Raw genomic sequence first — 60981 nt, 5'->3', positions numbered from 1 at the left:
TGATATTTGCGCGGGCCACATTGCTAGTTCCATAGGGTTCTAAAGTCCACGATACCCACCAAGTATAATGAACAAAAACAATAGAAATAAACCAACTTGCAAGAGATTATGTAAGCAACAATAGAACCCGTAATGGCTCCAGCAGCATTCACTTCTTACATGATCAGTATGGGTGCAAATTGGTGACTCATAGATATAACTCCAACTCACTTTATTTCAAAATTTTGTGCTACTTCTTTAGAAATAGAATCTCAATTTGAAAAATTAGGATAAATTTTTAAGCTAAAAAGGATTTTCTTTAAGGATGGTGGGGGGTACACCGTAGTTACAAGCAGAGGAGAATTCTGTCCATAAAAAAAAAGACGGCGGTCGAGCCAAAAAAAAGGGAGGGGGCGAAATACGTTCCAGAAGAAGGTTTGCTGCCTGGGAGACGCATCATGCAGCACACGCAAAAAAGAAACACAAGCCGGCAATACGGTGAAATATATAGTGGAAATCAGACTACCTGTGCAAACTTACAAACTATCAATCCAGGCCACAGGATTTCCATCTGATGGCTCCCTTTAGAGGTTGATTTATTTAGCATTTAACCCCCACCATTAGCTTCCCTAATCACAATTATTTTTTGAAAAATCCCTTGCACCTCACGTCTGTTCGTGCCCCCTCCAATCGGCGTCATACCCGTCCCCCCTTACCCATCCACCCGCGCGACTCCCGCGACTCCGCCGCCCCTTGGCCGGCCGCCCGCCCCTTCGCCGGAGTATCACGGGCGATGGGTAGCGGAGCTCCACGGTCGGCGGATCGTCACGGCCGAGGGCCGGCGGACCTCCACAGGCGACGGGAGACGGCTGGCGGAGCCACACGGGCAAAGGGCGGTGGAGCTACACGGGAGACATAACGTCATGGGTGAGGAGCGGCGGAGCACCACAAGCAAAGAGCGCGAGGTCGAGAGGAGGAGCTCCACGGGGTCGGGCGGCGGCGGGTCCCGCTCCTGGAAATCGACTCGGGAAGAAACAAGGTAGGGGCGCTGGCCGCTGGAGGGGGATTTTGCAAAACTGGGATTAGCAGAGCTAATGGTGGAGGGTTTAAGTGCTAAATGAACCCACCTCTGGAAAAAACCATTAGATGCGGATCCTATGGCCTCAATCTATAATTTGCAAATTTGCACAAATGGTCTGGTTTCCCATAGATACGGTCCCGTAGATGATGCCGCATTGCAGTGTGCAACGCCCCGGACCCCACCACACACCGACACACGGGCAGGCAGAGGGAGACTGCGACTCGACACGCCTCCGGCGGCTTTCCAGGGCTCATGCCCCACCGGGCACCGGCCACCAGACTGACGTCGCTGCTGAGAAGTGAGTCCCGCCTCGCCAGCACCCCGGCCGGGCCGGCTATAATATAAAGCGCCGGCCACTCTCTCTTCCTCCCCAAACACACAGAGCACGCAGCTAGCTCTCTCAGTCTCTCCTTTGCATCGCGTTGCGAGCCCGGCCGGCTCCTAATTTAATCCTCGGACAAGCGTCCTGCCGGATCGCCGCCGATCCGATCTATGGCTCCCACGGCGGCGGCGGCGGCGAAGCAGCAGCACACGGGGAAGGCGGCGGCGCTCGCGGCGCGCGACGCGTCCGGACACCTCGCGCCGCTTACAATCACCCGCAGGTACGTACGGCGTGCACCCTCGTCTCCGTCGCCGTGTCCTCCTAGACGGGCTAGACCTTTATTTTCCTTGGATCGGAGGGCCGCCGGCCGCCGAGCACACCTAGATCTAGCTAGCCTATGTATGGCTCGGTCGCGGCAGCTCGCGGCGTATGCTCGGCCGGGGTGCCATCTAAATAAACATAGCATTACTAGAACACTGCTTTGCGCGGCCTATCAACTAGCATTAACTCAATGCAGATACGACTAATCAGTTAAGCACAACTATACATCTCATACATTTCCTATCAACACTTGTATGATCTAACCATGCCTCATCGCAAGAGCATTATAATAATCTGATTTTCACATTAAAATCTTAATCTAGTACAAGTCAAGATCTGGTCTAAACTGCACATGGCCGAGGCCAGCTTGCTTGTGTAGTGTACTTATATGGGCTGAATATAAAACATGAGTACAGGTCTTTGGCTCTGAAATGTAAAGGTTTGCAACCATAGGTGATATGTAATTAAGCTATAGGTGACATTAAGTGGCAGCGAGCAATAATTTTTTTTAGAAATATTCTAATGGGAAGAAAACGGGGAACTGGGGTAAAAAAAACAACTGCTATATATGGAGACATCAACTGCTATTAACACTGGAAAATAAGATGATTCACACATAGGCAGTGCAAGCTTAAATATTGTGCTTAGAATGAGAACAAAACGTACATCGGTCCCTCCGCGGCACAAAAGGCACGTGCTAGGCGTCATCCATGTGGACGGCCACTTTGGCTGCTGGGGAGTGATCTGCACGTGGGAGATCACACGGGACCGTGGGTGAGCTATGCAGGGTGGCCCGGCATGTATTCTTCGTAGCACGTGCCATTCACTAGTAGAAAACACATCAAAGGTCCACCTCAAAGGTACCAGAATGAAGATGAACCATACCTATGCTAGCATAGGTACCGATTCATCTTCGTACTGGTATCTTTGGGGTGGATGAGACCTATGGATGAGCCTTAGGGTGATAACTTTTACATTAGTACCGGGTGGTACCACCAACCGATGCCTATGGATGAGCCTTAGGTACCGGTTGGTAACATCAACCGGTACCTTAGGCTCATCCATGAGTTACTTCAAAAGGAAAATATCTATCTTCCAATCAAAAGTGATGTGTAGACGAGATGGTAAGAGAGGTACATGCAAGGCGAGAGATTCTGAGTTCGAATCTCACCCAACCACTTTTGCTTTAGCAACCGGTGCCTATAGGCACTTTTCCAGTAGTGATTCGCTGTGCCGACGCATACACCATGGTTGCTTCTTCGCTAGCGGCTGACAGTGGGCGTCAAGGACTGGCAGACAAAGCACCACAACAGAAGAAAGTAGAGAAGGCTAATGTGGGAAAGGACTTTAGTCCCGATTTTACAACTGGGACTACGAATCCGAGACTAAATATACTGGTGATCAGTCCCGTTTGTAGCGACCAGGACTAAAATAAACCTTTGACATCAAGCGGGCTTTGGTCTGCCCTTGCGTGCCGCGGGCCGAAGCAGCCGATGCGCGGCACTGCTTGCCCCCGGCGCGGCTTGCCACAGGCCCGAGCCACCGCCGCTCGCCGCAGGTTTCACCTGCAGCCGCTCGCCGCGGGTCATGGTCATGTATGGATGGAGGATGCTATGACTAGCTCTCGCTGGAAAGAGTAAAATGCACCGCTGGACCACGAACTTAAGTCCTAGTGTCATCTAGGTCCCCATACTTCAGAAATATACATTCAAATCCTTAAACCTGCTAATCATATCATGTGAGATCCAAATTACCATTCTTAAAACTCCGAAAGTTGTATAAAGCATGAAATTATATATAAAACATATAGATAATTATAACAAATTTACTTGTACAAGTATGTTCAAATACAAAAGATCTATATAAATAATATATGAAAATATAAATCATATGACAAAATCAGTAAAAGATCAGAAAATAAAAAAGGATAAATTTTGGAGAAAACATCGGAAAAATTTTTAGGGCAAAGTTTTGAAATAAAATTTTGGAGAAACTTTTGAAAATATAAGAGTTGAGCGCAGAAATTAAGAAATAAAATTTGAGACCACATATTTAAGCTCCGCATCAGCAAAAATACTTCCGCTTTATAACTTAAAAATGGTGATTAGAACTTTACGTGACACAATTAGTAAGTTTAGGATCTGATTGTGCGATAGATTTAAAAGTTTAGAGACCTAGACGGTACTATAAGCCAAGTTCGAGGACTGGCCATGCATTTTACTCCGTTCGAAATAGCACGTTGTGACAAGATACCCATCCCATGGTGCCCCAAGCAGACCTATAAGAACTCGTAACTTGTAACCCGTGCAGCATCAAGCCACGTGAAGCAAAAGTCCAACCGCCCATGTCCCTGCTTGCATGCGTCCTCTTCCCATCCACCTGATCTTTTAAACCATCCATTGCACTTTCATCCTAAAGTATTAGTATCCAAGTTTTGCAACGGCACCTGGGTGCGGATGTATCGCTCGGTGTCGGTGCACACAGAATACTTTACGATGCTTTTAATTTTGTACAAGCTGGTTGTCCATATATCTATAAAGCATCAACTTGCACGTGGCTGTGACTCAGAACATAGTACCAGTTGACAGTGCAGTGGCTTGGGGTATCTTGTCACAACGTGCGCTGGCAGTTTCTTCTGTGGTCGTCGCAGGCTAGGTCCCTGTGCAACCTATATATGCCCACTACTGGAAACTGGAATTTCTCCGAGGGTGCGCACACCCACATATAATTACAAAAAACCGACATGAAAATAGAAAAATAATTGCCTTGTGTTTTTTCTTTTCTTTTCTTTTTGATAAGGACTATATGCCTCTGCTTTGTTGTCGACCTTTGCTTGGCCAGGGCATTTGGTGTTAGTTTCAGCCAGTTACTGTTGTTTGGTAGCCAATGGAAAGAGTAATAAGAGCTAATTCTATATATATTTGATTGGATAAGCACAGAAACCACATTTATTCGCCTGTTCGGTTTATTGTAGAGATTTATGTGGATGTACAGTTTCTTCACTAAAGAAAGAAAGACACTGCTGTATTTACAGTTTATTCACTAAAGAACAAACCTTATTGTAGTCTTGTTTCTGTTTATTGTAGTGTTTCATGTGAATGTACAGTTTCAACTAAAGAAGGCACTGCTATATATAAGTGGAGAAACTGAATTTTAGACCTCTTAAGTTGATAATTTTTTTAGCATATTTCATCTTTCAAAATGATTTAGAACCCATTTATTAGGCCACCATATATTTTACTGAGGTAATGCTTTGGGGGAAATAATTTTGGAATTAATTATATTTTGGCAGACAATGCAAAGGTTGGAGTTGATCCATGCAAGCCGGTAGTGTTTGAGAACTAGCTTGGGGATACTGTTATTTGTAGATGGTCCTCACGTGTTTGGAGGAGGGGGATTAAAACTTTAGTCGCGTAACATCGCATGTTTGGACACTAATTAGGAGTGTTAAATATAGGCTAATTACAAAACTAATTGCACAAACAGAGGTTAACTGACGAGATGAATCTATTAAGTCTGATTAATCTATCATTACCACATGTTTACTACAGCACAATATGGTCAAATCATGGACAAATTAGACTTAATGATTGTCTTGCAGTACTGGATCTATATAAACAATTTTTTTTGCGGGTAAACTATATAGACGACTAATCCACTCGTTTGTATGGATGAATGAATCTGCTATTAACATGTTAGTTTTGCTGTACCGGATCATGCTGCTGTCATCAATTTATATGTGCTGAATATGCAGGAGCACCGGAGACGATGATGTAGCAATAAAGATTCTGTACTGCGGAATCTGTCACTCTGACCTGCACTCCATCAAGAACGACTGGAATAACTCCATGTACCCCGTGGTCGCTGGGTACGTGACTTAACATGCCTTGTTTTTGTTCCTCGCTACTCTCCATTATGAATGTTATTGCATTCTCTGGATTCTGAACATACTGATGAACGACTGTTCCTCATCCATGGTTCATGCATGGTGGCAGTCACGAGATCACCGGAGTGGTGACGGAGGTGGGAAAGAACGTGACCAAGTTCAAGGCCGGGGACCGCGTCGGCGTGGGCTGCATGGTGAACTCGTGCCAGTCCTGCGACCGCTGCGACGAGGGGTTCGAGAACCACTGCCGGGGCATCATCTTCACCTACAACTCCGTCGACCGCGACGGCACCGTCACCTACGGCGGCTACTCCAGCAACGTGGTGGTCCACGAGCGGTTCGTGGTCCGGTTCCCGGACGCCATGCCGCTGGACCAGGGCGCGCCGCTGCTGTGCGCCGGCATCACCGTGTACAGCCCCATGAAGTACCACGGCCTGAACGTGCCCGGAAAGCACGTTGGTGTGCTGGGGCTGGGAGGGCTGGGCCACGTCGCGGTGAAGTTCGCCAAGGCGTTTGGGATGAAGGTGACGGTGATCAGCACGTCGCCGGCAAAAAAGCAGGAGGCCCTGGAGCGGCTTGGCGCTGATGCCTTCATTGTCAGCAAGAGCGCCGACGAAATGAAGGTATCACGCGCTGAGATCGAAATAAAACTTTCAGTACACACCAAATTGATCTGAACTGGCCATACGCATATGTAGGATCATGGTTTTCTCACTGTGCAATGTTGGTCTTTTTTTGGCAGGCTGCGGTTGCCACCATGGATGGCATCATCAACACGGTGTCTGCCAACATGTCCATAGCCCCATACATGGGTCTGCTGAAGCCCAACGGCAAAATGATCATGGTCGGCCTGCCCGTGAAGCCGCTCGAGATCCCGCCGTTTGATCTCATCATGGGTAAGACGATCCCCTCACGAAATCAAATGTTCCATGAGAAATTTGCTCGTTCCAAACAGGATCCTGGAGCACGGTTGGTTTTGCATCAGTTTATTCTTGTACATGAGCCTTCTGAAACTGTCAAGTAAGTAATCCTGGGCGTGCAATTGCAGGGAACAAGACCTTGGCGGGGAGCTGCATCGGCGGCATGAGGGACACTCAGGAGATGATCGACGTCGCGGCGAAGCACGGCGTGACGGCGGACATCGAGGTGGTGGGAGCGGACTACGTGAACACGGCCATGGAGCGCCTCGCCAAGGCCGACGTCAGGTATCGCTTCGTCATCGACATCGGCAACACCCTCAAGAGCTCCGAGTGATGATCACTTCTGGCATTGGCAGCAGCTCTGAGGCTGCTTCTCAGATATATGATGAACAGTCTAAGTTTTCGCATCAGTGATGCTGTAATGAGGACGGAGATAAGTAGCACATGTTACTGTGTTGGCTATGTTCAAATAATGCACCTTCGCATTAAAATTAATATATTGGTTTGCTAGCTATTTGAATATCTCATAATGTTTTTGAACCTATACGCACTGCAAATCTGGACAGAACCTTATTTTTACCATATTATTAGAAAATATGAAGTTACATTGGCAACTGCTATTAGGGAATGGTTTGGATATTTTCCGACCATTTTCGAATTCGATCCGGTCTGTATTCTGTAAGGGTTTTTATCCGTCTGTATCCGATTCCGAGTATCCAATATCCGTAAACGATCCGTATCCGAATGCTCAAAAATATCTATTACAATCTTATCTGACAAAAACTAACACTATCCGTATCCGACTCCGTATTCGAAAACAAATATGAAAACAAATACGATATCAGTGATATCCGTCCGTATCCGATCTGTTTTCATATCTAACTGCTATGCCAAAAAGTGATCTTCTATTTTGTACTTGGTTAGATGAAAACTTGCTATATAAAAAAAATATGAGAAATAATAATTTACATGCAAAAAATATGCCATAGAATGAAAATTCTTGATTATAGAAATTTTTTAAAAATAACTATCAAATTTGGACTCTTTACGACGGAGAAACACCGGGTGCAATTTTTAATTCTAGATTACAAAGAGAAATATCAATTATTCGTGTGTTTTCATCTCAATCAACTGATCAAACTTCAATTGTATATATATAATGCTTCTGTTTAGAAATTGGAAAGGCGGCTGTAGCTTAGTGGTTAGTGCCAATTTTGGTAGGTTATAATCTCGCTTTAGCAGGTGAGTATTTTTTTCTTTCTATTTTACCTCTCTTGCATCAACGGGAGAGAGGAGTGGAGGTGTGGCTCTATGGGCCGAATTGAGATAAGCTGGGCTGCATCGGCTCAGGCAAAACAGTCTACTTTTAAATAGACAAAGAAGCTAAAATGCCAAACTCAAATGCAAACATGAACGTAGCCCAGTGGTGAGGCACATTGGATTGCACTCAAAGTTCTTAGGTATAGAAGTACTAAATACCGAAAAGAAGAACAAACCAAGTGTCATAGCTCAATGGAAAGTTTAAAACTTTTGGGTTAATAGGTTCCAAGGTTGAACCTTGGCCTCCACAACTTGTTAATTTTTTTTTCATATTATTCTATTTTCCCTTACGTTACATGGTGATTTATACTTTGTTATTCATGACGATTTGCATAAGTGTCATAATGTTTTGGGCCGGATCGTAACGAAATTGATAAAATGTCACGATTTTTTGGGCTTCGTATCAATACCTGAGAATCCATGGTGTTCTCGGAAAATGTCATGAAAAAACCATCAGAGATTAAATGGTTTCTTTTAGTACTATGATAAAGAAGACTTAATGGTCTTGCAGGCACACCTCAAGGGCACATAATTTTTAGAATGTAAGCTTAAACATGGTGAAAATTTGTTGATTGCCTTAGCTTCAAATTAAAAATTTTAAACTTTTTTAATACTGGAGTCTACTTAGGTCGTTTGCCGTGCACATTATCATGCTGAAAGTGATCTAGGGCCCTAAGTGGGTTTTGGTGAATAATGACAAAACACATGTTTATTTAATTGTGTGATTGAGCATGTGTGCAGGCGATAAGTTTGTACAGGTGAAACAAATGACGCCATACGACCCCTCAAAAAGGAAACGAAAAAGGCGTAATTCAAGCATACTCAAGAAATTAGATTTTATATTTAAAATTTGAGTATAGAAACGCCATACTATCAAGAGGGACTTGATTCAAAGGTGTTAACTTGAAACTAGTGCTCAAGAGAACCCAGACAAATATTTGTGAGACACAAATACCACTCAAAAGAGCAAAATGAGAATTTTCATCCTGCCTAACCCGTATACTCCGGGTAAAGGGCCGGATACACCGGATCCCATTGCCCGAAGTGTCCGGATGACTATTCCCGGGCCGAAAACTAGGATTGCCCAGCGGCTATTTTCTGGGCTGAGGGGTATAAATACCTCCTCACCTCCTTCAGCTCACCCTCTCTTGCCCATTTGACTAGCTGAACTCATTCCCAAGCCAAGAAAAGCTCTCTCACTTCCCTTTCTCCATTCTTGAGTGATTCCTTTGAGGGATTTGAGTGAGAAGCAAGCAAGAGCAAGGATTCGTGCTAGTGAGCCTCATTCCCACATCTTGAGCACTTGGTTTTGGTCAAGCCCGCGGATTCAAATTTGTTACTCTTGGAGCCTTGTGCTCCTAGACGGCTAGGCGTGCTTGTCATTGCTCGACCTCAATTGTGAGCTGCACAAGAAGTTTGTAAGCTTCTTTCCTCTACGAGGAATCAATAGTAAGTAACCTTGTGCTTGAGAGGTGATCTCACCCTTGGGAGAGGAATATAGGGGTTCTTGAGCACCATCTCTTGAATCATTCCTCAACGGAGACGTAACACCTTCGGGTGTGAACTTCGGGAAACAAATCCTTATCTATTTTATATTATTTTACTTGAGTTCATTGCTATTTGCTTGCGAGTCTTTGTTTCTAGGGTTTGGGTTCGATCTACTTAAACACGAGTTTCTAGTGAAAGTTATTTGCTGGATATCAACCTAAAGGAACCCTTGGTACTCGTACTTTAGCTCGATCTACTTTTCATACACTGATTCCTGCAGTTTTCTTTCAGTGATTTCATACCCGGAGTCTCTGGGATAGAGCTCCGGATACTCCGGACACAAAACCTGGAGTATCCGGGCTGAGTCTGCGTCTGACAAGTTTTTAAGTGTTTTTGAACTGCAAATTGCCTATTCACCCCCCTCTAGGCATCTTAAGGTCCTTTCAATTGGTATCAGAGCTTGGCTCTCTATTCAAAGGGCTTAACCGTTCGAAGAGGTCAAGATGTCGGGTGATGAAAAGGATCCCAAGAATCCGGTTGATGAAGGCGGAAAAGGCGATTCCGGTGATGAAAAAGAGAATGATAAGAATGCAGGGCCATCCAACAAAGATAAGAAAGAAAAGAATAAGAATGGTGGAGAAGAGAGTGAAGTGATGTCTTATGAGAAGTGGAAGGCTTGGAAGAAGAAGAAAAAGGAGTAAAAGAAGAAGAAGTCTAGCTCCCGGATTATCATTGATTCAAGTGATGACTCCAACACCGACTCCAAGAGAAGAGCCTCACGCTCCTCTAACAAAGGAAGCTCATCAAGGTCAAAAGGAAAAGGTGATTATCGAAGAGTTGGTCATGACTACACTTTTTCACTACCTAGTGAGCACAATGCATCAATTCACATGGACAAGCCACCTTTCTTTGATGGCACTGGATATAACCAATGGAAGACTAAGATGTTCAGTTACATGAATGCAATCCACAAGGATCTTTGGAAAGTCGTGGAAGTTGAGTGTGAAATTTTGGATGAAGATGAAACTCCAACACCAGTTCAAGTATATGTGCTACAAAGAAACTTTCAAGCTTTAAACATCCTACACACATCCGTGAGCCCCGAAGAGTTTGATAAGATAGAAGATGCACCAACCGCCAAGGATGTTTGGGATACTCTTCTAGTGAATCATCAAGGGTCAAAGAAAAGTCCGTGAATCAAGAATCAAGACTTTGGAAGATGAATTGAGTTTATTCTCCATGAAGAAGGATGAAGGTGTCAAGGAGATGTATAACCGCATGAAGAAGATAACGAATCAAATCAAATCTCTTGGTGGTGACAAGTGGGGTGACCGTGAGATTGTGGACAAGCTCTTGACCGTCTACATGTCTAGGGATGTCACTCTACCTAGCTTGATAAGGGCCAAAAGAGGATTCAAGCACTTCACCGCTGAGAATGTCCTTGGAAGAGTTGAAGCTCACCATGATCAATTAAAGAGAGTCAAGATTAACCAAGATCTAGCCGAGCTTCAAGAGCAAGCGGCCAAGAACAATGGGTTGGCACTTCAAGCTAAGTCAAAATACAAAGAAAAAGCAAACCAATCATCAAAAAATGAAGGCACTAGTAGTGGTGAGGATGATGAGCTTGACGATGAGCAAATGACCTTCTTTATCAAGAACTTCACAAGAGTGTTGAAGAAAAGCAACTTTAGAAACTTTGGCAAAAACAAAAGGTATGAGCCAAGAAGAAGATCAAATAGGCCATGCTTTGGATGTAACAAAGTTGGGCATTTCATTGCGAATTGTCCGGAAGCGAAGAAGAAGAACAAAGACACTAAAGAAAGCACATCCAAGAGAGATAGATCAAGATACAAGAAGCAAGCCGGGGAAGCACATCTTGGTCAAGAATGGGATTCACAAGAAGAAAGTGAGTCCGAGAAAGAAGATGTTGCAACCATGGCATTCAAGGCATCATCTCCTCAACCTACAAGCTTATTTGAAGATCTCACCGACGATGAGGATGAAGATCCTATTATGTTCTCCTTTGCCAAAGCTTGGTTCATTTCCTTCAGCTGTAAAACCTCCAGACCATCACTAAGCCACATCATCAACTCTGAATTCTCCTTCTTCAACCTCCAAACAGCACCACGCAGGTCCAACAACAAGGTCTTCATAAATGGTGTCGGCTCCGGATTGACCCACATGAGGTAGGCTCCGGATTGACCCACATGAGGTAACCGCAATCCATTTCAGACTGCAAAATCCAACTTCAAATCACTCATATCAAACGGTACAACACTGCAAATCACAAACACCAACACCTACAACATCCAATCCTTACCCTGCCCCTCCTGCATCGATAGTACCAGCGGCTGGGATTCTCGTCGTTCCACGAGATCCAACCCACACCGGTGCATCACCGCTGGCTCGTAAGCAAGGGGTGGCACCCGGTACGGCACCGGCAAGCCCATGCCATCGTACCCGCGGGGGCCTCCTCCTCGTGCAGTCAAACCAACAGGGCCGTGCCAACATTGATCGGGGCCCTGTGTAAAACTTTAAAGTGAGACCTAGTAGACTCTCAAAATAGAACAATAAAATATTAAATATAACACAATATATAATAGAGGAACAAATCATATCAAGAATTATATCTATTTAATCTTAGTTGCATAATTTTTATTTAAACAGCTTTATTCTTATCGTGTTCCTTGAAATAAAATATTCAATAATACATAATCAATCTTCTCCAACATGTCACTCTCAAGTGCTATCATGACCAAATCATTAAGTGTGATTTGCCGGAATAATATTTTCTAGATCGATTTGCAGAAGATGACTTCAAGCGATCTTAGTATCACAAAAGATGAATACGTGAGCACGAGTCGTGATGGCGTGATTGCACGAAGATGAATCGGCAGCTGCCAAGACTTGAGGGCAACTGGGCAAGCTTGCAGGCCTTTTGGCTAGGGGTGTCCATCCTGCGTATGTCAGTTACATTTAGGGGTGGTGTCGGGTGCCACAATTAGGGACACCCTAATTGAGGTACTAAAACCACTTTCAAAAACACAAACATATGTTAAGGCAACTGGGCCCACGAAGGCCCACGGCCTATTTCTCCCTCAGAGGAAAGGAAAGGACTCAAAGAAGTCCAGCATGTGGCCCAGCCACATCCCCCTCGGGCAAGTGGCCAATCTCCGCCTCGCTCGAGGGCCCCTCTCAGGCCCACCGAACAAACTCCGCCCCGCTCAAGGGTAGCGGATCTACCCTCGGGCGGGTCACTCATCTCCGCCTCGCTCGAGGGCTCCCCTCGGGACCCTCGACCGCGCAATCGCATTTCCGCCTCGCTCGAGGACAGCGAACCTGCCCTCGAGCGGGTGGCCAATCTCCGCCTCGCTCGAGGACAGCGGACCTGCCCTCGAGCGGGTGGCCAATCTCCGCCTCGCTCGAGGCCATCTCTCGGCACAAGGGACAAGTGGCCCCGCCGCCCAACCGACCGCCGTACAAAGGCATTAAAGGCCAGCTACTCCGCCACGGCTCAAAGGACGGGCGGCGTCAGACTGCCACTCCCGCAGTGGATGTGGCCGGCGTCCCGTCCACTGACCCCGGTCACCGCTCTGCCACCCCAGCCGCTGTAGCAGCCCTGTGGAGCATTCAACGCGGTACAAGACAAGTTGGCGCCGCCCCCGTTACTGTTCCGCCGACATCAACCATCCGAACTCACCTCCCGCAGGGGAAGGGGTCTGGTGATGGCACGTGTCCTCCCGAGAGGGGCACTCTGCATGCGTGGGCAGGGCCCCGGACCTCTCTCTTGTGGGGTCTGGGACTTTCATGCGCCCCCGGACCTTCTAGTACGCACGCTCGCACCCCGACCAGGGCGTCCGGGACCGTCCCACGCCATTACTACCGCTGAGACACTGCGGGACGACCGGCACAATCTTCGCAGGGCCAGGGACGGAGCCCAGGACGACAGCGACGCGCGCCGCCTTCCCACAGTACACTTTCTACAGTGCTCGATCACTGTACCCACGATTCAGGGGAAAACGACGACTTCCGCGCCCCTACACTCATGTACGCCGCCCCTCCTTACAACTATAAAAGGAGAGGGTGGGCTTCCTTTTGGAGGGGCTGATCGACTCTCTCCAATCAAAGGTTGGAAGTAAGTTCTCTGAACTCCCCCTCAGAGGACTCTCAGCACGACTGAGCACTCATCTCAACCAACTCCACCTCTAGCAGAGACTTGGGAGCTTCTCTCCCTCTCTCGCCTCGCTTGTATCCCCTACTACGAGCGCTTCGGGTGCAAGATAATACAGTGCCCTCGCACACCCCCTTTGCTGGACGTACGGCCCCGCGGCCGGAACCAGGATAAAACCGTGCGTTACTGTGATTGCCTCTTGCATCATCATCTGGGACGAGGAAACACGCAGCATTTACTAGTTGGGATTCAGGCCCCACGGGTCGGAACACCGACAGTTGGCGCGCCAGGTAGGGGCGCTGCGTGACTTTTTCTCTCTTTTTCCCACTTGATCTCCAGGAATGGCGAGCAGATCGAACCCATACCCTATGGGTGTTTCGGATCCGTTTCCAGCGGGACGCGCGATCTCGTTCGGGAGTCTCGAGTTCAGGACAACCGGCAACGGTTACCTCATGCAGCTCCTCTCCTCCGAACACAACCTCATCACTCCGACTTCGCCAGCCCGGCGCAACAGGCGCTCGGGTCAGCGTTCGCGACAAGCATGCGCGGAGCGGCGTCGTGCGGCACGCCACAGCTCCCCCACGTGGGTCGAGGCTGGCGTGTCGCAACTCAGCATCACGACCAATGGGGCAACCGTTTCGCCATCGCGTGCCTCGGCGTCATCTGCGCCGGCACCATCGCCTGCGGCAACACTAGTGCCTCCCAGGGGGGACTCGACTTCGGCGTCGCCCTTCCCCTTCGGGATGCGCAACGCTGCCGCCCACGCCTCGTCAACCGTCGCTGACTTCATCGAGCGTGGGGATCTGCCGGGTTATCATCTTCGGTCGATTCGCAGCCCCATCGCGTCATCTCCTGACGAATCCTACCCCGAGACGGCGAGCTCGATCGCCGACGAAATCGACTTCTTCATGACCAACTTCGTAGCCGAGGAGGCCGAGGGCTACTCCGGGGCCCGCGACCCCGACGCTCTCCGCGCGTTCCAGCTGGCGACGGCCTACTGTCTCACCTGCTCCGAAGACTCCAGCGAGGGGGATTTCGATCCTTCCCGGGAGTGCTTCATGGTGGACCTTGCGGACGAGCAAAATGACAACGCCCCAGGCAACGACGGGGAAGCCGGGGCGGACGCGTGGGCAAAGCAACCAGCGAACCCGCCTGCAGCGCCTTCCTCGTCAAGCTCGGCGGCGCGACAGGCCCAGCTGGCGTAGCTCAAAGAGCTTCAAGCCAAGCTCGACGAGCAGCGTCAACAAACCCAGGAGCTACGCGCCGCACTCGAGCAGCAGCGTGCCGTGCCTGGTGCACACGCCCAGGCGGCGGGACGTGTTGCCCGGGAGCGCATCCTGGCCGACGACAACGTCGACAAATCTCCGGAACTGAAGACGGCGGGCGAGAAGCTCGTCGCTGCGGCTTACCTACTCCAAGCTATGCCCGAGCCATCGACACCTTCGGGCCGCAACCTGCGCCGCGAGGCACAGGAGCTCATCGAGCAAGCTGCCGTGCAGCAGGCCGAGAGTTCTGCGTCTCGCATGCGCTCGAAGGCCCCGGAGCAGTGTGATGGGACTGCGCACCAGGACCGTGAGGTCTCCGTGCACACACCCCCAGCGGCGAAGGGCAAAGCAGCCGTAGCGCCCGGCGCGAGGACACCCTCGGTGCACGAGCGCATCGGGAGAGTTCCCGTAAGGGAGCGAATCCGTGACACTCGCGGGCACGCTGGCGACGGCGACGCCCGCAACGTCATCAACGGCAGGAGGTACACCCCTCGACGGGGTGGACGCTTCGACCCCGAGCACGACAGGGGTGAGTCACCAGAGCCTCCGGGCACCCGGGTGTTCAGCCGGGAGATTCGAACCGCGCCTTTTCCCCCGCGCTTCCGACAACCCAACACCCTCGTCAAATGCTCGGGCGAGACTGATCCTGCAGTCTGGCTTAACGACTACCGCCTAGCATGCCAGCTAGGCGGCGCGACGGAGGACGCGGCCATCATCCGCAACCTTCCTCTCCATCTTGCTGACGCCACACGAACGTGGCTCGAGCACCTGCCTGCGGATCAGATCCACAACTGGGTCGATTTGGTCCACATCTTCGTGGGCAATTTCCAGGGCACGTATGTTCGCCCTGGGAACTCTTGGGACCTCAAAGGGTGTCGCCAAAAGCCCCGCGAGTCCCTGCGTGACTACGTGCGATGCTTCTCCAAGCAGTGCACCGAGCTCCCCAGCGTCACCCACGTCGAGGTCATTAACGCTTTCCTCGAGGGTATGACGTGCAGGAACTTGGTGCACGAGCTTGCGAGAAGCTGACCCGTTAACACCAATGAGTTGTTCGACGCTGCCACCAACTACGCCGCCGGCGAGGAAGCGGTTGGTGCCATCTTCGACGACAAATCAAGCAAGCGCAAAGACGATGCGCCCGCGGAGGGCGGCAGCGTCAAACCCAATGCCCCCGCCAAGAAACTGAAGCGGGGGAAGAAGGGAAAGAAGCCGGTCCCACCAAGCCAGCGCGGGTCAAGACAGGCAGGGGACTCCGAGGAGGCCTTTGCAGCTGCCCCAGACCGCAAGGGACCTCGAGGCCCCCCTCGAGGCGGTGGTGGCCAGTTCGACGACATGCTTAAGAAGCCGTGTCCTTACCACAAGGGCCCGGTCAACCATACCCTCGAGCAGTGCGAGATGCTCAAGAAATACTACAACCACGTCGCGCATCGCGACGAGGACAAGAAGAAGGATGCTGGTGACAAAGGTGGAGATGACGAGTTCCCCCCAGTGGAGAACGCCTTCTTCATCTTTGGAGGAACAACGACGAATATGACTTCTCGGCAGCGCAAGCGTGAGCGCCGCGAAGTCTTTTCCGTTACCAAAGCCACGCCATCCTACCTCGACTGGTCGAAGGATACCATCGCCTTTGGCCGCGAGGACCACCCCAACTACGTCCCGCATCCGGGACGGTATCCGCTCGTTGTCGATCCCATCATCGGCAACACTCGCTTCTCCAAGGTGCTCATGGACGGAGGCAGCAGCCTCAACATCATGTACGCCCCTACCTTGGAGCTCATGGGGATCGGACTGGACAAGCTTCGCCCCAGCAAGTCGCCATTCCATGGCGTTGCGCCGGGGAAGCGAGTCCAACCCCTCGGCCAGATCGATCTGCCTGTATGCTTCGGCACAGCCGCCAACTTCCGCAAGGAGGTTCTTACTTTCGAGGTGGTGGGATTTCGAGGATCCTATCATGCCATCCTTGGTCGTCCTTGCTACGCCAAGTTTATGGCTGTCCCCAACTACACCTACCTCAAGCTCAAAATGCCGGGTCCGAAGGGCGTCATCACCATCGGCTCTTCGTTCGAGCACGCCTACGAGTGCGACGTCGAGTGCGTTGAGCGTGCGGAAGCTCAAGCGGAGGACGAGGCCCTCGCAGCCACCCTCGACAAAATGGCGAGCGAGGCCTTAGACTCCACGCACCGACACGCCGGGAGCTTCGAGCCCGCCGAGGGTATCAAGAAAGTACCCCTCGACCCAAGCCACTCCGACGACAAGGTGTTGCAGATCAGCGCCACCCTCGACGACAAATAGGAAGTGGTGCTCGTTGATTTCCTCCGCGCCAACGCAGATATCTTTGCGTGGAGCCCCTCGGACATGCCTGGCATACCGAGGGAGGTCGCCGAGCACTCTCTTGATGTCCGACCCAACTCCAAGCCGGTGAAGCAGCGCCTAAGACGCTTCGACGAGCTCAAGCGCCGGGCGATCGGCGAGGAGTTGCAGAAACTTCTGGCGGCCGGATTCATCAAAGAGGTATTCCATCCCGAGTGGCTAGCTAATCCAGTATTAGTGAAGAAAAAGAGTGGAAACTGGAGGATGTGTGTGGACTACACTAGTCTAAATAAGACATGTCCGAAGGTTCCCTTTCCCTTGCCACGAATTGATCAGATTGTAGATACTACTGCGGGATGTGAGCTCTTATCCTTTCTTGATGCTTACTCCGGTTACCACCAAATCAAGATGAAAGAGTCCGACCAGCTCGCGACTTCTTTTATCACACCTTTTGGCATGTACTGCTACGTTACGATGCCCTTTGGCCTCAGAAACGCCGGAGCTACCTATCAACGGTGTATGCTCCACGTTTTCGGAGACCATCTTGGGCGGAGCGTAGAGGCATATGTCGATGACATCGTTGTAAAATCCAGGAAGGCGGACGACCTGGTTGCCGATCTCAGGATCGCATTCGATTGCCTACGGGCCAAAGGGGTAAAACTTAACCCCGAGAATTGCGTATTCGGGGTGCCTCGAGGCATGCTCTTGGGTTTCATTGTCTCCCAGCGGGGCATCGAACCCAACCCTGACAAAGTCTCGGCCATCACTCGGATGGGACCGATCCGAGACTTGAAGGGGGTACAGAGGGTCATGGGATGCCTAGCGTCCCTTAGCCGTTTCATCTCGCGTCTCGGCGAGAAAGGCTTACCCCTGTATCGACTCTTGAGGAAAACCGAGCACTTCACGTGGACCCCCGAAGCTCAAGAAGCCCTCGAAAGGCTGAAGGCATCGCTCACTCATGCTCCCATTCTTACGCCACCTACGGACGGCGAGCCCCTCTATCTGTACGTAGCTGCGACGACCCAAGTGGTCAGCGCGGTGATCGTGGTTGAAAGACAAGAGGAGGGTCAGGCTCTGCCCGTCCAGCGGCCGGTGTACTATATCAGCGAGGTGTTGTCCGAAACCAAGACACGCTATCCGCAGATTCAGAAGCTGCTCTACACAGTAGTGCTAGCTCGACGCAAGTTGCGCCACTACTTCGAGGCTCACCCCGTCACCGTTGTCTCGTCTTTCCCCTTGGGAGAGATAGCCCGCAACCGGGAAGCCGAGGGTAGAATTGCCAAATGGTCTGTGGAGCTGATGGGAGAGACCCTCGCCTACGCCCCCCGCAGAGCGATCAAGTCCCAAATCTTGGCTGACTTCGTGGCTGAGTGGACGGACAATCAGCTACCCCCAGCACAAATCCAGGGCGAATGCTGGATTATGTACTTCGACGGGTCGGTGATGAAAACTGGCGCCGGTGCCGGCCTCCTACTCATCTCACCCCTCGGAGAACACATACGGTACGTGATCCGCTTGCATTTCCCTGCTTCGAACAATATGGCGGAGTATGAGGCCCTCCTCGGTGGCCTCCGCATCGCCATCGAGCTCGGCGTCAAACTCCTCGACGCGCGCAGTGACTCTCAGCTTGTCGTCGACCAAGTAATGAAAGAGTCCAGCTGTCACGACCCGAAGATGGAGGCATACTACAACGCGGTGCGCCGCCTCGAAGACAAATTCGACGGTCTCGAGCTCAATCATGTCCCGCGCAAGTACAACGAGGATGCCGACGAACTGGCCAAGATAGCCTCGGTGCGGACCACTGTCCCCCCGAATATCTTCGCCCGCGACATCGCCAAGCCCTCCGCCGAATTCAAGGACCCGCCGGAGCTGGGCCCCTCGTCCACCGGGTCCCCCGGCGGGAACCCCCCGGCTGACGGGGTTGAGCCCATGGACATTGACTTTGGGACCACCTCCGCGGACGAGGCTGAAGCAATGGAAGTCGACGAGGCCCCCACCTCGCGAGACTGGCGCGTCCAGTACCTTGACTGGATGATTCGAGGGATCTTACCCTCGAACCGTGCTCAGGCACGGCGCCTCGCCAGGAGGGCCAAGTCCTTCGCTCTAATCGACAATGAGCTACACAAGCGCAGTCCCTCGGGCGTCTTGCAGCGATGCATCCCCCTCCCTGAGGGCAAGGAGCTGATCCGCGACATCCACGCTGGCATCTGCGGCCATCACGCCGCGCCACGTACCCTCGTGGGCAACGCATTTCGGCAAGGATTTTACTGGCCCACCGCGGTCGCCGACGCCACCGACGTCGTGCGGACCTGCGAGGGTTGCCAGTTCTATGCTCGAAAAACACATCTTCCGGCCCATGCTCTGCAGACCATCCCCATCACGTGGCCGTTCGCCGTGTGGGGGATGGACCTCGTCGGTCCGCTGAAGAAGGCGCCCGGGGGCTTCACCCACTTGCTGGTGGCGGTCGACAAGTTCTCCAAATGGATCGAGGCTCGACCCATCGGCAAGATCAAATCCGAGCAAGCAGTCCAATTCTTCACCGACATCGTCTTCAGGTTCGGGGTCCCGAACTCGATCATCACCGACAACGGCACCCAGTTCACAGGCAAGAAGTTCTTGGCGTTCTGTGACAGCTTCCACATACGTGTGGACTGGTCGGCTGTGGCACACCCACAGACGAACGGGCAAGTGGAGCGTGCCAACGGCATGATCCTCCAAGGACTAAAGCCAAGAATCTTCAACAAGCTGAACAAGTTCGGCCGGAGGTGGCTCACGGAGCTACCCTCGGTCATCTGGAGCCTGAGGACGACCCCGAGCAGAGCCACGGGCTTTTCTCCGTTCTTCCTGGTCCATGGTGCCGAGGCTATCCTCCCCACTGACTTGGAGTACGGATCGCCGAGGCTCAAGGCATATCAAGAGCAACGAAACCAGCGAGCTCGCGAAGACTCGCTGGACCAAGTGGACGAGGCTCGAGACATGGCGCTCCTCCACTCTGCGCGCTACCAGCAGTCCTTGCGAAGGTATCAAGCGCAGAGGGTCCGGCGCCGAGACCTCAACGAAGGGGACTTGGTGCTAAGGCTTCGACAAGACAACAGGGGCCGCCACAAGCTCTCACCTCCATGGGAAGGACCGTACATAATCGCCAAGGTGCTCAAGCCCGGCAGTACAAGCTGGCTAACGAAAAAGGCGAAGTCCTCACCAACGCTTGGAATATACAACAGCTACGTCGTTTCTATCCTTAGCATTTCAAGCTATTTGTATATTGTTCGTACTCGCATTTTCAATTTCCTGAAATAATAAGGAAGTACGCTTTACTTATTGCTTTTTGGGAACATTCCCGACCCTCGAGGGCTCGGGCGCGCACGAACATCGAGGTATGCTCGGCTTTACCCTCGGCAAAACCGAGCCTTCCTCGGGGGCTACTACGGGGGGAACCCCCGAACATCCCCAAAAAGTCGCCAATGTTTTTTCGAAATATCTCCGTCTCGACCCTAAGCTTCTCGTATCCTTGGAAAAAACAGATGCGAGGCGTAAGCAACTACGGTACGGGGCTGGCCGAGTCATGGGGCCGCCTACGCCTCCGGGATACGGCACCCCCCTCACCACCCTACGCCTACGTTGCTTATGAACGCGAACTTCCTCGCAGATGTTTATCTAAGTCGCATACGAAGAACACGGAAGTAAAGTAAAAAAACACAGGCTCGAACACACAAGGCCTCGACGGGCCACACATTCAAATTACAAAAACAAATCTCTTATATTCATAAAGTGCGATTACAAGGCGCGACTATGATAAACACTAATCTATTTACAATGGGCTTCGAGGCCCAACTTTCCTACAGGCATCCATCCCCCCCTGCGGGTCTTCAGGGGCGTCGAATTCAGCGATGGGAGGGATGTCTGCCTCGAGCTTCTCGGCGAGGACGGTGGCGAATTCCTCTGTGGCTGCGTCAGCTTCATCCATGATGACCGACGCGGCGTCCGCATCCGCATCATCAGGAACGACGTACCCCGACGACACCCTCTGGAGATCCATGAGGTAATGCGTCGAGGCCACAGCGAGAGCCCGCAGGACACCGAGGCGGAAGGTACTCTTGGCGTGTTCGGCAATCCGGCCGCCTAGCGCGCGCAGGCGGCTGATCACCGAACTGCCCGAGACGGCGCCCTCCCCCTCGAGCTCTTGACACACGTTCACGGCGGTCTGCTCCAGCTCAGCAAACTCCATCTGTGCCGCCGTGAGCGCGGTGTGGACCGCTTCCTTCGCCGCGGTCTCATCCGCCACCTTTTGCCTCAGCTCTGAGCAAAGGAAATCAACATTAGCCACGAAAGAAAGCAAAACGACGGAAAATCGAAGGTACTCACCCGCCATGTTCTTTTGCGCCTCCTCCCTCTGGGTACGGGCGGCCTCCTCGAGCGAGGAAATGGAGGCTTCCTTTTCCTTAAGGCTAGCCCCCATGTTCTGGAGGGCCACCTCCCTCTCTTCGAGGGCCACACCCTGTTCCTGGAGGGTCCCGGCGAGTGCAACCACGGCCACCTCTTTGTGGAGGAGCTCGGCTTTCTGCTGCTCAAGAGTGGCGCCGAGGCGTTGCAGCTCGGCGCTCTGCGCCTCCGCCTCCCGAGCTCTCTCCTCGAGCACCGTCCGAAGGCGCTGCAGCTCGGCAGCTTGTGCCTCGGCCTCCTGGGCCTTCTCCTCCGCTGCCGCCCTCTGGACGTCCCGCTCACCAGCAACCCGCGCCAGCTCCTCCTCCAGCGCCTGCTGACGCGCTCCCAGATCGGCCATTTTGGTGTTGGCGTCGATGTTTTTGAGCACCAGCTCGGCGTTGTGTTGCCCAAGCTGGCTCATCTGGGAGTACAGCCAGTTCATCTCGACGCTCTTTTGGCGCGAGATTTCCCTCAGCTGCTGCAAAGGGGGAGGGTGTGGGTGAGGACGCGTAAAAGCTAAAACCGAATCCGAGCAATTTTTGGGGGGAAATATTTACCTGGCTGACCTGGTAATCCGCGTTCTGATGAAGCTGATAAGCGCAGTCGAGGGCCTGCAAGATCTCGCGCCCAACGCCCATCTGCTTGTTCCAGGCCTCCTCCTCCTCCTGCTCCTTGCGAAGGAACTCTGAGGGGACACCGGACGGGACGATAACCCCGAGGTGGCTCCCCTCCGACGCCCCCGCTTCGAGCACGCCCGCGCTGGCCGACGCAAACTCGGCAATATGTGCGGCGGCGCTCGCCGCAGCAGCAGGGTCGATATCCATCGAGTCCCCGTCCTCCTCGCTGCTGTCTGGCAGCTCCACCACCGCTGTTGCGCCCCCCTGCGCCGTGGGCACGGGCACTATCGCGGCGGTACCCTCGTCTCGGGCCTCGGTGGGCTCCGAGATGGGGGCTCCTTCTACCGCTGGCACCTCTTGCGCCATTTCTTCTGCGAGACCCTCGCCCTCAGCCCTCGAAGGCTCGAAGACGGGGATCTCCTCCGCAGTTTGGCCGGCAGGGTGCTCCTGCGCGCCCCCACCAGTTTCTCCTCCTATGTCCGGCCGGGCGGCGATATCTGCGTCGCCCTGACCGGCCTCAACATCAATGACCGCTTGGGCGGTGCCACCGGCACCGCCCTGGCCGGTCTCCTCGGCGTCGGCCGCTTGAGCAGCCGCCTCGGCGCCAAGGTGGCCGGCGTCACTCTGACCAGCGTCACCCTCCTTCTCCCGGGCTTGCTGCGCCGCCTGGGCCCCTCGGGCCACTGCCTCCCGTAGCCTAGCGGCCGCTGCCTCGAGATCCAAGGCGGGCGGGGGCTGCGGCGCCGTGTGCGGAGTGCTGCGAGCCCCGGTCTTGAGAGCCTTGGCCGGGGCAAGCCGGACTGCATCCTTGGGAACGGCCCCGGGGCTGGAAGTCAAGAGTCACGAGTTGAGCGGGATCGAGAAATTTACCAAGTACATAACAAAAAACGAAATCCAAAATGCTTACCCAGATCGAGCACTCATGCTCCTCTTCCTCGTGGCGCTCTTTCGAGCCTGGGGCATCGGGCTGTCCCTCGAAGACTGCCCCGAGGGCGCCCCCCTCGTGTCAGCCCGATGGCTCGAGGCTGCCAACACGGACGACTCCTCTCCCGCCGCGGCCTCGTGGCTGCGGATCAGCACCTGGGGCACAGGCGACCCCTCGCCGGTCGTCGGCGAGGATGACCCCCGTACCGCACCCTCGAGGGTGGGATTCGCCGATGACCCCGCTACGGCCCCCGGCTCCTCTGGCGCCACGGTTGCTCCCTCTTCCTCGTCCCACAGGTAGAACGGTAGGGGGCTCGCGCCCTCCCCGTCCCCCCTCGGCGTGCGGTCCTCGGCATCCGAGGCCTCCTCCGAGTCCTCCTCCTCGTCCTCCTCCGAGGACTCAGGTGTGGCGGGTCGCGGCTTCCCCTCCGCCCGAGCGAGCTGGCGCGCCTTGTCGTGCGCCGCCTTCCTTTTCCTCTTCCTCTCGGCCTTGGCCTCCACCGCGTCCTTCCACCTCTTCATCTTCTCCGCGTGGAGGCGATTGATCAGGCGCTGTTCTGAGACCGGAGGCCTCGAGGTGCCGCATCTCAAACCCTGTACAATACACACAGATGGGTCAGGAAAGGGGAACTACACGATGCACGACGAGTTCGAAGCCAAAACTCACCAGGGAAATATACCCCGGCTCGGGACGCATCTTGATCCTCCAAAGATCCGCGGGATCTTGGGGAAACTCCGCCACCGCATACTTCGCCCTTCGGGCGGCGATGGTGTGGGAGAGAAGCTTGCTCGACGTCCTCGAGCCCTCGACCTTGCTCCCGGGGATGAGCCGGTAAATCGGCAGGGCCCTCTCCACAAGAGGGATCACCCTCTGCCGGTGAAAGTTCGCGATGACGTCCGCCGCTGTCAATCCCTTCCTCGCCAAACGCGCCAGCGCATCGGTAAGGCCCTCGAGCCTGGCTTGTTGGGCTGGGGGCGACACCCCCAGTCCCACTTCGCCGGACGCTCCCGAAGAACCTTGTTAGTAAACGCCGGGAGCGCGCCGCTGAAGTTTCGAAGGTAGAACCACCATCGGCTCCACCCGGAGTTGTTTGTCGTCATCTTGCTTGTGATGTAAAGGTTCCGCCAGTTCGGGCGGACGTGGAACGTCAAGCCACCGGCGCGCGCGAACCACCTTGGCTGGTTCCGCGTGTTCTCGACGAAGAGCTCGCCGTGGAACAGGTGGATCCAGACATCCCAGTGGACGTCGATGCCGAGGTACCCCTCGCAGACGGCGACGAAGACCGCCGCCTGCGAGATGGAGTTGGGGCTGAAATTGTGCAGCTCCACTCCGTAGTACTCGCACAGCGCCCTCATAAACTTGCTGGCGGGGACGCCGAAGCCCCGTTCGTGGAGGCGCACGAAGCTCACAACATAGCCCTGCGGGGGCTCCGGCTCAGACTCGTCCGGGTGCGGGGAAATCCACGCCGGCGCCCCCGCGTCGGGGTTCCGCGGCAGCAGCCGATCGGCGACCAGCTGCTCCAGCACCGCGACGGTGGCGGAGGACTTCCCCCATGGCAAGGGCTCCTGGATATCCGACATCTCCGAGAGTCGAGGGGGGATGGAAAAAGGAAGGCTCCGAAATGGCTAAGTCTCTTCCTCTCTCTTTCTCTTTCTCCTTTTCTCCTCCTCGCTCTAGGCTATGGGTTCAGGAGGCGACGGAGGCGGAGAAGGCGAAGGCGAAGCGGGACGAAGGCAAATGGCCAGGTGAACCCAAAACATCCCCTTCTTCTCCGTATTTATTTACCACAGGGGGCGCACCCACAGCCATGGCCCATATCTACCGCATTCAATGCGGTAGATTTTGATATCACTGATGGGTGGGCCCCACAACCATGGAGTTTCCCACGCGCGCACGCAGCGATAAATGTGGCACGGTAACCGGCGGGCGCGACGCGACTGTTGTGTTATCCCATCCGTCAGCCGCCTCCCACGCCGCTCCGTCTGCCCGAGGCCGACGCCTGAAAAGGCGCGCCCACGTCGCACCACACGAATCGGGCCACGTTCGCCCACCACCAGCGGAAGACCCGCGCGCACGACTTGCGACTCTGCGTTTCAAACCAAGACGGAATATTCCTTCAGGGGTCTCTTTACCCTCGAAGGAATCGCATTTCGAGGCCTTACTAATCAAGGGATCGAAGCCTGGCCCTTCAGGGGGTTCGACAGGCGCCCCAGATCACCAGAGTCAGGGACTGCAGGGATGTGCCGTACAAGCTACTCTCGAACGCGGAGTTCGAGACATCCTACGCAGTGTTCAAGGCCAGTCGAGGGTGCCTAGAAGGGGGATCCCATCGAGGGAGAGCGTCGAGCCCTCGGACCCTATCGAATGGGTCCGAGCCCCGCCTAGTGAACCCTCGCAAGCGCTTTATGAGACGTGTCTATGGACCACGAGCCGACCCCTATCGAACGGGGCACGGACATCCACTTGAACAACCCGCTAATAGCTCACTGAAGCAGCCATAGCTCGCGGCCCGGGCATGGGTAGCATGGTGCGCTTCACCCCTCCTCCCTGCGGAAGGGCGACGAGGGTCGTAATTAAAGTCGAGGGTTTCCCCTGAACGCCTTCACACGGGCCTAGGCTCGGGGGCTCCTCGCACACCACGGTTCAAAACCACACCCTCGAATAAATCGATAACCATCACTTATGAAGCTCCGCGCGTAAACCGAACCCACCGCTATTAGCGTACGTCCCCCTAACGGCTAAAGCTGAACGCCAGATCGCCGAACCAGCACTAAGAGTGCCGAGGCCGGCTGAAAAAGTGCCGATGCCGGCTGAAAAGACGCTGGACGGCCATCCCAGTAAAGCTACCCAGTGGGACGACGTTTGTAGCCCTTGGACGAGCACAAACGCTCCTCCAAGGCCTCGGGGGCTACACCCGCGGGTGCGCTGACGCGCCCCCGCGAAGGAGACTTCACACATATTCGAGGGTCGTAACTCTATGTACACCCCTATACCCTCGGTAATCCTCCCCGCAGAGGAGAAAGGGGACTTTATTGCTCAATGCAAGTAAAGATTACAAAGGGTCACCGGCGCGAAGCCATCGAAAGATACAAACACCTTGCCACCTATGTGGCAATTTTCCCTGTCTTGGGGAGGAGCGAGCGACGAAGAAAGGCACCAAGCCCCTAGTTGACGCAGTGGCGAGGCTGCTAGGGATGCGAGAAGCGGCCCCCAGACCTCACGGGTCCAGCGGGACGCTCTCCTCGCAAGCCTTCTTCTAGCGTCTCCTCCACCGAAGACCATGCGGGGGGTCAAGCTGGCGGACAGCGCCCTCCGCACCGTCTCCCCGAGAGCAACCTTGTCACCGGGGGGACGATGTGAAAAACAGCCGCCGAACCTAGCGCCAGCGCCCCGGTCAGGCGTCTCCATCCCCCTTCAGGCCAGGGGACATCGCAAGAGCAGGACCCCACGGGCCCAATGCTCTTCTACTGATCCCACTGAAGCTGAGGGATGGTGCGCACGCCCACTCCGGTCTTCCCCAACCGCTCGCAAGCATTCTTCTAGCGCCAAAAGCCTAAAAAAGCCAGGCCACCCCATCTGGGGGGCGGTCACAAAAAGGCAAAGGAAACATTACAAGAATTGGGCAATGCTGGAAGAAAGAGCTGGGAGGTTGGAGAGGAAAGGGAACCCCACGATCCCTATTTATAGCTGCGCCGGGCGTAAAGCTTCAAGCCTGTCGAAGAGCGGTGGCTTGTATCGCCCGTGACGACACAGCGCACCACGAGCAAAAGATATCCTCGGCCCCCGCGCCGAGACACGACCAAACGAAATAAAGCGGAGCTGGGCTCCTGGACGCTGAGCGGCACAGCGACGGCTCAGGCCGACCGCCCTCGAACGGAGCGCCACAAAGCAACCAGGAATGCTAGGGCCAAGGCCGTGCGCGCGGGACAGCTCGGTGAAAGCACCAGCTGCCAAGCAGCGGGTGCCGCCGTCGCCCTGGCCCCCCCTCATCACACGGACACGTTTCGTCCTCCAAACAAACAAACAAAAGGGCACGTGCCTCGAGCACCCTGCCCGCAGGCGCCCTACCCCGTCTGACGAGTTGTCACATCCGCGGAGCCGGCGCCCAGGCGCGCCTGGCGGGGGCACGGCAGTCTCTGATCACATCGAAGGAGAAATCGCCGAAATACCCTTTGGCCGAATCCCTTGACTCGACCAAAGCCTCGGGGCTACTGTCGGGTGCCACAATTAGGGACACCCTAATTGAGGTACTAAAACCACTTTCAAAAACACAAACATATGTTAAGGCAACTGGGCCCACGAAGGCCCACGGCCTATTTCTCCCTCAGAGGAAAGGAAAGGACTCAAAGAAGTCCAGCATGTGGCCCAGCCACATCCCCCTCGGGCAAGTGGCCAATCTCCGCCTCGCTCGAGGGCCCCTCTCAGGCCCACCGAACAAACTCCGCCCCGCTCGAGGGTAGCGGATCTACCCTCGGGCGGGTCACTCATCTCCGCCTCGCTCGAGGGCTCCCCTCGGGACCCTCGACCGCGCAATCGCATTTCCGCCTCGCTCGAGGACAGCGGACCTGCCCTCGAGCGGGTGGCCAATCTCCGCCTCGCTCGAGGCCATCTCTCGGCACAAGGGACAAATGGCCCCGCCGCCCAACCGACCGCCGTACAAAGGCATTAAAGGCCAGCTACTCCACCACGGCTCAAAGGACGGGCGGCGTCAGACTGCCACTCCCGCAGTGGATGTGGCCGGCGTCCCGTCCACTGACCCCGGTCACCGCTCTGCCACCCCAGCCGCTGTAGCAGCCCTGTGGAGCATTCAACGCGGTACAAGACAAGTTGGCGCCGCCCCCGTTACTATTCCGCCGACATCAACCATCCGAACTCACCTCCCGCAGGGGAAGGGGTCTGGTGATGGCACGTGTCCTCCCGAGAGGGGCACTCTGCATGCGTGGGCAGGGCCCCGGACCTCTCTCTTGTGGGGTCCGGGACTTTCATGCGCCCCCGGACCTTCTAGTACGCACGCTCGCACCCCGACCAGGGGGTCCGGGACCGTCCCACGCCATTACTACCGCTGGGACACTGCGGGACGACCGGCACAATCTTTGCAGGGCCAGGGACGGAGCCCAGGACGACAGCGACGCGCGCCGCCTTCCCACAGTACACTTTCTACAGTGCTCGATCACTGTACCCGCGATTCAGGGGAAAACGACGACTTCCGCGCCCCTACACTCATGTACGCCGCCCCTCCTTACAACTATAAAAGGAGAGGGTGGGCTTCCTTTTGGAGGGGCTGATCGACTCTCTCCAATCAAAGGTTGGAAGTAAGTTCTCTGAACTCCCCCTCAGAGGACTCTCAGCACGACTGAGCACTCATCTCAACCAACTCCACCTCTAGCAGAGACTTGGGAGCTTCTCTCCCTCTCTCGCCTCGCTTGTATCCCCTACTACGAGCGCTTCGGGTGCAAGATAATACAGTGCCCTCGCACACCCCCTTTGCTGGACGTACGGCCGCGCGGCCGGAACCAGGATAAAACCGTGCGTTACTGTGGTTGCCTCTTGCATCAGCATCTGGGACGAGGAAACACGCAGTATTTACTAGTTGGGATTCAGGCCCCACGGGTCGGAACACCGACAGGTGGTAAATGACTTTAAAATTTAGCATAGATAATCTAAGAGATGGACACTAAAAGAACTAGGGTCTAATGTTATACAATGTTGAGCTAAAAATATAAAGACCAAATTAAATTGTGAAGAGACTACTAGGATCACGCCTAGTTACATTTGGGCCGCCGGTTAGGAACAAGGGAGTTAGTTAATAATTATTGATCTAATGAGCTTGATCATGATGGATGCGGAAAAATTTGAGGGTCCAAACAAATGGGGCCCTGTGCGGCCGCATGGGCCGCATGCCCCTCCATCTGGGCCTGCGAACCAGATGAGCCGCCTGCTCGCGAGCTTGAAGCTGCCATGGCACCGGCGCTGGCGCTGCCTTCCCTCCCCCGCCGCCGGTGCTCCCTTACCTCCTCCTATCTTCTCCCGCGCAAAATGCCTCCCAGCCCGCGCTTTTCCCTCCCATCCCGCTAAAATTGAGGGGGACGGCACGAAATCGACTGCCAGCCCAAGCTGACAAGCGGGCCTGGACACCACTGTGTAAGCTAATCCAGTGTGGAGTGCCAGGTGGGCAATATTGGGGTGCAAAACCACCCTAGGGGTTAAGTGTCCGGTTTCGAATAGTTCAAGGTGCACAACAAACGGTTTTTGAGATCGAGGGGTTATGTGTACCACTATCCATAGGTCAGGGCATTATATATACTTTTTCCTTCACAAAACCCATGCTAATGATGTTCACATGCCCATTATCTTTATGCAGATCTGCCAGACGCAGATCTGTAGCCATAACCCTCCTAACCTTTATGTGGCGCAACGGGGAAAGAGAAGCTGCTTGAACGGAGCGTGCACGCTAGCAGCTGAGCAGCACCGTAGGCGTCGGGGCGAGCAGCCTGCTGCCTAACGCGCGGCGGCGCGAGGGGAAGCGGTTCCTCTGCATTACTGCAAAATGGGACTCGCTTCTATTGACATATGGAACTCACTGCACCAGGATCCACAAGTCAGTGGGATTAGTTCTCTGTAGCAGGCTCGTCCAGCGCGAGGACGACGGCGGCTCCAGTGCGCAGGCCGGCGCAGCAGCTGCCCAGCCAGCGCTCGCGAGCGGCAGCGCGTGCGAGCGCACGTGCCCTCGCGCGGCCGAGCAGGCCAGCAGGCCGGGGACGAAGCCCAGGAGGGGAGGGCAGGCGCGATCAGCCAACGAGGGGCAGTGCCGCAGTGCAGGAGCGCGGTTTTTTTATTTATATATTTTATTTTTTTTAACAAAAATATATTTTCGTTTTCGAAATTTACAGAAATATACCCCGGCCGCCCCGCTGCCGGGCGGCTGGGACCTGATCGCCCCGCTGCGGGGCGGTAGGGGATTTGTGCAAAAAATTTTATAAAAATATTTACGCGCAGGTCCCTGGGGGCCGGTCGCCCGGCTGCGGGGCGGCCGGCCCCCAAGCCGCCCATCAGCGGGGCGGCCGGCCCCCAGGCCGCCCATCAGCGGGGCGACCGGCTCTGAACTGCCCAGCGCCCAGGCCGTCAGTCATGGTGTGGCGGGAGGTCAGCCCCACCACGAAGCCACCGCACGTGAACTCGGTGACCTGCAGATACACATGTAGTATGTAGTGTAGAATTACGTACGATTGTTGCTCTCGACAAGCTAATTACCATGCAAGTGTGGGCAAATCTCATAGTTAGTCATGGACATCATGATTTGAGTATTTGACCCTTGTATCCTTGAGCCTCGACCTCAACGACAGTGGCTCCAATGCTACAGCTACTGGATCAGGTAGCAAAGTCGCATGAAACAGTAGTATCCACTATGATCTCCGCTGGCAGCACGAGCACTAATCGACTCGACGGCCTAACGACCGTTCAACAACCATTTATTTTACGGCAACCGAGACAAAGTTCTGACCTCCATTTATTTCACAGCTTCGTGGTGAGGCTGACCTCCAGCCACACCATCACTGACGGCGAGGGCGCTGGGCAGTTCAGAGCCGGTCGCCCCGCTGATGGCCGGCCACCCCGCTGACGGGCGACCGACTTCCAGAGACATGCGTGTAAATATTTTTGTAAAATATTTTGCACAAAAACCCCTACTGCCCCACAGCGGGGCGACCAGGTCCGGCCGCCCGGCAGTGGGACGGCCGGAGTATATTCCTGTAAATTTCGAAAACGAATATATATTTTTATAAAAAATAAAAATATAAAATATAAAAAATAAAAAAACCGCTGCAGGAGCTGCGCACGCGGCCCAAGGGCAGTTTGCCCACGCACGCTGGTGGCAGCCCAACACAGTAACAGCAAGAAAGCACAGTGAGCTCTGTTTTGTTTTCGGTTGCTCTCCCATTTATCTATTTACTGTATCTTGTTTAAGCTACTTAATTAGTATTTGTTGCCACTGATGCCTCATGTTAATTTTCTTGCTTAATTGACTTGTGTTAATTAGATCTATTTGTTAGTCTTTGCATGCTTAGTCAAGTATTTATTCTTGCTAATCTTTACTAGATCTTTGCGTGCGTAATTGATCGAGGTTGACTAGTGCTAGTCTTTTTTGCGAGACCTGTGATCAGCTTTTTGGATAAGCTTTGCTTCGGCTTGAATTTGAGATGTGTTAATTATTTTTGAGTCATCGCATGCTTGATCAAGTGAAGTTTTCGTTGTATCTTTTGCTCCAGTTATTTAGTTCTCACTTCCTTCTGTTTAGTGTCGAGCTTTCGACGTTTTGGTTAATCTGTTAGATGAGTCAAGGGCCTATTGGGCCTTAGCCCATTAGGGTTAATTAGTCGCTTGCTTAGGGGTTAAGTAAACCTCTCTATATAAGGAGAGGAGATGTATCAATCTAATCAAGCAAGAGATTAGAAGGAAATCCCTTCTCTCTTACCGGCCGTGGGCGAAGCCCCGCGGCCGGCGTTCCCAGCGCCCCCAACCCTAGCCGCCGCCATTCGCATCTCGTGAACAGTGCCGCGGTACTGTAGCACCGCGGGTACTGTAGCACGCACATCGCTGCTGTCCCCCAATCCTCTCGATCCAACACCGACCATAACATCTGGTATCAGATTCAGGTCCGATCCCCTGCGTCGCCCGCCATGGTCGGCGTGATCATCGGTCATCTCACCGGGATGGTGGAGGCAATGACTCGCAAGGCTGCAGCCCTTGAGGAACGCCTCATAGCTCTGGTGGAGAGGTTGCCTCATACTCCACTTCCATGGTCGCCACCCACGCCGGTGTGGCCGCCGACGGCGCCCCTGGCACCGGTCGCGTGGCCGCCCTCGACACCCGTATGGTCGCCGCCGTCACTGCCCGTCTGGTCACCGCTGCCGCCGCCCGTGTGCCCGCCACCATCCACACTCGGGTGGCCGTCGACGGTGGCCCTTGCGCCGGGTGAGTGCCTGCCGCCTTCCCCCATCGCGGCGACTTCGCACGAGTTGCCGGCCACACCGCCGTCGTCTCCTTGCGGCGGCCCGATCCAGCCACTTCTCGAAGGGGGGAGCGAGCCGTCGATGCAGATTGGGCTTGTAGCCGCTTCCGCGGTTGAATCCACTGCGTCCAAGCCGGAGGACGCCGCACAGATCGGGGCTGGTGGGGAAGACCTCAGCCTCCAGCTCCCACATCTCCTGGGCGGCAGCACGGCCCCCCTCCATGACGGCGCTGGCCTGATGTTCCTTCTCCTCGGGGGCAGGGGCAGCGAGCCAGAAGTGGGAGAGAAGAGCTACGGAGCCATAACGCCCTGTGCACATGGTGGTGCCCAACGTTTGGACTGGAGCACTGCTCACGTGATTGCTGTGGTGGGTGCAGCTCCTGAGATGGCCACTCTCCTTCCCCTTGCTGCATGTGGATGGGGCCCTCCAAGTGGTGACCAAGCTTCCAAATGGGTGCAGTTTCAGCCGCCTAGTGCTCCTCCAGTCCACGCACTGTCTAGCGCCACCGCTTTTCGCTACCGGCCAACGCGAGGACGTCTCCGCTGGTTGCAGTCCCGATTAATTCCAGGTGGCCGTACCTACGCACCCCTCTCGTTCCGATGGTCTCCATGGGATCCAGGCGGCGACATACGTGCAGATCCAGCACGCGGAGGGTGTCCGCCTTATCTTCAGGAGTCAAAAATAAAGAGTAGCAGTTTATTTACAATAAGCCGAGATGTAAAAGGCTTGTTCTTAGGTTTTCGGTTTGCGTCTAGTGGAGTCATCGTTAGCGTCATTGTTAGGTTGCAGCTCGAGGACGAGCTGCATGTCCAGGTGGGGTGTAGTGTTAGATGAGTCAAGGGCCTATTGGGCCTTAGCCCATTAGGGTTAATTAGTCGCTTGCTTAGGGGTTAAGTAAACCTTTCTATATAAGGAGAGGAGATGTATCAATCTAATCAAGCAAGAGATTAGAAGGAAATCCCTTCTCTCTTACCGGCCGTGGGCGAAGCCCCGCGGCCGGCGTTCCCAGCGCCCCCAACCCTAGCCGCCGCCATTCGCATCTCGTGAACAGTGCCCGCGGTACTGTAGCACCGCGGGTACTGTAGCACGCACATGGCTGCTATCCCCCAACCCTCTCGATCCAACACCGACCATAACATAATCTCTGCTTCCTCTTTGCATCGAGCTTTTCCTAACCGTTTTTAGGGTAAGTTCATCATGAGTTGGCTTGTGTCACTTTAGCGGTTAGAAGAGGAGCGTGTGGAATTGAATTCGGGACATAGGCCTTATTCTCATCAAGGGGAATTTCAGGAGATCAGAGGGGGTCTGTCAGTGGAGGCAATTGTGGAATACCTAAAACTTTGGAACAGACTTTCAGTCCGTTCAGCTGCAGAACGGCGCGTCTAACAAAATTATCTGGCGCTGGACTTCCTCTGGTGAGTATTCTGAAAAATCGGCATACAACATGTTGCACAAGGATCCATTCCACTGCATGGCCACAAGCTTATCTGGAAAGCTTGGACGCCGCTGAAAGTAAAACTCTTCCTCTGGCTCGCATTCAAGAGACGGCACTGGACTGCGGACCGGCACAAAATACCAAATCCTACGTTGTTTTTCCTGTGAACCAAAGGAAATGGCCTGAACCAATGCAACAGAAATGAAGAAATATCTACTGCTTGGATAGGAAAAGGCTGTATATAGCATGGCATTGCCGGGTCCGGGGTGATCCCCTGCACCGGCACCGTACATCACAAAGACATTCTTTCACAGTAGACATCACAACATACAATTTCATCACAAGATCATTGTTGTTGTGATCTTTATTTGCAACAACGATAACTGTTACACAGATTGTAAAGCATATTCTTTACGACGGGTCTTGATGCTGGTAGGACGTGGGAATGGTACGGTGAACCTGGAGTCCCGGCACTCAGCATCCGTGCTTCATGATCGAGCTAACTGTTGGGATCCGACAAGTGACTTTAGAATGAGAAAGAGAGCAAGCTAAGTGAGCAAATGATCAAAAGTCCTATCCTCCAGGCCCTAGGGCTCTATTTACAGGGGGGAGGCTTTGTTTATATTTACTAGAACACTCGGAGCGCGACCAACCATTTGAACAATCAAATGTCAGTAATTATAAGATAATAAAAAGTAGCGATCAAAGTAGGTAATACGAAAGCATCATATTTAGCAGCAATCACATCATCAATATGTTAATATAGGTGTCTATCCGACATTTGAATCATAAATATTACAACACATCCGAGCACGAAGCTATCTTAGCCATCAGGAGTCTGTCCGGCATCTGAATAATAAATATTACAAGACATACAAGCACCAGGCTCTTCTATGCATCATGTATTTATCCGGCATCTCAATCATGAACATCACAATACATCCGATCATCATGGTTACATCCAAGCACAAATTTATCCTCTCATCAGGATATAGGTGTCTACCTGGCATTTGGAGCAGCAATATTATATCACATCCGAGCACCATAAATCAGCATGCAACAAGTAGTATGCATAGCTACCAAACAACCTAGCTAGTAGCTTTGGTACATAGTTTGCGAGCTGAGGTCGATGTAGACTCCAAATCCCATGCATCGGACTGTTCTTGTCGGAGACAAGGGGCACACAAAAGCCGTCCGCAACTGGTAGAGACAAAATCAAAATGAGCTTCACTATGCATCCTTGCTTGGATTGCAAAACGATAAGAATTTAATGTCTAGCATGTGTTGGAGATGTAATAGCAGCTTCCAAATGATCCGCTACTTGGATGGTTTCTAAAATAGAATGGTAGGTTGCTAATTTAAAAAAGACCAACAAAATAAGTCCAAATGATCCGCTACTTGGATGGTTTCTAAAAATAGAATGATAGGTTGCTAATTAAAAAAAAAGACCAACAAAATAGGACTGGAGTCCTGTGCTTGTTTTGATTTTACTTCTCATAAAAATTCCACATTATGCTTAGTTAGAAATTCGAAAGGAATAGTGGAGGGACAAACTCAATGAGACTGTTTCAATTTTAGGCTGGTTTATTCGTGATATATGCATGGATGCTGCTAATCTATATAGCAGACATTTCACTTCTAAAGCTTTTAGAAATTCGAAAGGAATAGAGAAGGGACAAACTCACCCTGAGAGATGCTGCTGGTCAAAGTCAAACCGAAGAATACTGCTGCAGGTATAAGAAAAGGGAATGACTCTATGACAATCGAGTAAAAATTGTCTTACTATCAGTCAATTCTTCAATGCAATGAAATGATGGCACCTGGGATTGGCCAGTTGGCGAATCCGAGTGAGGAGAAACTAAAAATCATTCGGTTTGCCTAATCAAACACCAGCAGGGAAAATCGACTGGAAACTGCAATTGCCTCAGCCGAATAATTGGAAAAAGATATAAACAGAAACCAAAGTACCAATCGTATCATAGATGTCACTTCAGTTACTAAAGAATGACCACCAAGCAAAAGGTACAAGAATGGTCAGGTCTATAATCACATGTAATCACAAATAACAAATTGATCATGCCTTTTTTTGAAACCCAAGGCAGAAACAGACGCTTTTCACTGACATATACGCATATACACTTAACCCTACAAATGCATATGCATCCTACAAATAGAGCATCTCTAAAAGATTGAGCTGTCAGATCTTGAGATTTACAAAGTCACTACACGTGTCTCGTTGTTAACGGATATGTTGCTTACAACAAAAGAATATCACAATTAATTCTTAGAATAAAATCTAGGAAAAAAGCAAACACCCATGCTAAATCGACAGCTCAAACATGAAACATAACGAACTAAGCTATGCCAACCTCCAAAAAGGAGGGCCGGGTGTCGGTGTTTTACCGCCAAGCCCACCGAGGGATACCCCCGAGGTGGTAGATTGTAGGCAGTGACTCGCCAAGATCTGAACGCGATGGTGCAAGGAACATAAAGCTTTAGATAGTTTCGGGCCGCCGAGAGCATAATACTCTATATCCTGTGTGGTGGTTTGTATTGCCTTAGATGTAGATGATCTTTTGGAGGGATCTCCGCCCGCCCTTATATAGTCTGGGGGACAGGATTACATGGAAATCCTAGCCGAATAGTAGCTCAAAGTCCTACTCGAGCCCGGCCCAGTACTTTCCTCGTATGTCGACTAGTCCTACGCCTAATCAGATAGTTACAAGAGGATAAGGTACATGCCATGTGATATCCCTTATTCTAGAATATTCTACGCCCCGGGTCTGACAAGCCCCCGAGGTCTTCATAGTCAGGTACTGCAGGCGTTGAGTACCTCTGAAGGCGTCTTCGAGTGCTTCGAGTGCCTCCGGAATCCTCCAAGTGCTCCATCGAGTGCTTCGAGTAGTTTTCCGAGTACTTTTTTAGCTGCATCGAAGCTATGAGGTGCTCAAACCCCGAATCATCTTTTATATGGTGTGCGATGAACTCACGCTCCATATGGAGCAGCCCCCGAGCCTTAGGTTGAATCACAGAATCAAGCTGAGGGTCAAATCTGTTTTCCAAGATTATCTTCCAAATATTACTTGCCTTTCAAATTTATTTGAAAAATAAGCCATTTATGCCACGTGTCTCGAAGCCCCCGAGCCTTGAATCCGAATCCCAAAAATTTGGAATAAAGGATCCAAAGTCGTGGCACGGAATTTTCAAACTTATTTCGATGGTAGAAATGGGTAAATTGATTCTCAAATCTTGAACCCACTTTTTTCGGAATAAAATCCTAGAAAAAGTAAGTAAACAGATAACATTATCGAAAATCCCAAAATTACCGCACAAAAATAAATTTTAACTGGTGTGTGACTCTTCAACTTTCGAGTATTTACAAAATTGCCATCCGCTACTTTATTTACCCGCGCGGATAAAGTTAGGGTTTTTACCCTTTTCTCTTCACTCCATCACAGCCGCCGCCTCACGAAAACTGAAACCTTACTCTAGCTCTCGCTCATTTCTCGCCCATTTCCAATCTCCCAATTGACTAGACCTGACGGTCTCGAGTACAAATCCATCAGCCCCCAAGTGTACGCGCGAGAAGCGACTAGCAGCTTTCTGAATGGCGCCCAAGAAATCAGCAAGCAAGGGGAAAGGCAAAGTGGGCGAAAGCAGTGATGCGACACTTGATGATGGTTGGAGAGTAAGTGCTCAAAATCCCACATCCTTTCCCTTGTCAATGAGTGCATCCTGCAGCCTCGGGAAATAGTGCAGCGGCGATATGCGCTAGGTCAAAACTGCCCATACGAAGAAACAAATGAAACCATCACCTTTTCTGCCTTTGTTGAGCGCGGTTTTGCAATTCGTTCTAGCGATTTCTTTCGCAGTCTTCTCTTCCGCTGGGGGATCCAAGCGCATCACTTGACCCCAAACTCTGTTCTTCACATCTCAATCTTTTCGCATCTCTGCGAAGCTTTTCTTGAGATCGAACCCCATTTTGATCTATTCTAGCACCTTTTTCATTTGGGACCTCAACCTAGCGCCAACAACATAGCCGAAGTCGGAGGAGCTGGCTTGCAGTTGCATCAGGGGATGGACAAGAAGTATATTCCATATGCTCTATCCAAGAAGGTGATCGACTGGAAGGCTGGTTGGTTTTATATTGGAAATCATGCTCCAGAGCTGCCCAAGAGAACCCCAGGACCTCCAAAAATCCGTCCGGAATGGAACTCGAATGGTCGGAATCTAAATCAGATTAATAAGCTGCTGGAGAATTTCAAAGATCTGAAAGAGGAACATCTGACCGGAGCATCCGTTGTTTTCTCTTGGATTTCCCGGCGAGTGCAACCTCTTCAGAAGTGCAATAGCTTCGGCTTTAGTACAAAGGGACAAAAGATCCTTCCCGCTTCACATCCGAGAAGATTACTAAGGATGAGGCGATGCGTCGAGTATGTCGGGTACTTGATGGGGTTCATGGGGTTTCAGTTCTTCCAGAGAGGTTCAACATCAAGTATAGTCCCAGAGAGGTAGGAAAAAAGTAATTGACTAGTGTATAATCGAACACTGTCCAATGTAGATCTAAATCTGTATTCTTTGTCGTGTAGATTGATAGAAATATCTATCAGAGTAGTCCTCCGATGCCTGAAGTTACTGTTCCCACATCTCTTCTTTCAAGTGCGCATAAAAAACTTATCCACATGTTAGCCAATCATGAATCAAATGCTGATGCTGTATCGACTTTATCTGCTGCAAGCGTGGAAGAAGATACAGGAGCAGGCCATAGGAATCAAACTCCAAGGCTTGAGGAGAATCCAGGGACTGAAAACCCTGAGGTTCACAATCGGTGCTCCAAAAGAGCAAGGCACCTGATGCACCTAGAGGAACTAGGTAAATTCTGGCATTTTCATTGAATTTACCAAAACTGTTCTACGATCATAGGCCTTATCAAGTTGTTCTTGTTTTTCTCTTGCTCTGTTTTCACTTCCAGTCTGAGGCAGATAAGACAAAGGATTGAGGAAGCCAGGATCGAGACTGAGACCATCCTGCCGGAACCAAGTTCTTCGACAAGTGGAAGAATAGGAGCACCTTTAGTACCCGAAAGGAGTACCAGCCCTCCATCGTCGGGACAGTCCACGTCCGCGAGTGGTGCGACCATCGCCTCGACTTGGCAAGAGACACCAACAGGGGAACGGCTAGCAACCTCCGCTGGGGAAAAAGCAGTTTCGAGTGCTTTGGTAGCTATTGCAATTCCAAAGTTACTCAAGGCAAGGAAACTGCCAGTGAAGAGGTCGAGCTAATAAGTCGTCCTTGCTTTTTCTGACTCTTCTGTTGCTTCGATTCATCGCTTTTGCTTATGCGAGTAGTTGCATTTGCTATGTTGTATTTAGCAAAGCAGCCGATCTGGGTCTGGGTGATCTTACTCCGGCCACCACTACGCCAGCCCCCGAGCCCCTCCCAGCTAGGCTGATGCCGACGATAGAGCCCCAAACTAAAGCTAGTCGGGATCTTCTTGGGGTCTCTACTAAGGAGGTTCCTACGGGTGGGGCCAAGGAGAGTGATCAGAGAAGAGCAATGGCAACACCTAATAGAACTGACTCTCCAATTACAGTCGGTGCAACAGGGTTCGAAACAGGTGAGCCAATTATGTCGCCTTGTTGCACCCATCTCCCGATAACTCGATTTGTCAATACTGATAAAGTAGTGGATATAGTCCTGCAGCAACCAGCAAGCGAAGAATGAAGTGCCGCAGGAGCTGGTGAAGATCCAGAGCATCTGCCAACGATGGAGTATGCAGCCCCGAGTGACCTTGGGGAGGCTGTACCTCTATCAGCAGATGAGCTGAAGTTATTCCATAATAATATAAAAGGATGCCAGATGTCTTTAACTGTAAGTTACTTGATCGAGTACTTATCTCTATTGTTGACTGGTTATCTTATGTGCCTTCTGTATGCAGCAACTAGCCGACCAAGCAGCTGCCAGGTCCTTTGAACTGAAAGGAGTTGAGGAAGAACTGCAGTTGGTGGTCAACAAGGAGAAGCAGCTGGACGCCAAGATGCAAGAAGTCGCTGCCCTCCAAATTGAGCTTGAAAAGGTCAAGCAGCACTCTGCCCAGGAGAACGATCTCGTGAAAAGGAATTAACAGATCTTGCTAAGGACAAGAAGGCTCTCAAGGAGAGAAACAAGTCACTGCAAGAGAAGAATAAATCGATTGCCAAGAATCATAGAGGTAACTCCCTGAGCCTGGGAATACATGATTGTAGGCGAGTAGAATTCTTTCCATTTACTCTGATACTTATACTTTGTCCTAATCACAGAGCTCAAAAAGTTGTTAGTAACTAAAGATGAACTGGTAACTAACTTAAAGAATCTTGTGTATCATCGCACAGATGATGTCGAAAGGTTGACCAAGATGAAAAATGATGCTGATGTACAACTGGTGCAATGCATGCAACAAATTAAAGACTTGGCAGCTGAAAAGGATCTCCATGAAAAGGAACTTGCAGAGTTGAGGACAGTTGCCCAGGTTGTGGTGGACATGGTTGACCTAGTCGAGGATGGGGTAGCCACGAGTAGATCTTTGGTGGTGTGACTTCGCGAAGCTCCACAGAAGATTACCAGCTATCTATATGAGACGACAAAGCAATATGTGCGACATGTCCTAGGACTCGTGAAGTCCTGCTGGCTTGCTGCGAATCTTGCTCCACTTGGCGAGGGCCTGAGAAACCACACGATCTAGCCCATGCCTTCGACTCTGCAGAACAGAGAAAGGTTAGGAACACGAGGTGGTTGGTTAGGCATGAGGGCCTAGGAAACCACTTGATCTATCCTGTGCCTTTGACTCTATGGAATAGAGAAAGGTTAGGAACACGAGGTGGTTGGTAGGGTAAACACCCTATTAGGCACGAGGTCTTAGGAAACCACTCAATCTATCCATTGCCTTTGACTCTGCAGAATAGAGAAAGGTTAGGAACATGAGGTGGTTTGTCCTTTACAAGGACATGGGCTAATCATTCTTGACTGCCGGATAGGCACGAGGGCCATTGAATAGTCGAAGTAGTTTTTGAGTTGCAAAGGAACTCGACGGGAGTAGATAAGTGTAGGCCATATTGTAACAGTACTGGGAAAGCAGTCATTTTGCGACGAATATCAACTCTTTAATAGTATAAGATATAAAAGGGTAAGAGCCCTGCTTTTTGAAAAAAGACTCTTACATATGACCTACCACTTGTTTAGAGTTATATGCACTAAACAATGGTTACTTTATGTAAAGTAATAAAGCATATAGTAAGGTAAAAATTGATGTGTCTTCACTCCTAGGGAGGATCATGGCGTGGACCATTGTCCAAAGGAGGCGCTCCAAGGGCCATACGCAAGGTACGACATTCGAATTTGGAGTGCTTGCTCTTTGGATGCCACTTGCAACGCTACTGAAGGATTTGCCTGAAACGATCTTGAGCAAGATCTTCTTTCTCGAGTTGTTGTTCGTGGGGGATCGGCTGGTAGCCATACTAGTATGCAAACGCTTTCGTGGTGGATTTGAGTAATCACCAGGGATGCGATAGTTGGATGTGGGGTTGTAAACCTCCATATCCTCCCATTCCTGCCTTTTGGAGATGATTACATTGCGTGCGTCGCGGCCGATGTTGATGATGTTACGGAGATTGCTATTGGAGTAGTCGTATAAATTGCCACCCTTGTCTTGATGACGTTGTGTCACGCGGTGGCGCCGTATGACCCTTTTCTGGTTGTGAATTCTCCTACACTCCCTTTGGGTGTCATCCTCATTATCTTCTAGAGAAACGGTAATGGTGACACTTGGAGGAGCAGGAGGAAGATTGTAGTTGACGCTGGTTTTGATCTCCGTCTTTGTTGTTGTCGTAGTTGCGTCCATTTTTATGTCAGAGAGGAATTCATCATAATCACTCGAGTTGTAGTCAGCGAGGTCGACACATTCCATGGGATCATCATCTGATTCATGGACCTTGCTGATGCGCACCACACCATGAGAACTTCTCGACAGATGTCTTTGATGGTTGGAGTTTCTTCTTCTTCTAGCGGCGTCCTTCTTAGAAGGGAAGCTCGTCGCTCTGGAAGGTAGGGCTCTTGAGAGTTTGATGGGTTTGCTTCTCTTTCCAATGCATGCTTCTGCCTTGAGGGATTGGTTTTATAACCAAAGTCGAAACAGAGTCGGGATGGATTGGGTTTCCGCTTTCCGGACCCAAATCGACCCAATCGGAGGTGGGGGCCCTTTCCTTGTCTCCTCTTCCAAGTAGGATTTCATTATCCAAATCTTCTTCTGAGTCGGAGGAGAATCGGGCATCTGAATCCTGTCGGTGAGGGGCCACAGGGTAGGACAATCCGTGGGAGGATCGGAGAGTATTTTTTCTGGACTGGGGTGAATCTAGAATTAGGAGTCCCATCTCCACCGGCAAAGCCATGTCATTCATCCATTGCTGGTAGCTGTTCACATTGAATTGCTGCCTAGGTTAATTGACACGATATGGGGAATTTGGGGTGCATAATCCCTCCATAAACTCATCAATATCCCAGGACCATTGCTCATCATCTTCAAATGGTTCCAGGTGGTTGAGTTCTCCCTTGAAGCTGTTGACCCAATTGGTCCCAAAGAGGGTGTTGCCGGAACGAGCAAGTCATGAGCTAATCTCCTTGGGTTTCCAATGGATCTTTTGACTAGTCACAGTGTCAGAATTCTTTGTTGGAGTAACAAGTTGAGCCAATTTAATATAGTCAATGAGGGAGGAATCGACCCGATCTAGCCGAGACAAGATGTCGCCCGTCCGATCGAGTTGTGGGCTGGGCTCCTCAGGCTTTTGATGGGTTCCTTCCTAAAGGGTGAATTTTGCTAGTGCAATGCATTCTGCAATGTTGCGCGAAATGCAATCCTCACTATTGATTAGATCAGCATTGTCTATCCTTAGGCGTGGGATCGACTTAAGTTCCTTGATGTAATTGGCCAGTATCTTGGGAAGTGGGAATTCATCGAGGTTGGTGGGGACCGGAGTGCTATTTGAGAGGTTCTCGAATTGCTCATCTGGTTGTAAGTAGGTATCGAAGATGGGGGTCTCCCGGCCAATGGTGGCTCCCTGCTCATCTGATTCCGGGCAGGTATCGAAGATGGGGACCTCCCGGCCAATGGAGGCTCCCTACTCATCCGATTCCGGGTATGTATCAAAGATGGGGGCCTCCCGGCCAATGGTGGCTCCTTGCTCGTCCGATTCTGAGAAGGTATCAAAGATGGGGGCCTCCTGGCCAATGGTGACTCCCTGCTCGTCCGATTCCGGGCAGGTATCGAAGATGGGGGCCTCCCGGCCAATGGAGGCTCCCTGCTCATCCGATTCCAAGCAGGTATCAAAGATGGGGGCCTCCCGGCCAATGGAGGCTCCCTGTTCATCCGATTCCAAGCAGGTATCAAAGATGGGGGCCTCCCAGCCAATGGTGGCTCCCTCTCTCTATTTTTCAGTAGTTGGTCCAAATCCTCCTCCAGCTCGGAGAGGGATTTGGATTGGGCTGAAGGTACATTGAAAACAGACAGTTTTCGGCTTTGTTACTGAGGTGGGAGAACGAGATCTCGTCGAGCTGGTCGATGAACTCGTCGATACTGCTACGGCAGGTTGTCGCAGATACTTCCGGCTCCTTGGGATCGGTCAGGTGGCTGTTGAAACCACCTGAATTGTTGGCGGCGCAGGCCCAGGAGACAAAAATGAATGTGGTGCCCTCGTTGGGCACGTCGCTGGTGAAGTTGAACATGGCCATCGAGCTCTTACAGTGAACGTCAGTGAAATCCCCTATACTTGGCGTGCCATCTGTCGGTGTTTTACCGCCAAGCACACCGAGGGATACCCCTGAGGTGGTAGGTTTTAGGCAAGGACTCGTCGAGATCTGAACGTGATGGTGCAAGGAACACAAAGCTTTAGACAGTTTTGGGCCGTCGAGAGCATAATATCCTACATCCTGTGTGGTTATTTGTATTGTCTTAGATGTAGATGATCTTTTCGAGGGGTCCCTGCCCGCCCTTATATAGTCTCGGGGGACATGATTACATAGAAATCCTAGCCGAATACTAGCTCAGAGTTCTACTCGAGCCTGGTCGAGTAGTTTCCTTGTATGTCGACTAGTCCTACACCTAATCGGGTAGTTATAGGAGGATAAGGTATATGTCATGTGATATCACTTATTCTAGAATATTCTATGCTCCGGGTCTGACAAGCTCCCAAGCTCTTCGTAGTCGAGTACTGCAGGTGTTCAGTACCTCTGAAGGCATCTTCGAGTGTTTCGAGTGCCTCTGGAATCCTCCAAGTGCTTGATCGAGTGCTTCGAGTAAATAATATGGAGGCCATCAGCTGTGTGAAAATGGTAATCCATCGAGTACTTCATATTTTTGAACAAAAATAATAAAACAGTAATATGAGACCAGTAGTGTAAAATTGCTAAGATAAGATCAATATGGAAATATTTACATAAAACCTAGAATTATTACACGACAATTCAGTTTCAAAATGGATTAAAAATAAAATCTATTGATTGGAAATTGACAAAACAAGAACAACAAAAAACCCCTTCTCTGAGACTTTCCTTTAGTGAAACTCTTTTTTTTAAAAAATGAACATAACAATCTCGGGTATGAATATGAAGATGACATGAAGTGCATGAAGAGACTTACGGGAACAGCGGTGAACAAAAAATAACTAATACATATGGCTGGACTGTTTGTGAGTGTGCATGCCAAGCGCCGAAGCGAGTAGCAGGAGCATCTGCTGACCCCCGCAACATTTCCACGCGGCACTATGGCCAGATCCCCGCGATGACCACATGAGTGTTAGGGGCTGCTTGGCGGCATTCCACTCTAAAACAAAGTGCTTCGCTCCAGGAAATCCACTCCATCTTCCGGCTCCACTTTATCATTTTTTTCTATCCTGTTTGGCTCCACTCCACTCCACCAATCCTTATGGACCCATACTGTCATAGAGTGGTAGGTTTCTTCCTCAGTACGTGCTGCAGGAGCTACTTTTTGGAGCTGCCGCGGCAACGAGACCCGAGTGCGGCGGCGGCAGGACCCAAGGACGGCGGCGGCGGCGCGACCGAGGACGGTGGTGGCACCGCCGGAGCAGCTCCCGCGCGCCGCCGGAGTAGCTCCCGCGCTTGAGGACTCGCAAATCTCCGACTGCCTCAAGGAGGCTGGCGTGTCCGCGGCGTGGGTGCGCGCTGAGCTCGAGAAGCTTCACGGCGGGGAGGACCACCTCATGGAGCAGGCCTGGAAGCTGGACCCGGTCATCAGCCGCGACGAGGAGATCCGCCACGTGGTGCACATCCTAAACAGGCATCATCCAGGGCCGGACTTCCATGGCGGCGGCAGCGGGACTCCGGGGCGGCAGCAAGATCTCCAGGCGGCGGCAGCGGTGGGACTCTGGGGCAGCGGCTCCGGGAAAGGTGGAGTGCGTGTTTTGCAATGGGCAGGGTCGTGGGGAGGACCGGTCAGCGCAAGAATAGGCCGAGGGAAGCATTTTTTCTATGTAACCGATGGTATGGTGGGTAATTTCCCCCAACTCTACCAGCTCCAAGATTTGGTGTAGCACCTGAGGAGCTTCACAAAAAAAGGTGGAGTGGAGTTGATTGAGGTGTTTGAGCATCTTTTTTATAGAGTAGAGCTAAATTTGGTGGAGTATAGTACTCTCAAACACCCTTAGGCCTCGAGCCCACACTGCTAGGGATCACATTGGAAGCCAGAATTACATGGTGCTGCAAAAAAACGAGTGACAAAGAAAAACAATATTCACTCGAGCGATCGTGAGAAATTACGTAAGAAAAAGAACCCTGGACCCCGCCGGCCAGCAACACGGGGCTTCGCATGCCGCGTGTCAGTAGCCGCCGTCCACCCCACCGGCCACTCCACCAAATAGGGATGGCAATTTTACCCGCCGGTACCCGATTCAATGGGTGAGGTTATGTGTACAAAATTTTACCCGCGCATACGGGTTTGGGTATAAAATTTTACCCGCGGGTACAGCACGGGTAAGAATCATTACCCGCGGGTACCCGTTGGGTACCCGAAATATAATAACCTAGTGAACTCCTTTATTCTCTTATGTCTCATTTTTTGCGAATGTATGAACTACATAGATTGATAATGAGATTGAGTGAACTAGCATATGTGAAAGTGACATTGATATTTTGCATATAGTTTGTTGTGAAGTGTATGCATCATTGTTGCATTTTTTAGATGAAATATTTAGCTAGAACTGAATGCATTTACTTACATATAACTTATAAAAGATACTTAAGATAAGAAAAAATATGGTGCGGGATGAAACGTTTAGTTCTCTATTTTACTAATGCTTTGCATTTACTTGTATGAGCGATAAATTCAAAATATGCTAGTTTATGTGACCAAGGAACATATTATGTATGCTATCATTAATAGACCCAATGGGTATCCGAAACCCGGCTCGTACAGGTGCGGATATAAAATTCTACCCGCTAGACTTTGCCGATACTAGTATTCAATAAAATCTCCCTGAGGAATTCCTCGTCGGTCAAGTTGTCCTCAGGGGCGGGCCCAGGATTTGAAGTGTGGGTATTCAAATTTTCCTATGGTATAATTTTTTTTTAACATACTAGCTTACGGATTCATGACCCAAAAATCAAATGGGTCAAGTTGTCCTCGTCGGTCAAGTTGCCCTTAATACTACAGAACCCCAGCTGCAACCAGACGAAGCTGAGGAGCTCTCCTCCTCTGGCTAGCTGCGCCGCGAGCGTCTCCGGCCGTGCTTTGGTGGCGGCGAAGATTATGAGCTGCATCCACGCGTCCTTGATCTTCTCTAGTGTTTCCTTGCCTGGCTGCAGAGTATCAAGATCTTCGACACTACTTACCCAGCTGATTCCATCATTGTCTCCCCGACACCAGTCTAGCATAGCCACCGAGCTTCGGTCAACAGGCAGCAGGGAAGGGGAAGCAACCATGAGGTACATCATGTAGCGGGACAGCTTCCGGCAGTCCTCCACCAAAGCATTAGTGTCAGCTGCTTCATCGGCGTCCACATCTGATCTGGGATATGTGCTCAGGTGTACTCTCTATCCACCTTGATGTGCTCTCGGTCCAACAGCTTGCTGATCCAGAACAATTCTTCCTTTTCAACGCCAAATAATGTGGCCATCCTTATGACCATGGTCATGCATTGTTGACTAAATGACCTTGGTTTGTGTTGCTCACTGTCGTCCGCAATCCAACCATACAAGTTGTACTGTCCCATTGCATTGGACCACAGTGGCCTTTTCTCTGACCACCGCCCAATGAGGCCACTGGAAAAAAGAGACAAAGAAAGCCAGGCAAGCTTCTCATGCCTACGAGCCTTCAACCATGCCAAGGTCCATGGTGACGCCATGAGACTAATCAACCCACAAACTTCCAGGAAAAGCCCTCCGACAAATAATAAGTAGGTGATTGCTATGTCAACTCTGCTGTACCAGCCTCTGTCGCATGCAAGGAAGAACACTGTAAATGCAATCCATGAACATAAATGAGTCATGCAACGAAGTATAACGCCACCCCTTTTTCTAAGCACAAGAGCCTTGGTGTAGAGATCATCGTACATTATGCCAAGACCAATCTCCAACAGCTTGAGGTTCTGCTTCATGCAAGGAAATCTATAGATAAAAGTCCTGAACCGTACGTCTCCCATGCGAGAAACAAAAATAGAAAAGACTATTGGCATTGAACACACACCCAAGCAAACAGTGTCGTAATAAGTAAACTCTCTTTCCATAGTAAACTCTCTTTCCATAGGGCCAGAGAGTTTCTCAAAGATTTCAACCAGCCATGGAAAAGGCAACTGATACTGATCTCCAGTGGATTCCTCAAGGCTTCCAAACTTCCCACACCTGAGAGACCATATCCTTTCTCCGTACTTGATTACTCCCACTATAAACACAAATGTGCCTGAAACAAGAAGCCCCACATTGTGCCTTCCGATTGACTTCCAGAAAACATATGCAGCAAGAAAAACCTGCACCCCAAGATTCAACAAATGCCTGTGCCACAAGCTGTTGTCCTCCATGGCAAAAGCGGTGATTGTGTCCTGTCCGCCGAGGTGGACGAGGAGGAAGGGTGCCCAGAAGAAAGCCAGTGGGTGGGCATCCACGTTTCTTGAGAGGTAGCCAAGGGCATAAACTGCTACCATGTCTGCTCCCAAATACGCTAGCCAAATGGAAAGCCTGACGTGCAATTTGATGTTGTGCCGGCGTAGGCCACCAGTAAAGAAGAGGAACAGCTGTATCGCAAAACATAGAAGCACTAGCAGCCGAATCTCCCAGTCATAATAGAGCCTGACCAAGTTCTCCATTGTGCACAAGATTCCTATCTCTAGGACCACCTGTTTCTAACAACAAGGTATATATAATGAGTTAGGTTTGCTTTTTTTAGATTAAAGTTAGGTTTGATTTTAATATAACAGTAATAAACCTTTTTAAGACTACTATGGTTCAATACAATTGGATTTGGCTCCATGTCTGAATATATATCAAAATTATGCCAAATAGATATGGACTTAGCTCATACGACAAGAACTTTGTAATTACCTACTTTTTTTTACCCGCAAAAAAACATATGAGTAGTGTCATAAACCTAGACTTATCCTAGCTGTATATTTAGATCAGATAAAAATAAATGAAGGATTTAAAAGCAAAATTTTAATCTGAAAAGGATAAATAAAGGATGTTGGGACATCTTAGCGCACCATTTTATTAATAAATTAATCCATTTATCGCGACATTTTTCTGAGATGTTTAATTATTACATCATTTTAGGTGTCGTATGTATGAGCAGAACTTTTTAATTTTTATTACAAAATTATCTTTAATTACAAAATAATGCTCTAATCTTGCGAAATACCAAAACTAGGTCCCTTTGTCTGCCCAGCAGACGAAATCTAAATTTCGTCTACCAAGAGGATGAAAATATGATATTTCATCTAATGAGGTGACGAAATACAATATTTTTGTCCTATCGTTGGATGAAATCTAATTTCGTCGAAGCAGTGGACGAAAATGCATGAAAAAGATAATTTTTGTGGGGCCTGCATGATGAAAACTAGATTTGGTGTACTCCCGCCATACTCAAAATAATTGATGTTTAGGACAGCGACACGGTCTCCAAAACACAACTTTGACTTCTTATTTCTCTAAAACTATTTATCAAAAAGTGATATATGTATACTTTTATAAAAGTATTTTTCAAAACAAATATATTCATATAATTTTTACATTTTCAAACTCCACAACTTGAGAGTTATTCATGATTTATATTCTCAAGGTTTGACTCAAACTTTGTCCAAAACGTCAATTATTTTGGTTATGAAGGGAGTCCCGGTTAGACGAAATCTAGTTTTTGTCCAATTGGTAGACGAAATCTAGTTTTCGTCTTGCCGTTGGACAAAATTTAGTTAGCTTATCTATATCCAGCAGCTCTAAGTTCTTGTTTTTGAATTGAAATTTGAACACCTTTCTGATGTTTTGCACAAAAACAAATGGTACATTTTTGTAGTCCAAAGTTCCCTGTACTTAGGCACAATTTTTTGGCCAAAGATTTTACCTAAAGTTTTTTTATATACATCCAAAATGAGCCACTTGGATAGATGAAATCTAGTTTTCATCATAAAAATTATTTTTTCCATGCACTTTCCTCCACTGGTCCGATGAAATTAGATTTCGTCCAATGGTTGGACGAAAATGCTATATTATGTTCATCCTCTGGGTAGGCAAAATCTAAATTTCGTCTACTGGGCAGACGAGAGGGATCTAGTTTTGATGTTTCGCAGGATTGGAGCATTATTATGTAATTAAAGTATAATTTCATATTAAAAATAAAAAATCTATATGAGCATGTATACTTAAGCTCAGTGTAAAAAATAGCACACTATAACGCCAAAATAGTGCCGCTATAGTGGCCAGAAGTAGCTGTCGCGATGCTCATTAGCGTGCTATAGCGCCGAATAGTGCCGCTATAGCGGTGAAATAGCGTTTTGGTCAAGCTCCCGCTAAATTCTATAGCCCGCGATTTTAAATGCTGCTTTGAGCCTACCCATACCTACTTCTTCAAGGACCTATTTACATTTATAAGAAACATACAAGGACCAATATATTCTTCCTTAAGTTTGACGAGCTTAGGTAATTTGTATTTTAGGAAGAGTCAGTCCTTGCTTACTCTTGTTTGTAGATGATTGAAGCATGCGTGCACTCTTCGATTGATCTATATGCTATATACATGTCCCTACTTTCTTTCTCATATGTAGCAATATGGGTGCAAATGGTTGACCCTTAGGTGCACGTCCAACCCTTCTTAGTTCAAATATTTGTACTACTTCTTCAAAATAGGATCTCATTTTGAAAAAAATAGTATAAATATTTGAACTACAAAGGGTTAGAGGTGCACCTAAGAGTCACCCATTTGCACCCCTATGTAGCAATTTAGATACATAAAACATATGATTGGTTTATTCTTGCAGTATACTGTCGACATTAAAAGTTGTTTATGGTTATAAACTAAATTACCTTTAGGTAACAATATATTTCTTGTCAGATGGCAGCACTAGAGGAAATAATATAATAATGGATCTGAGATATATAAAATTGATCCAAATATTGTGCTTACCTTAGCTTTGGATGAATAATAATGCTTCCTCTACTTTTAGCCAAATGCCAAGTGTTTCAGGTTAGCTTTGGCTTGTGGAACTCCACCAGCTTCTGAACAGTCTTAATATAGTCCCAGCATTCTCTTCTTGTGAATATATAATGCAAAGAGTACTGAAGAAGAGCTTTTTTTTTTAGAGATGCTGCTCTTTGGCTGTATGCATCTATGCAAGTCCTTTAATGTATGTATACGTTTCTTGGCGTATGAGTAAGGTGAGGTTAGATATGCCTTTCCTACCTATGCCATCCATGAGCCTGTACCTGCTTTATTCGGAAGGAAAAGTTGTTGCAATGACTTGCATGCTTCCGTGCTTCCATCTTGACACTCTGAATAACGGACAGCCATGAAGAGCAAGCATAATGGTCGAGAATTGAGGGCCCACATGTTGGTGGCACCGAGTTCCTTTGGTTACTGCGGAGGAACCAGTGCCGGGGTAGCATTACTCTTGCCCCATGACACACGCTCAGTGCTATTGAATTAAGGCCAGCCTTGCTCCTTGAGTCATTCAACACTCCCAGCCAGCAAAAATATGTGGTTGTAATGACCGTACCCATGTAGTTCCGGAAATCCAAATTGTCTGATTTCATCAAATCTTTGTAGCGAAAATCTGCACAAAATATCTAGAATTTATGAATTCCAATAATTATAAGATAGTAATAATGGGGGATTCTGTATTATTCAGAGCCAACTCACTAGATTAGATTTTGAGCGTTGCTATTTCAGAATATCACTACTACAAAAACAATTTATAGGAACACTCCATATTTTTTTAGAGGCGGGTCAAAAAAACAGTCTATTCCTATAAATAAATCGAGACTACTGTAGCATCCCGTCCCTAAAAATCAATTTGTAGAGACGGATGATGGGATCACCCGCCCCTAAAAATGAACACCATTTTTAAGAGCTGGTGATGAGATGACCCGCCCCTACAAATGTCATTTCTAGGGGTGGGTCACAATTCATCCACCCCTAAAAAATTTGAATCAAATGCGCGGGCTTAAAAATATTCACTCACTGCAGTCTGTAGCGGCAAGCACAAGACGCGCGGACAACGACACCTTTCTCCTCCCTTGTCCTCTCTCTCTCGTCCCTCATCCTTATCTCTCCATCTCCATCCCGTCTCCCACGGCAACCACACACCTCCTTCGATCCCTTGTCCTCTCGCCTTCTCTCCTCTCTCTCTCCTCCTCCCCTACTGCTCCGTTGAGAGCGGCGGGCGCCACAACCGTCCCCTGCAGCCCGCGAGTGCGGCGGACGCGCGGCCTCCCCTGCGACCCTGTCGAGTGCAACGGGTGGGCGGGAGTGGCGGCCTAGCGTGGCGGCTAGGCGGTCACTACAAGAAAAGGCGGCAGCACTAGTACCGGCGGGATTGGAGGCCTAGCGTGGCGGCCAGGCAGTCTCTACAAGAAAAAGCAGCACTGGTACCGGCTGACCATTTAGTACCGGCCGCAGCAACCGGTACTAAGTGCTCCATTCAGATAAGTGCACCTCCGTAGTCACAAGAATTCAAACCCACAACCTCCTGTCTCACGTGTAGTTTTCTTACCATCCCACTTACGAACCCCATGTGGTTCAGTGGAGGATGCTTTTCTTTTGAATAACCCGTGGAATACCATTTAGTACCGAACCAAGACATCGGCCGGTACTAAATGTCGCCTTTTAGTACCGGCCGGTGTCTTGGCCCGGTACTAAATGACCGCGCCACTTTAGTACCGGACCAAGACACCAGCCGGTACTAAAAGATGACATTTAGTACCGGCTGGTGTCTTGGCCCGGTACTAAAGTGGCACCGGGAGCGTTTAAATTGGACCCGGTATTAAAATGACTCGGGGGCGACTTTAGTACCGGACCAAAAGTTAACCGGTGCTAATGTGCAGGGACAAATGCTCATTTTTCTAGCAGTGGGTGGCAGACTGGACGAGCGGTGGTGGGCACGTGGCCTCCCCCTCGGTCCCGTTGAGCGCGGCGGTCGTGCGCGAGTGGTGGCCTGGACGAGCGGCGGTGGCCGGCGCACGGCCTCCCCCTGAGGCCCCATCGAGCGCGGTGGGCAGGAGGGAGTGGCGGCCTGGACGAGCGTGGCGACCGAGCTACGGCGACCGGGACGAGCGGTGGCGGGATAAGCGGCGGCGGGATGCACGGCCGGACACGGGGTGGCGACCTAGCGCCGGACGGCCGGTGCGGGTAATTTTTTATTTTTTAAATCAGTTAGTAGGGGCGGGTGACGCCGTGACCCGCCCCTAGAAATTTATTTGTAGGGACCGGCGCCTTACCCGCTTTTACAGGCACCATTTCTAGCTGCAAGAGGTAGGAGCGGGTACTGCGCCCATTCCTACAAATATATTTTTTTCTGCCCCTACAAAGCATTTATGTAGTAGTGTATGGGAATATGAAAATCATTAGCGATCATGTATAGAAGTTTAGTGATAGAACTATTGTGAATCATTTATTACAGGTGATCAACACCAGGAACCGCCACTGGTGGTTGCTTTCCGAAAGGACTTCACGTCCTGATCAATACAATACAGAGATTTACTTCTTCTCATTTTGTATGTGTATCTGTTTTTGTAATTTGAGTATTTCTGCTCTTAACAAATATTGTACACTCTACTGACTGTACATGGTTGTTTTTTTTTTGAAAAGCTTGCACTGTACATGGTTGTGGAAAGGAGAAAACAGTGGAACATATATATGGGAAGAAATCTACACCGTCCCCCCCCCCCCCCGCCCCCTCCCACACCCCCTCCAAAAAAATTATGGTTGGACTATTTAACCTCTCCAACTTTGCAAAACCGTGTACTTAGCCCACATAGTTGGTTTTGCGTACCATTTTTAGCCATGTGGTATGCTGAGATGGGTAGAAACGCTGAGTTGGGCCTACTAACACGTGGGGCCCGCTTGTAGGTCAGATGCTAAGTTAGCCCACGCCCCACGCTCTAATTTTTAGCCACACATCGAAATAGCGCCAAATTCCTTTGGTTTGGCCAATCAAAATCATAAACAAACCGTACCATAAGAGCAAGTATATTAGAGCCGTCTAACATAGGCAATCTTATACAATAGCACATAATCTTAAGATGACTTAACAGACAACATACACCTTTATCTATAATAGGTGGTATTTTTTTGTCTCGCAATAGTATTTTGAGTGAAAAAAATAATATTTTGAGTAATATGACAACAATAGCTTGTACAATGATGAGAAAGCGATCTCATAATCCTTAATTTTAGTTGATGAGGCAGTCTCTTCTCCCCTCTCTTCTTCATATCATAAAAATTTGATGTCCAACTGTAGGAGATAACCTATAAAATTATTAACATGTAGTAATGTACTTATCTTAAGAGCACATTTAGATGCAACCCCTTCACGACCGGAAAACCAATGCCGAGTGCCTAATGGTTTGCCATGTGCATTCCACTGGGCACTCGGCAAACATTCTTTTTGCCGAGTGCTGCCAAAAATACTCGGCAAAATAAAAGCACTGGACAAATATGGCCTTTGCCGAGTGTTTTTTTTCTTTTATACTTGGCAAAATATACTTTTGCCAAGTGCCTGAAATTCAACACTCGGCAAAGAGCTTCTTTGCCGAGTGCTGGGCAAAAGACACTCGGCAAAAATAACTTTGCCGAGTGCTAAACAAAAAGCACTCGGCAAATAACAACTTCAAAGTATATTTTGAAGCAGTAAATTAATTCAAATGAAAAAGTATTCAACTACAAAGTTGTATAACTTCTCAAGATATACAACTTTTATTTTGATCATTTCTTCATTCGACAAAGCGATAGTAATGTTGTTCATAAAATCTAGATCTCTTGTATAGTTTTCTGAAACTAGAAAATAGATATATAACATTTGTGAACAACGTTACTATCTCTATATCAGATGAACAAATGATGAAAAAAAAGTTGTAGATCTTCAGAAGTTGGACAACTTTGTAGTTGAACACTTTTAAATTTGAATTAGTTTTGCCAACGAAACCTACGTTTGTATTTTTCAAATTTGAAATTCAAATTTTGTAAACAACCTCAGATGGGAAATAGCCAAAATGACAGTTGTAGATCTCGAAAAGTTATGAAACTTTGTAGTTGACAACTTTTTGATTTGAAATCATCTTGCTAACGGAAATTATGCTTGAACTGCTCAAATTTGAAATTTGATTTTTTTTAAAGTACATCGGATGGGGAAACAGCCAAAATGAAAGTTATATATCTCAAAAAGTTATGAAACTTTGTAGTTGACAACTTTTTATTTTGAAATCATCTTGTCAGCGAAAACTACATTTCAATTTCTCAAATTTGAAATTTAAATTTAGTAAGACCTCGGATGGGGAAACAACCAAAATGGAAGTTGTACAAAAATTAAGAAATTTTTGTAGTTTATAACTTTTTCATCTGGATTCATTTAGCGCTTCAAATAGTCATTTTAATACCGGCTGAGTATAGAATAACAGGAACCGGTATGGTATATAGATATAAAGACTTGTGTGGTGCAGTGGTTAAAGGAGGGAACATGCAAAGCCGAGGTCGTGGTTTTGAATCCCACCATCCGCGAAGTGCGTGAAAATTGCTACGGCAAGTGGCTGGTCAATAGGGTCCTTCTCAAATTAAAATACTTTTTTACTATTTTTAAAATTGATTTTCTTATTTTTTGGAAAATTCTTTGCCGAGTATTTATTTTGGCACTCGGCAAAAGGCTCTTTGTCGACCAACTATTTGCCGTGTATTTTTTGCCGAGTCGGCAAAGGCTTTTCTGGGAGCTTTTCAGCTTTGCCAAGTGCCCATTGCGCTTGGTAAAGCCGGTAGTGCTTACTCCGAGTCAGCAAAGTGTTTGCTGGGAGTTTTTTAGGCTTCCTTGGCATTGCTTACTGGTATTGCCAAACCGTTCGCTGGCGCCCGACCAAAATTAGCGTTACATAGAAATGAAATGTGTTGTCGGCACGGCGGGAGTCAAAAGTGATCGACCGAATCACTGTCTGGATCCAAACTCAACACTAGCACTCCCGATCAACGATCAACTACTAAAACTGGCGTTGGAATACTTTATTTTCTTGTGCACAAGAATACCTTCGGAATGTACTAGATCTTTATACCACTGGAAAAAAATGATGTTTGTGCAAGGGGCGAACAGACAGCTATTACCTTACCTGGAGAAGAAGAACAAGCTGCACGCAAATATTACCTTTTCTGTTTGGGCATCCAAGCATCCCCCCCCCCTGTTTTATGATTTTGGTTAGCAAGTGGCGTGGTGAAGCAATATCGCGCGGCGCGTGGCATTTAAATTTAAATTTAAATAAATAATGAGCAAACAATACCTATTATTATTTTTTTAGATTACACAGTACAACTCAGACACTCACAACACATGCAGACTCACACTTCTATGAACACACATACGCAAACCCTACCCCTATGTGCATCTTCGAAGATTGAGCCGGCAAATCCTCAAGATTGACGAAGTCACCACAAGCGCCGCGCCTACCAATGAATGTACAACGCCGTTAAATCTCAAAATATTCGCTCCCATGAGGAGTCGAACCGAGAACCTCAGTGCTACCGAGGCTCTTGTAAACAATAGCCTACCGACCCTTTCGCAACAATACCTATCGTTATGAAATTCGACAACCGGCGGCCCAGCATCACGCTAAAGTTGCGGCCCACCCTGGTGGTGGGCCAAGCTCGCCCGTCCGCTGATGGCCCACAGGCCCGCGGGCGCCGTTACGATCGGTTGGACCCAACACCACGTCATGTCAAGCCATTGCCGACCGACCCTTCCGTTCTATCCTCGCCGCCGCCACCGCGCCGCCGCCTCGTCTCTCTTCGGAGCCTCCTCGTTCCCGCGCCCTCCCTCCCGCGCCGCCGCAGGTACGGCCCCCCACTTCCTCCTCGCGCGCCCCTCCTCGGGTTGGCTGGGAATCGCCTCGCAATCGCTCCCCGCGGGCGCCGATTTCCAGTTAGGGTTTAGTCCCCCCCCCCCCCATTTCGCTGCCACGGGGCTGCGATTGCGTGCGGGTGGGCGCCTCCCTCCACCCGCTGAGGCTTGTCCATTCCGGCTGGATGCGGATTGGTACGCGCCCCGGGGGTTGGCAGGGCCCCGGAATCTGGTTACCGGAACTACCGCCGCCTTGCGGAGAGATTTGCGGCCATTTTGGGGGCATGACTTCCGTCCTTTGTGCCCCGACCCTGTTTGATTGTTGTTTGCCCGCTTTGCTGGTCGCTACTCAATTTTTGTTCGGGATCATTTATCACTTGTGCCTCGCTATTCAATCAGGGGGGAAGCTAGGGCCGATACCCGGAGGATGCGCCACTGGTGTTGTAGTATTAAGGGATACAGATAGCCCTATACGTAACCGGCAATATGAACTTTTTGAAAATCACAGATTGCGACAAGCATTGCTACCTGGACAACTATGTCAGTATGTCGGATTCCGGCACCCGTGTCGGATTCCAAATGGGTTCGTGGCATGTCCCTGAAAAAGTTGCCGAATCAGACACCTGCACCCGGGTCGGAAGCCGACACCCAACTCCTGTGCCCATGTAACACTGCCCATTTGACAACTACTTGTATATGTGCTCTTATACATAAATAGAAACATAAGGCGACACATGGCACTGGGGGCTAGCTCAGATGTAAGCGGAAATGCATGACACATTCTGCTTTTTTGTGCACCAAGATGTTGGGTGGAGCAACGTGGCTGACTGGGCCGTAGTACGGCTGATGCTGGAAACATGCCTTTGCAGTAAAGAAGGGGTTGGGAGGTAATAAATAGTCAAAATGAGCTGGTAACCAGTACGATTCATCGATGATTTGGGCGTATCTGCACCACCTTGGCCCTACATAGCTTTACCCTGAGTGCAACGATGGCTTCTTTCTGTCCCTTATTTGGTACTCAACTCATTAAGCATTAGTACTTCTTTAAATCAGTGAAACAATTGCCTTCACATTTAGATTAATTTTGAAATAAAGATTACTCTGTTTCTTTTATATTCTTGTTACCGGCATTGTCTTAATTTGCATCATGCAATTTTGACTGCTCACAACTTCAGTAGAAATGGTTTGGACATTGAATGTCTACCTGAAATTGGTTACTCCTGTCGGATATCTTCTCACAGTTTTTACTATGCTGTGGTCATTCATTTTACTGTTACTATTCATCCATTGTAGGCAAAAGCTTCCTCCAGTTATGCATCTTGGCCTTGTTCTCTACTGCAGGTTAATCACAGGTTGAAGCTAAATTTTATGCCTTATTGTTTGATCTGAAGGTGAAAAAGGATTACCAAGATTTGTTCTATAGGATAAAGTTTTCTCAGCTAGTTGCCTGACATTGGAGATTCCAGTGGTGGTTGTATACCTTGAAAGGAATTCTTTGTAAATTCCCCCTTGTATCTGGTTTTATTAGCATCATTATTTATCTGGCATTGGGCAATCATGTCAGAGAGCGAGTTAGCAGTAATAAAACCAGAGGTACATTCCCTTTTGCACACCTTAATTTTGACCTTTTTGTTTTCTGCTAATCAGAGGTAAAAAGTTGGATCCATATATCTGGTTTGGGCCTAATTCAAGTTTATTGGTGAACTCTTAACAGGCATTGAAGACTTATATATGGCTTCAGTGCTTTGATGGTTCCATACAGCAAGTGGAGGAGGAAGTTGCGATGTTCTGTCCTATGATATGTCGGGAAATAGTGAAAAATGGGACAGGATCATCTAAAAATCATGCTATTGTCCTCCCAGAAAGAGTTAATCCGGCAAGCTTGAGTTTGATTCTTGACTATTGTCGGTTTCATCAGGTCCCTGGACGCTCAAACAAGGTTTGCAACAGTTTGTAATTTTCTTGAAGATTTTTTTTGGACTATAATTTCTCCAACATATCTTAGTAGGGATTTCCTTAATTTGCAGGAGCGCAAGTCATTCGATGAAAAGTTTGTCCGGATAGACACAGAAAAACTCTGCAAGTTGGCTTCTGCAGCCCTCGGTCTACAGTTAAGGCCACTAGTTGATCTTACTTGTGGAGCACTTGCTCGAATCATAGGAGGAAAGACACCCGATGAAGTTCGAGATATATTTCATTTACCAGATGACTTGACAGAGGTAAGAGTACCATTTATATTCTCAGATATGAAAAGCTCATTTGATCTTCTGATTATAATTCACCCCTCTGGAGTTCAAAAACCAAACATCATCACAAGAGCAGAGAGATAAAGCAGATTTTTTTTTCATTTGAGACAATGACACTTCCAATACTTATTTGTGAAAACTTATTGTCACTCAGGAAGAGAAATTGGAGCCACTAAAAAATATAAATGATGATCCTACAATTCGTTTATTGAACCGGTTGTATGCAAAGAAGCGGAAAGAACTCCAGGAGCGCCAGAAACTGAAGGTATTTATGGCTGAATCTATGCAGTGTGTTCAATGATATTTCCCTCATTGACCTGGATGTGTTCTAGTTTTATGTTGGTTTCTGACGTTCGCTTTATTTCAGGATGTTCAAACACAGGAAGAGCAAAAGGATGAGAGATCTTTGGATGAATTACTTTGTTTTATAAATGGTGATGGAGGTTAGTGATTATATTGAATATTTAAGCATTTTGCCACAGAAACTACAAAAATATCTGGTGTTCCGTGTTTGCACTACGTTTGGTATCCTGTCCAGTGTCCATTGCACAAAATGATGTCCTACAGTGAATAAACCTTTTGTGTTTTCCAGCAATTATAAGTTATTTTGGTTTCTTTAGAGAAAAATTGTAAATATTTGAGTATAATGGCAAAAAAATGCACTAGAATTTAATCTGTTCACCATTTGACCATTACTTTCTGTGCTGTTTAATATTGAGCAGTCATAAAACCACAACAAAAATTTTGTCCCGGACTGAACATATTAAGCTACTACACATGAATTTGATAGCAGTTTTAGCAGTAGTTTGGCACTGACATTAAAGTGGATGTATATGATTATTTGTGGGTTAAGCATAACAATATTATCTTGTCACGACCTTTTGTAGAGTCAGGGTTTATGGTGGTATTTTCTCCATCAAGTTTAATACAATATTTATTGGTAGACTGCTTCATTAGATTAAAGGAAATTTGAACTAGGCACTGCAGGAGCATGTGATTATTTTAGTCTGCTGTAAGATTGATAATCTATTCCCCTAACGTCCACAAGCCAGCAAAAGCATGCAACACAAGAACTTCTTCCATGAGTTCTTTGTTTTTTTTTGTTAAAAAATTCTTAGGTTTCATGTAACCATTTTACAGATTCCAGGGGCGGGAAAGCTGCTAAAAATAAGAGAAAGACTAAAAGAAGAAAAGATCAAGCTAAGAACCCCGCAAAAGCGAACTCTGAACCTGTAAATAAGGTTAGAGCTCCAGTCTCTTTTTCTCTTGGGTGTAACTTTATATAGAATATAGTATTCCTTACATAATTTTTTTGGTAGTTCAGGAGGGAGCTAGCTGTGTGGTTCCGCACAAAGCAGACAGTGGTAATATTTCTGGGCTTCCTTGCCGAAGGCCAGATTTGGAGGGTGATATTGAGTACCCCTTTGACGATGCTGAACTCGATGATGGACTTGATCCTGCAATGAGGGAAGAGATTGATAGGTGAGGACATGAGATTTCTTATGGGTGCATGCATGTAGGCTCCTTTTTTGTCCTATTAGTCTATTCCTAAATTGTAAAGCATTTTGTTGACCCCGAAAGTCAAGAAATATGATTTTTGGGCTGGAAATTCATGGATTCTGTAAAATACTGCTATCCGTCATTCGATCCAACTTCTGTCTGTATGTGGAGTTGTTGCTTGTGTCTATCATTTGATTCAGGCTGTGTTTAGGACGCTATTAAACCATCTACTGTTGACATGCATGAAACTGCCCTGTTCTGAAATAATAAGCCTTGTTCTTGACATGCAGAGAAGTGGCGGACTTTGCGATGAAGTTGAACTTGGTTTGGCCTGAAAGAATGCGTTTGGACCAGGACCAACGGATGGAGTCGCATGTTGGTGCGCAGTGGTAAATAGTTCTCGCAGACTTCTCTGTTAGTTTTTCTGCATAGGATTATCTTGATGAGGTTTTTTGCTGTTAGAGTGGAGGCGGAAAACCTTAGGCAGGGAGGAGTTTTGTTCGAGAGAAACACAGGACGGCATTGCAAGCAGCAATAGTTTGTTCTGTGAGTTGTATGTTCCCTGCTTTTCATCAAGAAAGTAGTGTCCAACCTGTGTTTACCCCCAGAAAAGAAGTGGAGTGACTTGTGAGTGTAAACCAGAAGTTTTGAACCTATGTATGTTCATTAATTTTGACAGGAACTATCTTTATGAATAATTACAAGGGTAAAAAATGCCGTGTCTTGGAAGTTGGTGAAAATAATTGTGCTGGTTGCTTCATATGCATCATTTTCCTGCAGTTGCTTGTGATATAGGCTCTACATTTGTTTTAGCCCATTGGAGTTTGGCCTGTTAGGGTTCCGGGGTACTCATGAGGCGTCAAAACTCATGATATGAATGAAGCACAACGCTCCTGGTTCTATTTTTGTTTTAGCCCCATACATATTACTTACGTAACTGTTGTATACTCTTGACTCCTGTTCGTGGAGTGATGACCTCGATGGGTCTTATTCTCTTATATTTTCCACATGTACATAGCATACATAAATAAAATGCAAGAGAAATTCATTACATGTCACCAAAAGTGGCCAAGTTTTGCTAAATTGCGCTCAAATTGTGTGCCATGACCAAAGTTCACAACAAATATTGAAACATAGGCGGCCCAGATTGCTTTCAGGACTGTCGTATGCTCCTGACTCCTGGTAAGGATCTGATGACCTCGATTGGTCAAA

General features: G+C 49.5%; 4 protein-coding genes and 1 long non-coding RNA gene across 6 annotated transcripts; 3 read left to right on the top strand and 2 right to left on the bottom strand.

Annotated features, from left to right (window-relative positions):
• Positions 1-1443: 1443 nt before the first annotated feature.
• On the top strand, positions 1444-7032 carry LOC120711764 (probable cinnamyl alcohol dehydrogenase 5). Its single transcript, XM_039997403.1, has 5 exons — positions 1444-1662; positions 5458-5571; positions 5699-6212; positions 6332-6485; positions 6638-7032. The coding sequence occupies exons 1-5, from the start codon at positions 1553-1555 to the stop codon at positions 6841-6843; spliced, it is 1098 nt and encodes a 365-aa protein (XP_039853337.1). The 5' UTR covers positions 1444-1552; the 3' UTR covers positions 6844-7032.
• Positions 7033-30076: 23044 nt separating this feature from the next.
• On the bottom strand, positions 30077-32022 carry LOC120713241 (glycine-rich cell wall structural protein 1.8-like). The gene is made up of 2 exons (XM_039999234.1): positions 31813-32022; positions 30077-30211 (listed from the first exon to the last, which is right to left on the bottom strand). The coding sequence occupies exons 1-2, from the start codon at positions 32020-32022 to the stop codon at positions 30077-30079; spliced, it is 345 nt and encodes a 114-aa protein (XP_039855168.1).
• A 4952-nt stretch (positions 32023-36974) lies between these two features.
• LOC120713923 lies at positions 36975-40585 on the top strand. Its single transcript, XR_005691321.1, has 4 exons — positions 36975-38342; positions 38443-39087; positions 39166-39681; positions 39842-40585. It is a non-coding gene; the product is annotated as an uncharacterized LOC120713923 (long non-coding RNA).
• A 5946-nt stretch (positions 40586-46531) lies between these two features.
• Positions 46532-50209, bottom strand: LOC120713240. Its single transcript, XM_039999233.1, has 2 exons — positions 50119-50209; positions 46532-47848 (listed from the first exon to the last, which is right to left on the bottom strand). Exon 2 carries the CDS (start codon positions 47810-47812, stop codon positions 46532-46534), a length of 1281 nt encoding a protein of 426 aa, XP_039855167.1. The 5' UTR covers positions 47813-47848; positions 50119-50209.
• Positions 50210-55885: 5676 nt separating this feature from the next.
• LOC120711763 (SKP1-like protein 21) lies at positions 55886-60529 on the top strand. 2 transcript variants are annotated; one of them, XM_039997401.1, is made up of 10 exons: positions 55886-56016; positions 57365-57616; positions 57738-57962; positions 58051-58242; positions 58424-58534; positions 58637-58712; positions 59410-59510; positions 59594-59751; positions 60060-60158; positions 60232-60529. In XM_039997401.1, coding segments are annotated over exons 2-10 (999 nt in total). In that variant the 5' UTR covers positions 55886-56016; positions 57365-57580; the 3' UTR covers positions 60233-60529. The 2 variants fall into 2 exon arrangements, with proteins under 2 accessions (XP_039853335.1, XP_039853336.1); XM_039997402.1 differs by lacking the exon at positions 55886-56016 and having other exon boundaries at positions 57357-57375; positions 57447-57616.
• The last annotated feature ends 452 nt before the right edge of the window (positions 60530-60981 follow it).

Source organism: Panicum virgatum, chromosome 6K (genome assembly GCF_016808335.1).
Source record: "Panicum virgatum strain AP13 chromosome 6K, P.virgatum_v5, whole genome shotgun sequence".
NCBI classification, from domain to species: domain Eukaryota; kingdom Viridiplantae; phylum Streptophyta; class Magnoliopsida; order Poales; family Poaceae; genus Panicum; species Panicum virgatum.
The sequence above is the reverse complement of the archived record's forward strand: the minus strand, read 5'-3'. Positions and strand labels throughout refer to the sequence as shown.

Excerpts from the sequence above, each read along its gene's own strand:
- LOC120711763 (XM_039997401.1), top strand. The coding sequence starts at position 57,581 with ATGTCAGAGAGCGAGTTAGCAGTAATAAAACCAGAG. Across the intron at positions 57,963-58,050 it reads TCCCTGGACGCTCAAACAAG|GAGCGCAAGTCATTCGATGA; the intron begins GTTTGCAACAGT and ends CTTAATTTGCAG. Across the intron at positions 58,243-58,423 it reads TACCAGATGACTTGACAGAG|GAAGAGAAATTGGAGCCACT; the intron begins GTAAGAGTACCA and ends ATTGTCACTCAG.
- LOC120711764 (XM_039997403.1), top strand. The coding sequence starts at position 1,553 with ATGGCTCCCACGGCGGCGGCGGCGGCGAAGCAGCAGCACACGGGGAAG. Across the intron at positions 5,572-5,698 it reads ATGTACCCCGTGGTCGCTGG|TCACGAGATCACCGGAGTGG; the intron begins GTACGTGACTTA and ends GCATGGTGGCAG. Across the intron at positions 6,213-6,331 it reads AGAGCGCCGACGAAATGAAG|GCTGCGGTTGCCACCATGGA; the intron begins GTATCACGCGCT and ends TTTTTTTGGCAG.
- LOC120713240 (XM_039999233.1), bottom strand. The coding sequence starts at position 47,812 with ATGGAGAACTTGGTCAGGCTCTATTATGACTGGGAGATTCGGCTGCTA.
- LOC120713241 (XM_039999234.1), bottom strand. The coding sequence starts at position 32,022 with ATGGGGGAAGGCGGCAGGCACTCACCCGGCGCAAGGGCCACCGTCGAC. Across the intron at positions 30,212-31,812 it reads GTGGCGACCATGGAAGTGGA|GTCACCGAGTTCACGTGCGG; the intron begins GTATGAGGCAAC and ends GTGTATCTGCAG.